This window comes from Pleurodeles waltl, chromosome 3_1 (assembly GCF_031143425.1).
Source record: "Pleurodeles waltl isolate 20211129_DDA chromosome 3_1, aPleWal1.hap1.20221129, whole genome shotgun sequence".
NCBI lineage: Eukaryota > Metazoa > Chordata > Amphibia > Caudata > Salamandridae > Pleurodeles > Pleurodeles waltl.
Window position 1 is genome coordinate 780,956,893 of NC_090440.1, and position 72,089 is coordinate 781,028,981.

A 72,089-nucleotide genomic window follows, 5' to 3' on the forward strand; every position below is an offset into this window, starting at 1 on the left:
AATTCATACAAAGGTATGACAATTGAACACACTCCATGTGCGGACATGCAAATCTTTAGCCACCCTACACCATAGGGAGAAAAGAGACCCAATTTATGTTCACATTGGCCAAGCCAAGACGAAATACTTATCATATAAAATACCACTCAATGCAATGTCAGCCCCAATAAGATTATATCCTACATATCCATCCAGTGTACATTTCCTCTTATCCTGGGTGACTCCAGCAATGGTTCCAAGGTCAGATCATACCAACCACATCAAATGGATCATCAATCAGGGTGAAACAAACACAACTGGAGCCAGACATCTCAAAGTAACCATGAACATCCAAATGATAGAAGAGTAATGGCAGGACTAATGTGTAAGAAAACTAGCAACCTCTTTTTTATTTTAAACAAATAAACACATGCATGCAAAGCCAATGGCCGTCCAACGGTAATTTAGGTGGTCCAGCACACTAGTGTGCCACTTAATGTGCTTCTCAGAACACTGCCATGGAAACTCACCAGGAAGCGGCATCTAGTGGGCAGTCGAGGCACCTCAATTATGTCCTTTGGAGGTGGGGTGGTTTGGGGATGAGTGGATTTGGTTTTGGGAGGGCTGGGCCTGAGTTTGGGAAGAGGAGCCCTTTTGTGGGGGTTTCCTAAGGGTATGGCTGGGTTCAGTAGGGGGACAGGTGTCACAGGGGAGGACGTGGATGTGAAAGGGATGGTTTGAGGTGTGGCTATGATCCCTTTGGCTTTGGGAGGGCAGTCATTTTGACAGGGGGAAGGGCAACCATTAGACTTTCTTTAGGGAAATGGGCATGGTATCCAAGAGGGATCAGGGGTTGGGAGGTTGAGGAAGGTAAAGTGCCAGGTTGGTGCTGATGTCTGTGTGTCTGATGTGTGATGTTTGTGTTTTATAGGTGTCTGTTGTGTGGGTGAGTGTGGGCATTTCTGTTTCTTTGTGGTGTGTAATGTGTATGTGCTGGATATGCTGGAAGTGGGGATGTGTTTTGGTGTGGGTGTGGTGTCTAGGGGGTATGGTGGGAGTGGTGGATGTGTCTGTTGGTGTGGGTGTGGTGTCTGGGGGTATGGTTGAGGGGTAGTTGTGCCGGCTGGAGTGGGTGTTGTACCTGGGGGAATGGATGATGGGTCTGTGGGTATGGCTGTGGTATCTGGGGATATGGTGGGGTGGTGGTGGTTGTAAGTGAGGTGAGTGTCTGTTGATGGTTGTATGCTTGTGTGTTTTGTGGTGCTTTTGTTTACCTGTGCTGCTTTGGGCTTTTGAGGTGTCTTCATGCTTATGTGTGAGTGTGCTTGGGACAGGTACGGAAATAGGGAAATTTGATGGGGAAGAGGCAGTATGGGATGGGTGGAAGGCTGCCATGAGGGAGGAGGCCAAAGCCTCAAAAGATCTCTGTAGGGCAGACATGGAACTATGGATGCCTTCCAGATAGGCCACCATCTGTTGCAGATGGCTGCCCTGCACCTGGATGGCATTCAGTAGTACTGTCTTACCCACAGAGATGTTTCTCAGGAGGTCAATAGCCTCCTCACTCATGGCAGCAGGGTGGACAGGGATGGGGGTGAGGTTCCTGGAGCGAAAAGGACAGCTTCCCTCTTGGGTAAGCGGGCCGGGCCAACTTGGTGGGGAGCAACATGGAGGGTGGAGATGGTAGGGGGTGGCGGACAAGGACAGTGTAGGAACTGGTCCTTCATGCCCACCACCACTAGGGAGAGTCCACTGGAACTGGATTCGGACGACAACAATGTTGAGTAGGTGTCCTCTGTGGCACTCTCCTCACCCTCAGGGCCAAGTGGGTCCTACTGTGTCTGTGGTGTCCCAACCAGAGGTAGCGTGGCCAGCTACCTCCCCACAGATGTCGACCCTGTCTCCTCTGCTTGCCTGGGATGATACTGAAATGACAAATACAAAGAAGTTTATTGCATGTGCCACCACACACTCGGCCAACGTAAAGGATCACAGAATTTCTATAATGTACAGTAGACCCGAGCTAACAGGTCCAGCAAAGTGGCTTTAACATTTGAAAGGCCACTTGCGGTGTGAGACCAGGAATTGCCTACGCATTACGTATTGCGGAAATGTTTTATTCCCCCCCACACGAGAGATAAAAGTATCAGAAATGTGGCCTCACATTGATACTGCTAATGTAAATCATGACAAGCTGAGCAGACTAAAGGCACTACTGTTTCAAAAACAAGTTGTGTTGACATCGGCCAGAGAGACGTATGATCTCCAGTTCGCAAGATCATCAGTCGAGATACAATCCCTATTAAATACCAACTTCCCCATGCACTTTAGAGAGCTGGTATCCATAATTTTCAACGCTTCAAGCACTACAGGGTTGTCCATTCCTTTGAGGCTGTCTGGTCTGGATTCGTGTCCATCATTCAGAATGTCTTCGGAGTCATTCCTTGAGCCATCCATTCACTCTTTTCAAGTGTGTTTTGCAGCTTATCTATCATTTTGGTGTTCATAGGCGGGATACTACTGCTGTTGGTTCTGATTCACAGTGGTTGTATCTTTTCAGCTAAGAGGAGTAATGGAGCCACTGCCACCAGCTCAACTGTGCCGTGAACGCATGTTTCAGTTCTTTAATGCTCGACTGTTGGAAGAGTTGGAGCGTGATTGGTCATTGTCGTTCAGACCAGTCCTATGGTGTGTGCAGCCAGTCTTTCGCTGAGTACTGCTCCATGGATCCATCTGCCTATCCTGTCATCGATCTAACATCTGACAATGTGTTTCCTCAGGTCCTTTCCATTCAATGGCTTTAAAGATGCTCTTCAAGATCATGACTACTGTTAAATAGATTTGATTACTGTCTCATCTTACCAAATCCAATGTTTGTGTTTATTGCCCTTACTTTGGCCTGATGTGCTTGTCGTGGTTGACATTATAGGGGTCATTACAACATTGGTGGTAAAAGCCGCTTACCGTCGCGCAGAAGACCTCCAACACACCCCCGCAGAATTTCACCACGGTCATTAAGACCCACAGCTCGGAATCCGCCAAAATTTAGACACCCACACAAGTCCGCCACACCAAAGGTCAGTGCTAAACTGGCAAAAAAAAAACCTCCACCGTCACGCCAACAGGAATACGCCCACACTATCACAACCCACGAATCCACGCGGCGGTCTTTCAACCGCGGTATTCCATTGGCGGTACACACCTCCGCGCTCAAAATACACACACTCTTACAAAACACAACCACATTGGACAATTCAAAATACAAACACCTGATACACATACACACACCACTCCCACACACCCAATACAATATAAAACACACACCCACATCACCCACAAACCCCTACTACCAAAAATTCCGAAAGAAGCACAGAGAGAGACACCACAATCTACAAACAAGCATCCACAGGCACTCAACACCATCACTCACACAACATCCACGCACCTCACACAACCCTCCACTAAATATCATCCACACATCACAACACACACCAACCCACACATCACCCACACCACCCCATGGCATGGCAAAGACACCTCAGGTTCTCTGAGGAGGAGCTCAGGGTCATGGTGGAGGAAATCATCCGGGTAGAGCCACAGCTATTCGGATCACAGGTGCAGCACACCTCCATAGCTAGGAAGATGGGGCTATGGCAAAGAATCGTGGACAGGGTCAACGCAGTGGGACAGCACCCAAGAAATAGTGATGAAATCAGGAAGAGGTGGAATGACCTATGGGGGAAGGTGCGTTCCGTGGTCTCAAGACACCACATTGCGGTACAGAGGACTGGCGGTGGACCCCCACCTCCTCCACCACAACTAACAACATGGGAGGAGCAAGTCTTGGCTATTCTGCATCCTGAGGGCCTTGCAGGAGTAGCTGGAGGAATGGACTCTGGTAAGTCAAATATTTACTACTATATCCCCCACATTATCTGCATGCCATCACATACCCCCACCCTCGCCCTAACCCCCATCACTCCAACTCCTCACAAATGCACCAATATCACAAACCACACATCCCAACACCAAGCCCTGCATGCAACAACAAAGCATGGACAGCCATCACCAAAGCATGTCCACTACACATACCCACACAGACTCCTAAACCATCATCACACAAGGTCCCACACAGAATGCAAGCACTGGATTACACGGTCAACCACCCATTCCACACCATGGCACACACAGATGCAATAATCATGCTTTTACACCCCTGCAGGACCCCTACCCAACGTCACTGCACAGGAGGGTCCAGACATGTCCACACCACCAACAGAAGAGGCCCACAGTGATGACAGCAGCTCTGTCCAACTGGATCTAGATGACCAGCCCTGCCCATCTGGGACCTCGGGACAGTCGGTTCCCCTCACACAACCACAGGCCACCACAGAAACACCAGCACAGCACCCACCCTGTGGGCCCATACCTTTGTCCCCAGGACACGTCAATCAGCAGTGTGTCCACCACTACAGGGAACCCAGGCTAACCCACCACCCAACAACAACAGGGACCTGGGGGCAGTGGTAGTGGGCACACCATTCAGGGGACAGAGGTCCAGGGAAACAGGGGAAATGGGAGGGCTGCTGTGCAACAGGGGGAGGACAGGCCCAGGGAACCCACTCTCCACAAGGCCCTCTCCAACATCATGGGAGCCTACCATCATTCCCACGAGACAATGGCAACGGTACTGGACAAGTTTCAGGAGACCCAGCGGCTGCAGGAGGAACAGTATTTGGGCTTCAGGGGGGAACTCAGATCCATCAATTCCACCCTGGGCACCATCGTAGGGGTGCTGAAGGAAGTCCTCAACACCAGGAGGGGCACTGTGGCACAAGAAGGGGCCCCTGACACTAGCCTGGACAATGTACTGCCCACCACCTCCGCCGGCACTAGTGGACAGGAGGCACTGCCACAGGACCACCACACCAGCACCCCACCCCCTGCAGAGGGAGAACCACCCCACAAACGGTCCCTGAGATCCAGGACAAAGACAGAGAATGATGCCAAGACCCCCGCCAAGAAATGAGACCACCCTGAATGTCATCCTTTTGTCCCACCTTGTCACCCTGTCCATCCTCAAACTGCTCCACTTCCACTTCCTATGCCCCTTTGGACAATGCACCTGTGAGACTGATAGACTGGACTCTGCCATGGACATTCCTCCACCATCACCCTTCACCATTTTACAACACCCTCCAATATTGAGCACTTAAATAAACACACTTAAAGCACAAAACAATCAGGAGTCTGTGATTTCGAAACTGTGTATTAGCAATTACAGTGACAAAATGCTCTTTCAATTGTAATGTCAACATACCTATGTCACACAGCTCTAGTCCATAAGGAAACAAAGCAGATGTCCCACAGTGGGACCCACATCTGTGCAAGGGAAGTGACAACTCAGTGACCATACACTGGGTGAAAAGGACAGACAGTAGAGAGGTAGAGTAGTGTTAAAGTACATGTAGCAGGCAGGTTTGTCTTCTTACCTGTGTCTCACTGGAAGTATTGCAGGATCACAGAGTTCCTGTTGTCGATTTCCTCTTCTTCTGCGTCCTCGTCTTCGCTGTCCACAGGCTCCACAGCTGCCACAACACCTCCATCTGGACCATCCTCCTGCAGAAAAGGCACCTGTCGTCGCAAAGCCAAGTTGTGAGGCATACAGCAGGCCACGATGATCTGGCACACCTTCTTTGGTGAGTAGAATAGGGAACCACCTGTCATATGGAGGCACCGGAACCTGGCCTTCAGGAGGCCGAAGGTCCTCTCTATAATCCTCCTAGCTCGCCCATGGGCCTCATTGTAGCGTTCCTCTGCCCTTGTCCTGGGATTCCTCACTGGGGTCAGTAGCCATGACAGGTTGGGGTAACCAGAGTCACCTGAAAATGGCGAGAGACAACTGTTAGACACACACTAACTCTTAGGGATATCCCCAGACCCAGACAACCATTCCTGCTGATTTGGTTCCAGGTGCTCCCCTAATAGCCACACACAGTGGCTGTGGATTTGCCCCATCACATAAGGGATGCTGCTATTCCGCAGGAGCCAGGAAATTTGGCATTCACATGGGAGATGTACTGGTCTACCAAACACACCATCTGCATATTCATTGAATGGTAACTCTTCCAGTTTCTGTACACTTGTTCACTCCTGCGGGGGGACCAAGACCACATGTGGCCCATCAATGGCACCTATGATGTTGGGGATATGTCCCAGGGCATAGAAGTCACCTTTCACTTTAGGCAAATCCTCCACCTGAGGGAAAACGATGTAGCTCCGCATGTGTTTCAGCAGGCCAGACAACACTCTGGACAGCACGTTGGAAAACATATGCTGGGACATCCCTGATGCTATGGCCACTGTTGTTTGAAAAGACCCACTTGCACGGAAATGGATTACTGACAGCACCTGCACTTGAAGGGGGATTCCTGTGGGATGGCGGATAGTGTTTCCTCCATTGTCCACAGGTCCGCCAGCGGTATGTACACCGAAGGATGCCGCCATCTCCTCACATGTCCCAGCGGACGGTGCCTATGGAGGACAACAGCGAGCACAGAGTCAACCAACTCAGAGGTACGTAAACACAGCTTACTCAGAAAACTATTCATAACCTGAATTTTGCCTGTATGAGTGTTCAGCCAAGGCCTAGGTATGTGTGACGCACTTAAAAATAAAGCCATGTGGGCCCCTGAAATGGCGGCTGCCTGACCTGTAAAGTGGGACAATGGGATGTGAGGTAACTGCGCTGGCATTGTATACCATTGCGGTAGGCGGTCGAAGACCGCAGCACAATTCTGCATTGGTTAACATTGGACCCTATGGGTCCCAGGAGCCAATGACGATGTATGCCGGTGGTGACGGTACGCACCGCCGCGGACGTGACCGCCATTTTCAATCTGTTCAATCACTCGATACCTGATCTTCGACAGGAGACGACCTACACTGCAAGTGCTGCTGTGACCTCAGTCTGCAAGAGACGATGGCTCGTGTGTTTGGGGAAAGGGCCCCTGCCTTCAGCACGGAGGAGTTGGAGAAACTGGTGGATGGGGTCCTCCCCCAGTACACGCTACTCTACGGTCCTCCAGACAAACAGGTAAGTACACTATGAGCATGCTGTATGGGCAATGCCTGTGTGGAGTGGTGTGGATGAAAGATAGGGGGGGGGAATGATGCGTGCAAGAAACAATGGTGAGTGCATGTGCCACATGGCAAGGGTAGGGATGCGGGCCAATGACTGTGACGGTGCAGATGGTAATGACTTCTCTTTTTCCCCTGTACAATTCCTGTAGGTCAGTGCCCACCAGAAGAAGGATATTTGGCGTGCCATCGCCAAGGACGTCCAGACCCTGGGGGTCCACCAAAGATGGAGCACCCACTACCGGAAAAGATGGGAGGACATTCGCCACTGGAGCAAGAAGACGGCGGAGACCCAGCTGGGGATGGCCTCCCAACATGGCAGGGGTGCCCGTCACACCATGACCCCCCTGATGTTCAGGATCCTGGCGGTGGCGTATCTGGACTTGGATGGGCGCTTGAGGGCATCACAGCAGCCACAAGGGGGTGAGTACACTCTCATTGTACTGATTCAGCGTGCAGTGGAGGTGTCTGGGTGGGGGAGGTGTGCTTTGGGTTTCCCTAGGCCAGGGCGAGTGTGCTAGTTAAGTCCCCTTTTTCAGGCAGACCCTGTGGCACCCCACCCCACCTGGGTACAGTCCCAACTACACCTAGTCAGGCTCCTGTGACATCCATGTGTGCAGATATTGGCCATAGCCTTGTAGGCCATGTCCCAGGGATTGAATAGTGGACCCCAAGTGCGCGGCGTAGTGCAGGGGGCTTCTGTGTCTGTCGTGTCCGCCAACGGTAGCGGTAATGCATACACTCAACATGTCTTTCTTCTGTCCCCCCCCCTTTTGTGGTCTCCCTGTACTTGTGTGCATCAGGCAGAGGAACAGTGGCACCGGAGCAGGAGGGAGCCGCATCCCACATGGCCCTGGAGGGCAACACTACAGAGTCTGATTTCACCAGTGGGACAGAGGGTGAGGGGAGCTGCACGGCGGGGACAGTAGCTGACACCAGTGATACGGACTCGTCCTCTGATGGGAGCTCCCTTGTGGTGGTGGCCCCATCTGTGCCCCCCGCATCTACAGGTACAGCCGCCACCCCTCCTCCAGCACGGCCCTTCCAGCAGCCCCTCAGCCTTTGCCCCGTGCCCGCTCACCCAGGAGGGTGGGCATCTCCTTCGCCCCAGGCACCTCCGGCCCTGCCCTAGTCACCCCTGCTGCCCTCAGTGAGGAGGCCATTGACCTCCTCAGGTCCCTCACTGTTGGGCAGTCTACCATTTTGAATGCCATCCAGGGTGTAGAGAGGCAGTTGCAACAAACCAATGCATTCCTGGAGGGCATTCATTCTGGTCAGGCAGCCCTTCAGTGAGCTTTTCAGACTCTGGCCTCAGCACTGATGGCAGCCATTGTCCCTGTCTCTAGCCTCCCCCTCCAACTTCCTCCACCCAGATCCAATCCCCTGTACCTCAGCCTATCCCAAGCACACCATCAGACCAGCATGCACACATCTCAACACACAAAGGAAGCTCAGGCAAACATAAGCACCACACATCCCACAGGCACTCACACAAGCATCACACACATGCAGACATAGCAACATCCACTGCCTCCACTGTGTCCCCCTGCTCCTCGTCTCCCTCATCCCTCCCAGTCTTGTCTCCACTCACATCTGCATGCACTACTTCTACAGCCACTACTTCCATCACCAGCACACCCACCACCATACCCCGCTCATGTGCACTCACCACCCCCACTACCATTCACACATCCGCTGTGTCCTCTCCCAGTGTGTCTGTGAGCTCACCTCCCAAGGTACACAAACGCAGCCACACACCCACCCAACAGCCATCTACCTCATGACAGCCTCCAGCGCATGCACCTTCACCCAAAGTCACCAAACGGACACCTCCTACAACCACAACCTCTTCCTCCAGTCCCAAACCCTCTCCATCTACCCGTCCCAGTGTTCCTAAGAAAATTTTCCTCACCAGCCTTGACCTCTTTCCCTCACCTCACTCACCCCGTCAGTCTCCTAGGGCCCGACTCTCCAGGTCCCAACCTAGCACCTCAGCCACAACATCAGCGGGACCAGTGGTGCCAGTAGTCACCAGATTCTGGAGTGCACCAGGCAGCAGGTCAGCCAGTGTGGCAAGGAGCCAAAGCACGGACAGTCCCCCACCTGTCAAGCATCAAAAGTAGGCCAGTGCCCGGCGGGAGAGGGTGTAGGAGGCTGGACTGGCTTGTAGTGAGTACCAAGGGGTACTTGCACCTTGCACCAGGCCCAGTTATCCCTTATTAGTGTATAGGGTGTCTAGCAGCTTAGGCTGATAGATAATGGTAGCTTAGCAGAGCAGCTTAGGCTGAACTAGGAGACGTGTGAAGCTACTACAGTACCACTTAGTGTCATATGCACAATATTATAAGAAAACACAATACACAGTTATACTAAAAATAAAGGTACTTTATTTTTATGACAATATGCCAAAGTATCTTAGAGTGTACCCTCAGTGAGAGGATAGGAAATATACACAAGATATATATACACAATAGCAAAAATATGCAGTATAGTCTTAGAAAACAGTGCAAACAATGTATAGTTACAATAGGATGCAATGGGGAAACATAGGGATAGGGGCAACACAAACCATATACTCCAAAAGTGGAATGCGAACCACAAATGGACCCCAAACCTATGTGACCTTGTAGAGGGTCGCTGGGACTATTAGAAAATAGTGAGAGTTAGAAAAATAACCCTCCCCAAGACCCTGAAAAGTGAGTGCAAAGTGCACTAAAGTTCCCCTAAGGACAAAGTAGTCGTGTTAGAGGAATAATGCAGGAAAGACACAAACCAGCAATGCAACAACTGTGGATTTCCAATCTAGGGTACCTGTGGAACAAGGGGACCAAGTCCAAAAGTCACAAGCAAGTCGGAGATGGGCAGATGCCCAGGAAATGCCAGCTGCGGGTGCAAAGAAGCTTCGACTGGACAGAAGAAGCTGAGGTTTCTGCAGTAACGAAAAGGGCTAGAGACTTCCCCTTTGGTGGACGGATCCCACTCGCCGTGGAGAGTTGTGCAGAAGTGTTTTTCCGCCAAAAGAACGCCAACAAGCCTTGCTAGCTGCAAATCGTGCGTTTGGCGTTTTTGGACGCTGCTGGGGCCCAGGAGGGATCAGGAGGTCGCAAATTGGACCTGAAGAGAGAGGGGACGTCGAGCAAGACAAACAGTCCTCACTGAAGCAGGTAGCACCCGGATAAGTGCCAGAAACAGGCACTACAAGGATGCGTGAAACAGTGCTCGCCGAAGTTGCACAAAGGAGTCCCACGTCGCCGGAGACCAACTTAGAAAGTCGTGCAATGCAGGTTAGAGTGCCGTGGACCCAGGCTTGGCTGTGCACAAAGGATTTCCGCCGGAAGTGCACAGGGGCCGGAGTAGCTGCAAAGTCGCGGTTCCCAGCAATGCAGCCCAGCGAGGTGAGGCAAAGACTTACCTCCACCAAACTTGGACTGAAGAGTCACTGGACTGTGGGGGTCACTTGGACAGAGTCGCTGGATTCGAGGGACCTCGCTCATCGTGCTGAGAGGAGACCCAAGGGACCGGTAATGCAGCTTTTTGGTGCCTGCGGTTGCAGGGGGAAGATTCCGTCGACCCACGGGAGATTTCTTCGGAGCTTCTGGTGCAGAGAGGAGGCAGGCTACCCCCACAGCATGCACAAGCAGGAAAACAGTCGAGAAGGCGGCAGGATCAGCGTTACAGAGTTGCAGTAGTCATCTTTGCTACTATGTTGCAGGTTTGCAGGCTTCCAGCGCGGTCAGCAGTCGATTCCTTATCAGAAGGTGAAGAGAGAGATGCAGAGGAACTCGGATGAGCTCTTGCATTCGTTATCTAAAGTTTCCCCAGAGACAGAGACCCTAAATAGCCAGAAAAGAGGGTTTGGCTACCTAGGAGAGAGGAAAGGCTACTAACACCTGAAGGAGCCTATCACAAGGAGTCTCTGACGTCACCTGGTGGCACTGGCCACTCAGAGCAGTCCAGTGTGCCAGCAGCACCTCTCTTTCCAAGATGGCAGAGGTCTGGAGCACACTGGAGGAGCTCTGGACACCTCCCAGGGGAGGTGCAGGTCAGGGGAGTGGTCACTCCCCTTTCCTTTGTCCAGTTTCGCGCCAGAGCAGGGGCTAAGGGGTCCCTGAACCAGTGTAGACTGGCTTATGCAGAATTGGGCACATCTGTGCCCAACAAAGCATTTCCAGAGGCTGGGGGAGGCTACTCCTCCCCTGCCTTCACACCATTTTCCAAAGGGAGAGGGTGTCACACCCTCTCTCAGAGGAAGTTCTTTGTTCTGCCATCCTGGGCCAGGCCTGGCTGGACCCCAGGAGGGCAGCTGCCTGTCTGAGGGGTTGGCAGCAGCAGCAGCTGCAGTGAAACCCCAGGAAGGGCAGTCTGGCAGTACCAGGGTCTGTGCTACAGACCACTGGGATCATGGGATTGTGCCAACTATGCTAGGATGGCATAGAGGGGGCAATTCCATGATCATAGACATGTTACATGGCCATATTCGGAGTTACCATTGTGAAGCTACATATAGGTAGTGACCTATATGTAGTGCACGCGTGTAATGGTGTCCCCGCACTCACAAAGTTCAGGGAATTGGCTCTGAACAATGTGGGGGCACCTTGGCTAGTGCCAGGGTGCCCTCACACTAAGTAACTTTGCACCCAACCTTTACCAGGTAAAGGTTAGACATATAGGTGACTTATAAGTTACTTAAGTGCAGTGTAAAATGGCTGTGAAATAACGTGGACGTTATTTCACTCAGGCTGCAGTGGCAGGCCTGTGTAAGAATTGTCAGAGCTCCCTATGGGTGGCACAAGAAATGCTGCAGCCCATAGGGATCTCCTGGAACCCCAATACCCTGGGTACCTCAGTACCATATACTAGGGAATTATAAGGGTGTTCCAGTAAGCCAATGTAAATTGGTAAAATTGGTCACTAGCCTGTTAGTGACAATTTGAAAGTAATGAGAGAGCATAACCACTGAGGTTCTGGTTAGCAGAGCCTCAGTGAGACAGTTAGGCACCACACAGGGAACATATACATGCACACTTATGAGCACTGGGGCCCTGTGTGACAGGGTCCCAGTGACACATACATATAGGCCACAAACCTATGAGCACTGGGGTCCTGACTAGCAGGATCCCAGTGACACATAACAACCATACTGAAAACATAGTGTTTTCACTATGAGCACTGAGGCCTGGCCATCAGGATCCCAGTGAGACAGTGAAAACAGTGACAAACACCCTGACATACACTCACAAACAGGCCAAAAGTGGGGGTAACAAGGCTAGAAAGAGGCTACCTTCTCACACAACCCCCCCCCAAACGAAGGACAATAAGGCTAACCTTGGCCAGTTGAGACTTTATTGTCTAAGTGGTGATAAGTAGAGAGTAGCTCTGCAATAGACTGGTTACTCCCTTTATCATCCACTATATGGTTACTTCCCTGTGGGGATGTAAACCACCCTGTTTGAAGTTTTTTAGCTAAGCAACAATGTGAAGATGTATTTTCAGAGTTTCTATCAGTAAGTTTTAGTTTAGAGCAGTGGGAATTGTCCACTGAACCTATTTGTAGTGATGGAAATGCCAGACAGGGATGCTGTCTCAGAAAAGCCATAGCTGGGCAAAAACTTTGTCCATATGGCTGGAAGAGAGAACAGGGATGCTGTTTCTCTTGGGTTGGAGCAGGGCAGGGATGCTGTCCTATCAGCTCCACACTAGGGCAGGGATGCTGTCCTAAGTGTTGTGAGGCAGTGCAGAGTTTCTGCACTAAAGTTTCTCTGGGAGGGTTGGAGGGATGCTCCATGTTAACTAAAATGGTGCTGTTTTTCTCACCAATGTTAGTTATCCCACAGAGAGTTACTTCCACCTCAGGGAGTCCAGCTTTTCCAGCTGATGATTCCCTTGGAACAGGTGCCACCCCAGGAGAGGTTTCTCCCACCACAGGAATAGTATCCTGAATGGTAGGGTGGTTAGGGGATACTGTGATACCCTTTTTACCTGTTGATGGAGAGGGATCCTGAGTTTTCAGGCCTTCTCTCCTTTGCTTTTTCATTTCACTTGAAATGAGAGGGAACAATTCCTCAGGGATGCCCAGCATGGCTGCATGGGCATAAAACTCTACATCAGCCCAACCTGAGGCCTCTAGGTCATTACCTAAGAGACAGTCTACAGGTAAGCTAGGTGATACCACCACCTGCTTAGGGCCAGTAACTCCACCCCAACTAAACTGAATTATAGCTAAGGGAAGAAACTTAGTGGAGTTATGGACATCAATAATCTTATACTGTTGTCCAATGATGTGTTGTTCAGGAGGCACTAGGTTTTCAGTCTCCAAAGTGAAACTGGCACCTGTGTCCCTGTAGGCCAAGGCCTCAACACCATTTATTGAAACTGTCTGCCTGTACTTATCCATTGTAAGGGGACAAGCAGCCAGTGTGGCAAGGCCAATGCCACTAGGTGTGACAGAAACTGTCTTGGGACTGATGACATCAGTTTCCACTATGGACCCATAAGTGAACCCAACTACACCCTTTGCTTGACTGTTGCCAGCAGTCCCACCACTAGTACCACTACTGCTATGGGCACTAGAGCTTGATGTATTAGTGGTGGTAGGCTCAGGGGGTTTACCTGGACAGGACTTATCCCCTGGCCTATGGCCTCTATTTTTACACACAAAGCACCAAGGCTTTTTAATGTGTGCAGGTTGGGAAGAAGAGGAAGAATTTGTTTTATCCCCACCCTCTGAAGAGTGTTTAAGATTTGAAGTGGGATCTTTGGTTTTACCCTTATCCCCATGCTTATCTTGAGATTTTTCACCATCTTTCTTCTTATTGCCATCTTTGTCACCCCCTGTATGAACTTTTCTGTTCACCCTTGTTCTGACCCATTTGTCTGCCTTCTTTCCCAATTCTTGGGGAGAGGTCAGATCAGAGTCTACCAGATACTGGTGCAACAAATCAGACACACAATTATTAAGTATATGCTCTCTCAGGATTGTGTTATACAGGCTTTCATAATCAGTAACTTTACTGCCATGTAACCACCCCTCCAAGGCCTTCACTGAATGGTCAATGAAATCAACCCAGTCTTGTGAAGACTCCTTTTTGGTCTCTCTGAACTTTATCCTGTACTGTTCAGTGGTTAAGCCATAACCATCCAGGAGTGCATTCTTAAGAACTTGGAAATTATTAGCATCATTTTCTTTTACAGTAAGGAGCCTATCCCTACCTTTTCCAGTAAATGATAGCCATAGGATAGCAGCCCACTGCTTTTGAGGGACATCCTGTACAGCACAGGCCCTCTCAAGTGCAGCAAACCACTTGTTAATGTCATCCCCCTCCTTGTAAGGGGGAACTATCTTGTGCAGATTCCTGGAATCATGCTCTTTTGCAGGATGACTATGGGGAATACTGCTGCTGCCACCATGGGTTTCTAAACCCAACTTCTGTCTTTCCCTCTCTACTTCTAAAGACTGTCTATCCAAATCCAGCTGTTGCTTCTTGAGCTTCAGTCTGGTTTGTTCCACTCTCAATCTATTGAGCTCCCTTTCTAACAATCTGTCATCAGGGTGGGTGGGAGGGACATTTCTAGATACAGAGGTATGATGGGAATGAACAGAAGGAGACCTGTCCCTTACAGAGGGCACCCTAACAGCTTGGCTACCAGTATAATGTGAGAGCACACCATTAGTATGGTGTGATTCAACCTCTGTACCAACTATGCTAGACTGTCTAGTAATTGGCAGGCTGAGAAGTTTCTTTCCTGAACCTTTTCCTGGGGGAGTCCCTGGATCAGATTGAGAACCATTAGCTACTTTTTCTACAGATTGGGCACTTATGGCCTTATCCTGTACTCTAAGCATATTAATTAACAGTTCTAAAGAAGGATTCTTCCCTACACTCAAACCTCTCTCTATGCAGAGACTCCTTGCTCCTTTCCAGCTAAGGTGATCATATGCAAGTTTGGACAGTTCAACATTTTTTCCTGTGCCAGACATTTGTTAGAGAGAGTTAAAGTGATAGAAAAAGAGAAAAAAGTTTTCAGAACTTTTTGGAAAGACAGAAAAAAAAACTTTTTAAACTTTTAAGAACTTTTTGAAAGTTTAGAAGTACTTTTCAGCACTTAGAAAAGAGTGAAAAGAGGAAATGCAAAACTTTTTGGCTATGTGTATATACACTGACCTTGTTTTGTATGTTTTTCTCTTATGAAAAGTACAATGACAAGAGTGGTAAGTAGTCTCAAGCACTTATCCCACCACTGCACAACCAATGTAGGAGGCTGGACTGGCTTGTAGTGAGTACCAAGGGGTACTTGCACCTTGCACCAGGCCCAGTTATCCCTTATTAGTGTATAGGGTGTCTAGCAGCTTAGGCTGATAGATAATGGTAGCTTAGCAGAGCAGCTTAGGCTGAACTAGGAGACGTGTGAAGCTACTACAGTACCACTTAGTGTCATATGCACAATATTATAAGAAAACACAATACACAGTTATACTAAAAATAAAGGTACTTTATTTTTATGACTGTTGGAAAATGGGTTATTGGTAGGGCAGGTAGGTACCTACACCTAGCAACAAGCCACAAACCTCCACAAAAGTACAGTTAGGTCTCAGTAAATTAATCCCAGCTCTACCCTTGGTAGCTTGGCATCGAGCGTCAAGGCTTAACTTAGGAGACAAAGTGTAAAGCATTCAAATATCACAAAACAGTAATTAAATAAAACACAGGAAACAGTTTAAAAATCCAAAACCAATTTATAAAAATAGCTTATATTTTTATCTTTAAAATGACACAAAAACGATTAAAATCGGTTCAGGGGAACCGGAGATATGAATTTTTTAAGTATTATTATTTTCTAGCGCTTAGAAACAAAAAGCGCCAATCGGGTCATCTGGTTGCACCAGGACCGGGGCAAAGTCAAATTTCAGGCCGACCGCGATGGAGCCCTGCTCGGCTACAAGTCGCGGGAGGCCTCGGTTATAAAGTTACCTTCTGACTTAGTCTCTATTTTGAAGTTTTTCTTCACCGGGACGAACCTGCCAGTTGGATCCGACCTCCTGGAGCCCTTGTCCGGATACGCGAAGTCGGTTTCCTCGGTGGTGATTTTTACCTTCGGACTTAGTCATTTTTTCGAGATGAAAATCCTTCGACCGGGGTAAACCTGGATCTTGATCCGACGTCCGTGGAGCCCTTCTCGGATACGATGGCTGGAAGGTCCCGGTCAACTTTTTACGTTCGGACTTAGTCTTTTTTTCTGATGTTTTTCTTTACCGGGACGAACCACGAAGTCAGGCCGGGTCGCGGTTGAGGCAAGCCGGCTAGAATTTCCGCGTCGGGTCGGTCACTTTATGGAGCTTTTTTCCAAAATTTCTCCAATCTTTTCCAAACTTCTGGGGCTTCACCCAGATGTTCTTTTAAGGTTCTTTTGGGGTCCACAGCTCACCCCAAGGGTCCAGAAGTTCTGTGATGGTCCTTGGGAAGTGCGGACTTCAACTCCCAGAGTACACCTGGCGCAAACTCCTTTTTGGCCACTGGGCAGTGGTCAGCTGGTCACTTTTTCAGGAGTTGGTGCAGGGGACTCTGGTTAGCAATTTTTCACCTGTAGCAAACAGGGAGTCCCTCCTTGAACCAGTGGAAGCCAGGCAAAGTCCTTCTTGTGGTGAAGCCCAAGTGTGCAGCTGGTGCAGTCTTTCTGAGTGCAGGGTCCAGGTGCAGGCCAGGGGTCCAGCAGGGCAGTCCTTCTTCTCCTTGTAGTTCTTTCTTCTTGAAATTTGGTGGGGATCTGAGGCGTGGGTGCAGGTCTGCCAGTTTTATCCTTGCTCCTGGGTGAAAAGCAGGGGGGCCCTGGTCCTCCAATCAGGGACAGGGTCGTCCCCCTGTGATGACCACTTCCTGGGAAGTGTGGCAAAAATCCATCCCAGAAGGCAATAGTCTCTAAAAATCCAAAATGGATGAATCTGATTTTTGGAGGAGAGATCTGGCTGAGCCCACCCACTGGTGTGGCTAAAAATCATAAACACACCCCTCTCCTGCCCTCTCCTAATCTAATCAAGGGGGCACCTAGCTGTCTGGGGTTGCAGGATGTGGGGGTGTTGCTGGGTGCTCCAGATGTCCTTCTCTGCCTTTGAAGACCAGTTTGGCAGCCCTCCCCCTTCCTGCTTCCCCATCTGCTGAGGGGAGATTCTCTCCCCCAAGCACATTCCTTTGTGTAAAGCCAGGCCACTTCACACCTCATTAAAGTGGCCTGGCAGAAGCTGCTGCAGGCTGGCCAATCAGAGCACAGCAGTAAAAACAATGCAGAGCTGAAATTGGCAACTTTTTAGGTAAAGTCTAAACTTTTTACCTGCACTAGTTATATTAAATCCAACAACTGGAAGTTGTGGGATTTATTATAACAATCAATTTGATACCAAATTCTTGGTATGTAACATTTAAGGAGACTTTAAAATTTAAAATAAAGTCTGCCCATTCTAGCCTATGAAGGCCATTTACTTCAATGAGGGAAAAACTAATTTGGCTGTTTTTACCTCACCAGGGCTTATAAATCTATTTTTATAAAGTCCCTGCTTATAGTTACATGGCACCCAGCCCTAGGGGCACATAGGGCACACCTTAGGGGTGACTTATATGTAAAAATAAGGTAGTTTAAAACTTTGGAAGTACCTTTAATTCCAAAGTCGAATTTGCATATAACTTTAATTTAAAAGCAGCCAGCAAGGCAGGCTTGCTTTTAAAATGACACTGGGCACCTCAGCAATGCACCTAGGTGTGCACCACCTATGCTGTGGTCCCTAAACCTACATGCCCTACCATATACTAGGGACTTATAGGTAGGTTAACTTAGCCAATTATAATTAGCCTAATTTGCATATCCATTTTATACAGAGCACAGGCCCTGGGACTGGTTAGCAGTACCCAGGGCACCATCAGAGTCAGGAAAACACCAGCATAAAGTGGAAAATGGGGGCAAAAAGTTAGGGGGCCTCTGCAATCAGCCCCAGTTTCTCACAATGACAATATGCCAAAGTATCTTAGAGTGTACCCTCAGTGAGAGGATAGGAAATATACACAAGATATATATACACAATAGCAAAAATATGCAGTATAGTCTTAGAAAACAGTGCAAACAATGTATAGTTACAATAGGATGCAATGGGGAAACATAGGGATAGGGGCAACACAAACCATATACTCCAAAAGTGGAATGCGAACCACGAATGGACCCCAAACCTATGTGACCTTGTAGAGGGTCGCTGGGACTATTAGAAAATAGTGAGAGTTAGAAAAATAACCCTCCCCAAGACCCTGAAAAGTGAGTGCAAAGTGCACTAAAGTTCCCCTAAGGACAAAGTAGTCGTGTTAGAGGAATAATGCAGGAAAGACACAAACCAGCAATGCAACAACTGTGGATTTCCAATCTAGGGTACCTGTGGAACAAGGGGACCAAGTCCAAAAGTCACAAGCAAGTCGGAGATGGGCAGATGCCCAGGAAATGCCAGCTGCGGGTGCAAAGAAGCTTCGACTGGACAGAAGAAGCTGAGGTTTCTGCAGTAACAAAAAGGGCTAGAGACTTCCCCTTTGGTGGACGGATCCCACTCGCCGTGGAGAGTCGTGCAGAAGTGTTTTCTCGCCGAAAGAACGCCAACAAGCCTTGCTAGCTGCAAATCGTGCGTTTGGCGTTTTTGGACGCTGCTGGGGCCCAGGAGGGACCAGGAGGTCGCAAATTGGACCTGAAGAGAGAGGGGACGTCGAACAAGACAAAGAGCCCCCACTGAAGCAGGTAGCACCCGGAGAAGTGCCAGAAACAGGCACTACGATGATGCGTGAAACAGTGCTCGCCGAAGTTGCACAAAGGTGTCCCACGTCGCCGGAGACCAACTTAGAAAGTCGTGCAATGCAGGTTAGAGTGCCGTGGACCCAGGCTTGGCTGTGCACAAAGGATTTCCGCCGGAAGTGCACAGGGGCCGGAGTAGCTGCAAAGTCGCGGTTCCCAGCAATGCAGCCCAGCGAGGTGAGGCAAGGACTTACCTCAACCAAACTTGGACTGAAGAGTCACTGGACTGTGGGGGTCACTTGGACAGAGTCGCTGGATTCGAGGGACCTCACTCGTCGTGCTGAGAGGAGACCCAAGGGACCGGTAATGCAGCTTTTGGTGCCTGCGGTTGCAGGGGGAAGATTCCGTTGACCCACGGGAGATTTCTTCGGAGCTTCTGGTGCAGAGAGGAGGCAGGCTACCCCCACAGCATGCACAAGCAGGAAAACAGTCGAGAAGGCGGCAGGATCAGCGTTACAGAGTTGCAGTAGTCATCTTTGCTACTATGTTGCAGGTTTGCAGGCTTCCAGCGCGGTCAGCAGTCGATTCCTTATCAGAAGGTGAAGAGAGAGATGCAGAGGAACTCGGATGAGCTCTTGCATTCGTTATCTAAAGTTTCCCCAGAGACAGAGACCCTAAATAGCCAGAAAAGAGGGTTTGGCTACCTAGGAGAGAGGAAAGGCTACTAACACCTGAAGGAGCCTATCACAAGGAGTCTCTGACGTCACCTGGTGGCACTGGCCACTCAGAGCAGTCCAGTGTGCCAGCAGCACCTCTGTTTCCAAGATGGCAGAGGTCTGGAGCACACTGGAGGAGCTCTGGACACCTCCCAGGGGAGGTGCAGGTCAGGGGAGTGGTCACTCCCCTTTCCTTTGTCCAGTTTCGCGCCAGAGCAGGGGCTAAGGGGTCCCTGAACCGGTGTAGACTGGCTTATGCAGAATTGGGCACATCTGTGCCCAACAAAGCATTTCCAGAGGCTGGGGGAGGCTACTCCTACCTTGCCTTCACACCATTTTCCAAAGGGAGAGGGTGTCACACCCTCTCTCAGAGGAAGTTCTTTGTTCTGCCATCCTGGGCCAGGCCTGGCTGGACCCCAGGAGGGCAGCTGCCTGTCTGAGGGGTTGGCAGCAGCAGCTGCAGTGAAACCCCAGGAAGGGCAGTCTGGCAGTACCAGGGTCTGTGCTACAGACCACTGGGATCATGGGATTGTGCCAACTATGCTAGGATGGCATAGAGGGGGCAATTCCATGATCATAGACATGTTACATGGCCATATTCGGAGTTACCATTGTGAAGCTACATATAGGTAGTGACCTATATGTAGTGCACGCGTGTAATGGTGTCCCCGCACTCACAAAGTTCAGGGAATTGGCTCTGAACAATGTGGGGGCACCTTGGCTAGTGCCAGGGTGCCCTCACACTAAGTAACTTTGCACCCAACCTTTACCAGGTAAAGGTTAGACATATAGGTGACTTATAAGTTACTTAAGTGCAGTGTAAAATGGCTGTGAAATAACGTGGACGTTATTTCACTCAGGCTGCAGTGGCAGGCCTGTGTAAGAATTGTCAGAGCTCCCTATGGGTGGCACAAGAAATGCTGCAGCCCATAGGGATCTCCTGGAACCCCAATACCCTGGGTACCTCAGTACCATATACTAGGGAATTATAAGGGTGTTCCAGTAAGCCAATGTAAATTGGTAAAATTGGTCACTAGCCTGTTAGTGACAATTTGAAAGTAATGAGAGAGCATAACCACTGAGGTTCTGGTTAGCAGAGCCTCAGTGAGACAGTTAGGCACCACACAGGGAACATATACATGCACACTTATGAGCACTGGGGCCCTGTGTGACAGGGTCCCAGTGACACATACATATAGGCCACAAACCTATGAGCACTGGGGTCCTGACTAGCAGGATCCCAGTGACACATAACAACCATACTGAAAACATAGTGTTTTCACTATGAGCACTGAGGCCTGGCCATCAGGATCCCAGTGAGACAGTGAAAACAGTGACAAACACCCTGACATACACTCACAAACAGGCCAAAAGTGGGGGTAACAAGGCTAGAAAGAGGCTACCTTCTCACAGAGGGGGAAGACAACAGCCACCAAAGCCGCTCCCAGGGGTACAGGTGGGAGTTTGGAGTCAGCTGCAACACCTTACAAGGTGGGGAAGGGGCACAAGAAACCCAGCAAGGCTGGGAAGATCAGCACAGCAGAGAAGACCGCCATCCCCCCTGCTGCCCAGGAGGTGACCGCCAGCAGCCCCGCTGCCCAAGACAGGACCGCCAGCAGAAGCCCCGTTGCCCAGGAGGGGACCGCCAGCAGCCCCGCTGCCCAGGAGGTGACCGCCAGCAGCCCCGCTACCCAGGAGGCGACCGCCAGCAGCCCAGCTGCCACAAAGAGGACCGCCAGCAGTTGAACTGCTGCCAAAGACAAGACCGCTAGCAGCAGCCCCGCTGCCAAAGACAGGACCACCAGCAGCTGAACCGCTGCCAAAGACACCGCCGCCACAAGCACCGCTGCCAAAAACACCGCCGCCACAATCACCGCAGGCCCATGAGCACCAAAAGCTCTGACGCTACTGAGGCCGCCACGAGCAGGATGAAGCACTCTGGGCACAAAGCCCCCTCCAGAACCAGTGGAGAATGACATTCACTACTTCAGTCCTTGGCAGGATGAAGCACTCTGGGCACAAAGCCATTCCAGAACCAGTGGAGATTTGCATCCACTACATCAGTCCTTGGCAGGATGAAGCACTCTGGGCACAAAGCCCCCTCCAGAACCAGTGGAGAAAGACATCCAATACCTCTGTCCTTGTCAGGATGAAGCACTCTGGGCACAAAGCCCCATCCAGAACCAGTGGAGAATGACATCCGCTACCTCTGTCCTTAGCAGGATAAAGCACTCTGGGCACAAATCCCCCTCCAGAACCAGTGGAGACTGTTATCCACTTGAGAGACTGTGGCTTTGCAGTCTTCAGGATTGAACAGTGGGCAACCCACCCACTGTAGAGACTTGAGAGACTGTGGCTTTGCACTCCCCAGGATTGGACAGTGGGCATGGGGCCCCCTCGTGGATTTGGCGTTGTGCACTCAACCGGCTGAGGGGCCCACCGTTTCCCTTCCCCCTGAGGTGCCTGTTTTATTTCTATCTGATGCCCCTTCAGTGTTCTCCCCGTCTTGTTAGGGTATCTTGTGTGGGCCTCACCCATGCATTGTGGGCCCAGTGGTCCATGGACTTTAAGGGTGGAATACCTTGGACTAATATTCTTGGTGTATATATTTGTAATCTGTGTATGTATCTTATTTGAATACTGAATTTTAATTTATTACAATCGTTCACCTCATTTCCTTTTGTCTTTGCATTCTTCTGTAGGGGTTTGGGGGGTGTAACTGTAATGAATCATGATGCATCAGTGTGTGTGTTGTCGTGGGTTAGGGTGGGGGGTGGGAGTGCTGCGTGTTGCGTGTGTGTGTCACTGTTTTTTCCCTCCCCCTCCCCTGTGTCGTAGGTGCAGTACTCACCGTGGTATTCGCCGCCGGCGTTCGTGCTCCTGGTAGAGGAGCAAGCAGATAAAGGCTGGAAAATGTGGAGCTCTGGTTGCATGGCATCCTGGTTCATTGTGGGGTATGCAGAGGTGAGCTTTTTCCCTTCGAAATCCTGTTTCCGCTGTGTTTTGGTTTGCGGTGAATCCACCCCGGAAAAGGTGGCGGATTGGTTGGTTGTAATTCTGTGGGCGGTACATTGTCCTCCGCCTGTCTGTTGGAGGTGACCGCCATGCTGTTTGTTTTACCGCCGTGGCGGTTGGAGTGTTAAAGTGGCTGTCTTTGTTGGCGATTTCCACCACAGTCGTAATTCCATTTTTTTTCTGCCGGCCTGTTGGCGGTCTTACCGCCACTTTAACATCGACCGCCAGGGTTGTAATGACCACCTATATCTCTTTGCATGTTTTTGTCTAGCTAGTTGTAATCATTTTAGCTTGTTTTAGTCCAGAGCACTTTTTAGCTTGGATTTAATTGCCTTCAATGCCGTTATCCTTTGGCGTCATACTTGTTACGACAATGGGGAGGGTATAGTGAATCCTATCTTGTTATAATGGGTAGCAGGAGTGAGCTTAGCCCGTTGGATTGTAGACTCGTGTCCCCGTCACCCAGTGACTTTTACCCTACTTAGTTTGCTCTGTTTTAGGGCAATTATTTAGGCCCTCATTATGACATTGGCAGTAAATCCCGCTTACCACCGCAGTGACAGACACCAACATACCGTTGCAGTGGCAGATATCCATTCACCATATTATGACACACACATTCACCAATCCGACAGTATACTGCCTCATACACAAATCCCCCAGCCTAAAGGTCAGTGGTAAAGTTTCAATACCAACACCCATACCATTACACCAACAAAACAACACCCACCACATTATGACCCACGAATCACCATGGCGGAAATTCAGTGGCAGTAAACCATTGGTGGTACACACCGGCGCGCTCAGAATGGCCACCCAAATACAAAACATTGGCCAATTCCAGAAACAAACACCTGACACTGATAAACACATCACACCTGCCCACACACAGCACTATAAAACACACAACCTGTTTTGCTTTACTGCTGACTGAGCCAAAATACACACATACTGAGAGGAATTAAAAAAGATTCTCTGGAATGTATCACTTAATCTGAAGAAGACATATATTATAACTTTTTGCAAGGCTCGTGAAAGAAGGCCTGTATAGCCAAAAGTGTACCTTTAAAATGTGCAACAATGAATTAAAACCATGTGCAAATAATCTTCAATCTATACTATGCATACACAATACAAAGGAAATAATCAATAAAAATGAATCACGTAGGGCCTGTCTGGTGCTTCATCTTTCTCCTGCCAGCAAGTCGTTGACCCCTGTTCGACTGCAACTAAAAATCCCAAGGTGTCTTTCCCAAAACTAAACCTTTCCCTGCTGTACCCTAAACATCAGTCTAGTACACCCTTATATTGCTAACCTCCTCCTCTTATGTCCTACCTCTTCCATGAGAAAAGAACACGCACAATAGAAAAAACATTGCATAACATGTTTTGTACGGAAAACTACTCACACTTTTAACGTGGCAATGAAGCTAAGGCTAAGCTGAATACAAAATGGAGTCTGTAACTGGTGACCACTAATGTGACGGTGGACAGCTAGGCCAAGTGCAAAGTGGTGCGACATGAAGTCAGTGGTCAAAACACAAATATCACTACACACTCACATTACCCACACCCCTTTATGAACACCAATTATTGCCACAAGACTGAAACCAAGACCACTGAGACAACTAGACACACACACCACAAACACACACACATCCGTCACACATCCCACATCCCACCTCATTACTCAACACCCTCTCACCAACACACACCACACAACACCAATGTCCCCACTGAGGTATCCCTGTTTCACTGATGAGGAGTTGCAGGTCATGGTGGAGGAAATAGTCAGGGTAGAGCCACAGCTGTTTGGAGCACAGGTACAGCAAATATCCATTGCCAGGAAGATCGAGCTATGGTGGAGAATCGTGGACAGGGGGAACGCCTTGGGACAGCATCCAAGGGGGAAGGTACATTCCGTGGCAGCAAGGCTCCAGCTCGCCATAGAGACGACTGGCGATGAACCTCCTCCTCCACAGCTTACAGCATGGGAGGAGTTAGTCTTGGCAATACTGCATCCTAAAGGACTCACTGGAGTTGCTGTAGGACTGGACACTAGTGAGTCAATATTTACTACTTATCACTCCCATAACAGCATGCCAACCCACCCCCTTACCCTCACTCCACTCCATCCCACACACTGCTCCTACACGTATGACTAACCCCAGTGCCTAGCCCTGCATGCTATGCAAATGTGTGGACAGCCCTTCCAGCCCTGCATGGACACCCATCACAAAAGCATGCACAGCATGGAGAACTAACAATCCCACAATACATCACCATACACAAACAAAGGTGGCAGGGCAACAGCAACGATAGAGGGGAAGCCAGGGATGTACAATTTGTCACAGACATGAGGCATAATACATCACTTACGGCCCCACAGTTGCCCCAGCCAATCTCATGGGAAAGGGGGTGTCACATCTAATAAGTCCCCCAACAGAAGATTCCCTCAGTGATGACAGTAACTCTGAACTTCAGAATATGGATTAACTACATGCCCCATCAGGGACCACTGGTCAGTCGGCCACCACAGCCCACTCACAGCCCACCGCAGAGCCTCCCCCGTCATTTTTCAACACCAGAACACCCACCCAATGTCCCCACACCTTTGTCTCCGAGGTACGCCAATCAGCAGTGTGCCCAGCTGTAAAGGGACCCCAGTCCACACCTCACACCCAAGACAATCAGGGTCTTTGGGTCAGTGCCAGTGGGCACACCGTTCAGGGGACAGAGGCACAGTGGTACAGGGACACTGGGAGGGCTGCTTTGCACCAGGGGGAGGACAGGCCCAGGGAACCGACTCTCCAGGAGGCACTTACTAATCTTATGGGTTCTTTCCAACAATCCCAGGATAAGATGGGCCAGATCCTTACCAACATGCAGGATAACAAGCGACTCCAGGAGGAACACCATCAGGAGATCAGGGAGGATATGCAGGCCCTCAACACCACCATGATCTCCATAGCAGGGGTGCTGGCAGACATGGCCAACGTCATGAGGGAATGGACAGTACACCAGCGAGCCCCTACCACTAGCCAGCCTACTGACCAGCCCTCCACTTCCACTGTAGCTAATCGGCAGGGGGCCCTGCCACAGGACCCACAGGCAACCAGCACTCCCCCGCAGAAGGTAAACCACCCCTTAAACGTTTCATGTGACCCAGACAGAACCCAGAGACACTTGCCAAGACCATTGCCAGGAAATAAGACCTTCCTGAATGTCCCCATTGTGTCCCACCCTGTCACCTTGTCAACTTTGAACTGCCTTTGCAACCCATCTTATGCCCCCTTGGACACTGGACCTGTGCTACAAACAGAATGGAACTATACCATTGACTGTCCTCTACCATCATTCATTCCATTGCACTTTCCCATCAATTATTTGCACTACAATAAACACCCTTGAACACAACTAGACTGATAGTGTTTTATGTGATGAAAATGTGTATTTATGGAAACAGTCACATCATGTGCAAATGATCTGGAAACTGTGATAGCATACAGTTAATGACCTATAGCTGTCTTTAGTCATCACATCAGTACACTGTTGTAATATCACCAACATCTGAAAAATGAGAAGCCATAGGTGACAGTAAGTTGAGATGCAAAGGAAGTGAATGCCATCCTGCTACAGCCACACAGATAAAACAATAGTCAGAGGAATGGTCAGTTACACTGTCTCACCTCTCACCTGGGTGTCATTGGAAGTATTAACTGATGTTCTGTTGTCCATATCCTCATCGTCTGCCTCCTCATTCTCATTGTCTTCAGGGTCCACTGCTGCCTCAGGGCCATTTCCAGTCTCCTCCTCCTGCAGATAAGGCACATGTCATCTGAGAGCCAGGTTGTGCAGTTCTGCAACATGCAGCATGCAACTACTATTTTGCAGACCTTCTCGGGTGAGTAGCACAGGGATCCACCTGTCAGATGCAGGCATCTGAACCTGGCCTTCAGGAGGCCAAAGGTCCTTTCGATAATTCTCCCGATTCCAATGTGCATCATTGTAACGATTCTCAGCCCCTGTCCTGGCATTCCTCACAGGGGTCAGGACCCACAATAGGTTTGGGTAGCCAGAGTCACCTGCAAGTATTGAGGAACAAACAATAACCTTACACAGTGGTATGGGGTTAACACCAGAAGGCATACACTGACATACTTTGAGTGGGCACTCAGGCTCACATATTAGCCACACTCTTTGCCTCTGTAGTTGTGCCATCAGCTGTGGGATGCTGCTATTCCTCAGAAAAAATGTGTCATGCACTGACCCAGGATACTTGGCAGTGACATGGGAGATGTACTGGTCCATCAGGCACACCATTTGAACATTGAGTGAGTGGAAACATTTCCGATTCCTAAACATCTGTTCCTTCTTGCGGGGGGGACACAATGGGCCTGATTCTAAGCTTGGCGGGCGGCGGGAGCCGCCTGCCAAGCGGGAACCGCCAGAAGACCGTACCGCGGTCAAAAGACCGCGGCGGTCATTCTGGGTTTCCCACTGGGCTGGCGGGCAACCGCCAAAAGTCCGCCCGCCAGCCCAGTGGGAAACACCCTTCCCACGAGGAAGCCGGCTCCGAATGGAGCCGGCGGAGTGGGAAGGTGCGACGGGTGCAGTTGCACCCGTCGCGAATTTCAGTGTCTGCAAAGCAGACACTGAAATTCTTTGTGGGGCCCTCTTACGGGGGCCCCTGCAGTGCCCATGCCGTTGGCATGGGCACTGCAGGGGCCCCCAGGGGCCCCACGACACCCCATACCGCCATCCTGTTCCTGGTATGGGGTGTCAGAATCCCCATGGCGGATTTCCATGGGCAGCGGAAAGTCGGCGGTACACCGCCGGCTTTCCGCTTCTGGCCGTGGCTGTACCGCCGCGGTCAGAATGCCCGGCGGAGCACCGCCAGCCTGTTGGCGGTGCTACCGCCGACCCCGGCCCTGGCGGTATTTACCGCCAGGGTCAGAATGACCCCCAATATGTGTTCAGTCAATCACCCCAATAATATTGGGTATATGTCCCATTTCATAGAATCCTGCCTTCACAGTGGTCAAATCATCCACCTGGGGGAAAGCAATGTAGCAGCACATGTATTTGACCAAGGCAGACAGAACCCTTGCCAGCCCGACTGAGAACATTAGCTGTGACATCCCTGCTGCCAAGACCACTGTCACTTGGAAATAACCAGTTGTCAGATCAGGCTCCAATTGGGCACACAGCTCTGTGATTGTGGCCCTGTCCAATCTATAGGTGAGTATTATGTGCCTGTCATCCATTGTAGCCAAGTCCACAAGGGGTCTGTAAACGGGTGCTTGCCTCCTCTTCCTATTCATCCACAGTGGTAGGTATCTAAGGGACACAAGAGTGAGTAGGCTGTCACAATTTGAACAATGGAACCACCACCTCAGTGTGCACAGAGCATTAATGTGATGGGACAGTGGGAATGGTAATGTACGTGCAATCATCAGCAATGACGCAGCAATGACGCAGTTATGAACATTGTCCACCACCATTAAATTGTGACCGCCTGTCCTGTATCTAGGGACAGGTGGAAGTGAGGTAACTCCACTGACATTGGGCATTGTGTCGGAAGGTGGTCTCATATCATCGTGCAATTTCTCATTGACTAATATGGGGCTCTAATGAGTACAGTGGCCAATGGGGATCTACGGTGGTGGTGACAGTGTATACCGCCCCAGACGTGACCGCCATTTTCTATCTAAATCCTCACTTGATTCCTGACTTCCCACAGGACAACGCCTACACTGCATGTGCTGCTATGACCTGTGTCTGGAACCTACTATGGCCCATGTGACCGGGGAAAGGGCCCCTGCCTTCACTTCGGAGGAGTTGGAGCATTTGGTGGAAGGGGTCCTACCCTAGTATGGACTGCTGTATGGGCCTCCAGACCAATAGGTGAGTACACCTTGGGCATGATGCATGTAGCAAGGTTGCATGGAGATATATGTGCAAGCATCGTCTCATTTGGGGGGGTGGTATGTCTGTTGGTAGTGTACATGGTGGGGGCCGGGTGATGTGTGTGCCAATGGAGATGGAAATGGGATGTGTGGGCCACATCTCTAACAGGCTGGATTGTATGTGTAATGGTTTCCTCCCATCTGTACTACCTCTGTGGGTCAGCGCCCATCAGAAGAAGGGATTGTGGTATGCCATCTCCAAGGATGTGCGGACCCTGGGGGTCTACAGCAGGCAGAACACCCACTCTAGGAAAAGGTGGGAGGACCTGAGATGCTGGGCACGGAAGACCGCAGTGGCCCAGCTGGGGAGGGTCTCCCAATGAGGAAGGGGTGCCCGTCAGAACCTGAACCCCTGATGGCCCACATACTGGCAGTGGCCTAGCCAGAGCTGGATGGGCGCTTGAGGGCATTATAGCTGCTGCAAGGGGGTGAGTATAGTGGACGGAACTGCGATCATTGATAGGTGACATGGGATCCGGGTGGTAGTTGTGAGTCAGTGGGTGCCCCTTAATGCCAGGTCAGACATTGCAGCTTGACCCAGCTCAAGGGTAATGGGTGTATAGAAAAATCAGGAAACCTAGCTAGGTTTTATTCCATGTCAGACAGGGCTTAGTGGGTCCCAGGAGGGCTGCACTTGGCGGTGTTTGGTCCTCATCTTGCTGTGGCACCGAGCTACTTGATTGACAGTGTGGTGCATAATGCTCAATCCTGAACTCTGTGCGAATGTTAATGTGTATGCCAACTGTGGTGTTTGGTTCTGTAATTGACCCACTGTTCCCTTTCTCTCTCTCCCCCTTTTTTCTTCTGCCATCCTGTCCATGTGTTCATTAGCATCATCTGACGGAGGAGCAGGGGCATTGGCAACTGAGGGAGCTACATCCCACAGGACCCAGGAGGCAGAGTCCACCGATGCCGAGGGAACCAGTGGGATGGAGGGTGAGGAAGCACCACAGCAGAGACAGGAGGTGATAACACTGACTCTGATTCCTCCTCCAATGGGAGCTTCCTGGTGGTGGCTGATACCTCTGGGACCATCCCAGTTCCAGGTGCAGCCCCACCCCTGTACCAGCACCACCCGCCCAGTAGCCCCTCACCGAGTTACCCGTGCCCGCTCACCCAGGAGGGTGGGCATCTCCTTCGCCCCAGGCACCTCAGGCCCTGCCCCAGTGAGCCCTGCTGCCCTGAGTAAGGGAGCTATTGACCTCTGTAGGGCAGTCAACCATAGTGAACGGCATCCAGGGGCTGGCATCCTGATGCAGCAATGCAATGCCTTCCTGGAGGGCATCCACTGTGGATTGGCGGTCCAACAGAGATTGTTCCAGGCTCTGGCCTCCTCTCTGATGGCAGCCATTGTGCCTGTTCCTATTGTCCTCCCTCCAAATACCACTTCCAAGTCCCAGTCTTTTCAATCCTTACCAAATCCATGCACACATACAGACAATCATGCACACAAAACATCAGACAAGAGTAGCACAGTCAACCACAGGCAGCACACTTCAGGCCACAAGCACTTACACAAACAACAGATAGTTGCACACATAACAACATTCACTGCCTCCACTCTCTCCTCCACTCTCTCTCCCTCCCTCTCCTCCTCCTCCCTCACGGTCACATCCGCACTCACACCTGCATGCACTGCTTCAACAGCCAGCACCACCATCACCACACCAAGCAGCACACACCTCACTAACAGACACCTCCACAACATCCATCCATGCTTCACCTGTTTCCTCTCCCACCCTGTCTTTCCCCCTCTCCTAAGGGACACAAAAGCAGGCACTCAGACACCCAACAGCCATCCACCTCACATCAGCACACTACCCATGCACCCACACCTAACGTCAACAGACGTAGTCCTCCAATAACCACTCTCTCAACCTCCACTCTCCTCCCTCCTCCCTCCTCCTGCCCCACCGTCCCTATGAAGCTTTTCCTTGCCCAACTTGACCTCTTCCCTCCTCCCAACCCCCCCCCCTCCTGCCAGTAAGAGCAGGGTCCCAACGACACAGCCCAGCACCTCAGTCAAACAGGCAACGGGGATAGTCGAGGCACCTCCAAGACGTGGAGGCAAGAAACTGAAGGATCCCACTCCACCTGCCAGGAAATTGAAGGATCCCACTTCTCCAGTCAGGAAAGAGAAGGATGCCACTCCACCAGCCAGGAAAGTGAAAGATCCCACTCCACCAGCCAGGAAAGGGAAGGATCTCACTCCACCAGCCAGAAAAGGGAAGGATCTCACTCCATCAGCCAGGAAAGGGAATGATCCCACTCCTCCAGACAGGAAGGGAAAGGTTCCCACTCAACCACCAATTACAGGAGCGGTTCCCACTCAACCACCAATGACAGGAATGGTTCCCACTCAACCACCAATAAAAGGCAAGAAGCCCTCACTTCCAGCTGAGGCACACCAGCCCTCACATCCAGCTGGGACACAGCAGTCCTCACCTCCAGCAGAGGCTGCCCTGGAGACACCTCCCCCAGAAGAGACAATGCATCCCTCACCTCCAGCTGTGACACAGCGGCCCTCACCTCCAGCAGAGAAACAGCAGCCCTCACCTCCAGCAGAGGCTGCCCAGAAGACACCTCCCCCAGCAGAGACAATGCAGCCCTCACCTCCAGCTGGGACACAGCAGCCCTCATCTCCAGGAGAGACACAGCAATCACCCTCACCTCCAGTAGAGACACAGCAGCTCTCACCTCCAGCAGAGGCTGCCCAGGAGACACCTCGCCCAGCAGAGACAATGCAGCTCTCACCTTCAGCAGTGGCTGCCCAGGGGACACCTCCCCCAGCAGAGACAATGCAGCCCTCACCTCTAGCAGAGGGCATGTAACCACATTCCAGGGAATTTTGTACAAGGAGCCCCCTCCAGAGGCAGTGGGTCTCAGAGACTGTGACCTTGCACCCCCCAGCATTGGGAAATGGGCATGGAGCCCCCTGCAGAACCAGTGAGCAAGTTCCCCACTTCAGCTGAGGTGCCCCTGACTCCCCTGCCCCCTGAGGTGCCTGCCCACTTCCAAAATGTTGCCCCTGCACAGTATGGTGCGGAGAATGTCAGGATCAGGTTGGGGCTTGAATGGTGCCCTGTGGCCATGTGGGCCTTTTATACTTTGGACTGGGCATTGGTCCTTTCTGGACAATAGTTCATATAAGATATTTGTCACTTCAATACTTTTGATGGTTGTTGGCATGCAAATACATTTTCAATTCTGTCTTACTATTGCCCTTGCATTATTATGAGTGTGTGTCCTATGACATTGTTTTTCGTCTGCAGCTGGTTGTGTGTAGGGTGTTTGTGTGAATGGTGTGTGTTGTGCATGTGTGTGTCCTTCTCCTTTTCCTCCCTCCCTCCCTTGTGTGCTAGGTGGCTGTACTCACCGTCGTCGTCATCGCCGGCATTGGTGTTCCAGGTGCAGCATGGTGTAGAAAAGCATCGGGAAGGCTTGCAGGTCCTGTTCCTTGGCGGCGTTGATCTTCTCTGTGTCTCTGATGGTGAGTCTTTGGTCTTCTGTGTTGTGTTTCTGCCAGGCTTTTGATGGCATTGGTACCACCCTGGATATCGTGGCGGTTTGCTGTGCCATGATATGGTGAGCAGTACCTTGTCTTCCGCCTGGATGTTGATGGCTACCGCCGTGGTGAGTGGTGTTAATGCCCTGGCGGATGGTGTGGTACATTGGCTGTCTATGGGAGTTATCACCGCCATGGTCTTAATTTGGCGGTAATCACCGCCAGTCAGTTAGAGGTATTACCACCACTCCAACAGTCACCGCCTATGTCATAAAGCCCACTTTAATTATATCTTTCCAAGATGGCTGCATTGTTTCTAGTTAGGCCAAGGTTTTAGTTTCATGTTATCAGTGCCACAGCGCTAAGGGGTTACTATCAGGCAAAAAAGATAAACAAACTGTAGGTATTCACATTAGGTACTTTCCTTCTTCACACCTTTGAGGGAATTGTTTACATAAATTGACATCCCAAGCATGCCTTGTTATCTATTGTTTGGGAACAGATCCACGTCAGTGGTCCGAGTAGATCTGTATAAATGCACCTCACATAAACAGATAGTCAGAGTCATTCCGACCAGATGCCATCACTGCTATCGATGCTGCAAGTCGCCTTGACGCTGACCCGGTCTTCGCATCCTCACAGAGTCTGATCTAAAGACCTCATTCCAAGGTAACAAGGGTTGGGGGGCTCTTCTCATGAACATGGCATTGGCAGATTAGGTTTAAAATACCTAGCTCTTTAGGTTAGGGGTTAGGTTCATCATGCTAGGGTATTAGGAAATATTTCACATCTCATGTCATTTCATGCGATTGCAAGATGGTGGGGGTCTTTGTACTAATGATTCTCATTTTCACAATTCTGTTTCTTGCATTATTCATTATCCTTATCATTGCAGCCCATGCAACTTACCGTAGATTGCAGTTTTGTTAATAAAACCTATTGAAAATCTTACTGCATCTCCTTCATTGCCTATGTTCGAATGAGACATGTTGTTCATGTGAGAAAGGGGTAATCTCCGTTTAACTATGACACTCCGTGAGATGTCACTCTCTTTAGTCCAATCATAAAGGCTGCCACAAATCATCTTTTACTGTTTGGGGTTTTTGGTGAGGTGCTGCTTGTGAGCTGGGAGGATTGGGACGTCCGTTGCGACTTGTTGTAGGACTGGCATAGTCACCTACAAACATAAGTACTGTCATCCTTAAACCAGCAGTCTTACCTAGAGCAAGAGTCAAACTACGATACTATCCTGAGGTCTGTGGTCTCAGTAGGGCTCAAAGAGGAAGTAGCAATTCAGGAAAGTTTCCACAGTCCATGGTGAACAACTTACGGCTAGGCCCGCTAGGCCGGTGAGCCCAAGCTTCAGTAGATTATGTAGAGTGGCTCCTGCAGCCTTACAGGTGTATGTGTTGCACAGTACCTCTTTGGTGGAAGAGAAGAATGGATGCTGTGGTCTGTCCTCACTGGGGACCACGCAGGACTGTTTTTTCTCCTGTCAGTGTCGCAGGAAGTGGTGAGTTGCTCGATGTCCTGCAGGTGACACAGCACGCAACAGCAGTGTGCTGCTAAAGATGGTAGTGTCTAGTGCAAGGGCATTGCCACACATTTGATCAGACAGTTACAGCAGCCACAGCTGCAGTCTGCATTAATATTGGGATTATATTTATTCTTTTGTTTGATGTAGTAAAATGTTAACAGCAGACACAGCTCCCGATCAGTGCACCATGAAGGCAGGTGCAACTGGTGAACCCAAAGTAGCTGTGCACACGATGATCACACAGAAAGGGCAGGCATGGTAGCCTGATTGTTGCAAAGGAAGTGTTTTAGCCCTGAGATGTCAGGAAACAGGGGGCAAGCCAACAAGCCCTTGGAAAATCTTGGTTCCAGGATGTAGAGATAGGCTTAGTCCTTTTCATTTCAGGTGCTACACAGCAGGCCAACATAGCAGATGAGGCAGTTCTTCCTACAGTGCAGCACGCAGCACGCAGCATGCAGTAGACCAACACAGCAATGCAGTTGCAGAGAAGCAGTCCCTCCTGACAGCACAACACTCCTTCTTCCTGGCAGAAGTTCCTTGGTTCCATTATAGTCCTCATTTGGTGGGGTTTGGGATCCAGTAATCATACCCAAATATACATTCGAAGTAGGGGGAACTTCAAAGAGTCATTTGAAGATAATTAAGTCCTTGTCCTTACTTCTCTGGCTCCAGGCACTCTACAGCGGGTTATGCAGCCCTTTGTGTGAGGAGAGGCAGAGTCCTAATCATGTGTGTAAGCCCCTCTCCCCCATCCAACCCAGGAAGACTCATCAGCCGGGCCATCAGGATGAAGATGTCACGCCCAAGCTCCCTTTGTGTGTGACTGTCTAGAGGAAATGCACAAAGCTTAGCTGTCATCTACTCCAGATGTATATTCAGAGATAGTCAGAGGCACAGAATGGTTAAAGTAAGAAAATGCCAACTTTCTAAAAGTGGTATTTTCAGGCTTACAGTTTAAAATCTGACTTCACCATGAGTTGTGATTTTAAATTGAGTCTAGAGACACCAAACTCCATAGTTCTATCTTTTCCCAATTGAAAGTTACACTTAAAGGATGCTTTGAGGTAACCCCAATGTTAATATATGGAAGTGAGAGGCATTTCAGGAGTAAAAAAAATAAATATAGAAGTTTTTCACTACCTGGAAATGTTAAACTTAAAAGTACATGTCCAACTTTCTATGTACACAGGACCCTGACCTTGGGCCTAACCAGGGCCTACCTTAGGGTTGTCTTATATGTAACAAAAAGGAAGGTTTAGGTCTGGCAAGTGGGTACACTTGCCAGGTTGAAGTGGCAGTTTAAAACTGAACACACGCAGGCTCTGTGGTGGCAGTCCTGAGAAAGGTTTGAAAGACTACTGCAGTGGGTGGCACAACCAGTGCTGCAGGCATTGTAGCATTTAATTTACAGTCCCCGAACACATACAGTGCACTTTGCTTAGGACGTACAAGTGAAATAAATATGCCATTTGTGGATAAGCCAATGTTACCATGTTTGGATTACTGAGCATATGCACTTTAGCACTGGTCAGCAATGGTAAAGTGACCAGAACCCTAAAAGCCAGCAAAAAAAATTATTTAAAAAAAACAGGAGGTCAGAGGGCAAAAAGTTAGGTAAACCATGCCAAGGATGCCGGGGGCAACATCACCCCATTATGGTCCAGCACCTTCCTCCAATATGGTTAGACTGGAATGGGAATAATAAATATCACTCCTTTAGTGTCCAGTACCTTCCCCCAGTATAGTTAAACTGGAGTAATAATAGTAAACACCACGGTTTAGTGACCAACACCTTCCACAAATTTGTTTAGATTGGAGTTGGAGTATTATGGCCCATATTTGTACTTTTTTAGAGCCGCATTTGCGTCGTTATTTGACGCAAAATTGGCACAAACTTACAAAATACAATAGTATTTTGTAAGTTTGCGCCGATTTTGCATCAAAAAATGATGCAAAAGAGGTGTTAAATAAGTATAAATCTGAGCCTAAATGTCTTTTTTTTTAGTGTGTAGTACTTCTTAAAAAATGGATCATGTTGGAGTGTGATTATTTAATTTTGTAATTTTAGTCTGAATTCATTTATTTTAATTGTATTAGTATGTACTAAAATAGTTTGTGTTATTTTATTAGCATTGTGGGTGTTTAGAAATATAATCAAAATAGTTATTTGTGTGGCGGTAGGCAATATTATCATGAAATACTTTTTTATGGAATAAAGAGACGTACATCATTTGTCTAATTGTATTTATGTTTTCAAAGTTTATGTATTTATAATTTAACATTTTTAAACATATGTATAAATCAATTACAAAGAAACATTTATATACAATTAAGTAACTACAAACTATTTTCAATATTTTTCATTTAGAAATAAATACATTATATTCATTACTCTTGCATGTTGTATATTTTCAGCTTTTATTTTTTATTTTTAATAGTTTTTTTACATTTCTCACATTGTTTCATATGCAAGTTTTCAACATATTTTAATATATGTTTTCAGTATATATTAAATAAGTATATATATATATATATATATATATATATATATATATATATATATATATATATATATATATATATATATATATATATATATATATATATATATATATATATATGTATATACATATATAACTTCCAACACTCCTTTAGATATCAGGAGACCCAGGACACCTCCAAAGTGAAATTTAATTTATTTCAGCACAAAACATCCAACGCGTTTCGGCAACAGCCTTACTCATGGATAAATCATTATCACAGTGCTCCAAACTAAAAACCCAAGTTAAACATAGACATAAAAAACAGACAAATCTAAATTCCTCAACCATGAAGCACATAATGCGGCGGCCATCTTAAAGTGCACCTATAAGTCAATTACACAGTAGTTTGTAACATGGTCTTACAAGTTGTTGATCAAATTCAGCTCAGATGTTTGTTCAAATCCATCATACAATTTAACATGTGTCACTCTCCTAAGAATAAATATAATAAAATCCAATTGCAAAACTACAAAGGTACAAAAATATTTAGAATAGTCCATTATAACATAAAGGTATAATAAATATAAATCTTTTAAAAATTTAAAATTCAATATATTACTTGTAAATCTTGAATATTTATACCCTTGTCTGAATTACTAACATTTAGGGGGTCATTCCAACCCTGGCGGTCGGTGATAAAGCGGCGGCCAACCCGCCAACAGGCAGGCGGTCAAAAAAATGGAATTCTGACCCTGGCGGGAACCGCCAACCCAGCCCGCCACTTTAACACTCCGACCGCCACGGCGGGACAAACAAACAGCGCGGCGGTCACCGCCAACAGGCAGGCGGCAGACAATGTACCGCTCACCCTATTACAACTCACCAATCCGCCACCTTTTCCGGGGCGGAAGCCCCGCCGATAAAAACACGGCGGATACAGACTACGAACGGGAAAACGCTCACCTCTACACACTCCACGAGGAATCTGGACAGCATGGAACCCGAATTAAACATCCTACCAGCCATTGTCTACCTGCTTATCTACCACGAGTACGAACGCCGGTGCAGACGACAACGGTGAGTACTGCACCTACGACACAGGGGAGGGGGGAGGAGGAAGGGTTACGGGCACACACATATGCGATACACCCACCCTCCCACCCCCCCCTCCAAATACCTACACACCTTTGCTGAGCAAGAAGTCAGAGTCACACCTCCCAAACCCCACGGAATAATGCAAAGACAAAATAAAATGAACATGGAAATTGAAGTATATAATAGCACAAATGAAGTAATGTGAAATATGAAATAAGAAAGATACAAAATAAGGAAGGAACATAGTAAAAAATATATACATATGCAATAAGTCCTGCCCATTCTGTCAAAGTTCCATAGTCCGTGGGCCAATGTGCACAAACACAGGGGCAAAGCCCACACAGGAGACACAAATCCATTGGAGAGAACACTGCTGGGGCATCAGATGACAAAACTACAGGCACCTCAGGGGGAAGGGAAGGTGGGGCACCTCAGCCACATGAGTCCACGACACCAGATCCATGAGGGGCATCCATGCCCACTGCGCCATCCTGGGGAGTGCAAAGCCACAGTCTCACAAGTCTCTACAGTGGGTGGATTGCCCACTGCGCCATCCTGGGGAGTGCAAAGCCACAGTCTCACAAGTCTCTACAGTGGGTGGATTGCCCACTGCGCCATCCTGGGGAGTGCAAAGCCACAGTCTCACAAGTCTCTACAGTGGGTGGATTGCCCACTGCGCCATCCTGGGGAGTGCAAAGCCACAGGCCATCAGATGGATTATTAACTCCACTGTCAATGGAGGAGGCACGGTGCCCAGAGTGCTACGTGAAGCCCTGCTCGACACAGACCCGGCACTGTCAATGGGCCAGCGGTGCTTGAGACGGCGTTGCCCAGCGGAGCGGTGCCTGAGACGGCGGTGGCCAGCGGAGCGGTGCTTGACAGGAAGGGCCCAGCGGAGCGGTGCTTGACAGGAAGGGCCCTGCGGAGCGGTGCTTGACAGGAAGGGCCCAGCGGAGCGGTGTTTGAGATGAAGGGCCCAGCGGAGCGGTGCTTGACATGAAGGGCCCAGCGGAGCGGTGCTTGAGACGGCGGTGGCCAGCGGAGCGGTGCTTGACATGAAGGGCCCAGTGGAGCGGTGCTTGAGACGGCGGTGGCCAGCGGAGCGGTGCTTGACAGGAAGGGCCCAGCGGAGCGGTGCTTGACAGGAAGGGCCCAGCAGAGCGGTTTTTGAGATGAAGGGCCCAGCGGAGCGGTGCTTGACATGAAGGGCCCAGCGGAGCGGTGCTTGAGACGGCGGTGGCCAGCGGAGCGGTGCTTGACATGAAGGGCCCAGCGGAGCGGTGCTTGAGACGCCGGTGGCCAGCGGAGCGGTGCTTGACAGGAAGGGCCCAGCGGAGCGGTGTTTGAGATGAAGGGCCCAGCGGAGCGGTGCTTGACATGAAGGGCCCAGCGGAGCGGTGCTTGAGACGGCGGTGGCCAGCGGAGCGGTGCTTGACAGGAAGGGCCCAGCGGAGCGGTGCTTGACAGGAAGGGCCCAGCGGAGCAGTGTTTGAGATGAAGGGCCCAGCGGAGCGGTGCTTGAGACGGCGGTGGCCAGCGGAGCGGTGCTTGACAGGAAGGGCCCAGCGGATCGGTGCTTGACAGGAAGGGCCCAGCGGAGCGGTGCTTGACAGGAAGGGCCCAGCGGAGCGGTGCTTGAGATGAAGGGCCCAGCGGAGCAGTGCTTGAGATGAAGGGCTCCTGTTCAGTGGTGCTTCTCACAGCGGGCCCCTGTTCAGCGGTGCTTCTCTAGGCGGACCCCTGTTCAGCGGTGCTTCTCACGGCGGGCCCCTGTTCAGCGGTGCTTCTCACGGCGGGCCCCTGTTCAGCGGTGCATCTCACGGCGGGTCCCTGTTCAGCGGTGCTTCTCAGGGCGGGCCCCTGTTCAGCGGTGCTTGTCCTGTGTTTCTAGGGAGCCAGACCTGGCCAAGACTCCCCGCTCACTCGGCATCCGACGGTGCGGTCGCGGGGCCCTCCTGTGATGGAGTCCTGGGCCCGTGGGTGTCGTCCGTCACACCCGGAATGGGGCTGGTGGGGCCCTCCTGGGCAGCTCTGCTGCTGCCTGACTCCTCCGCCCTGCTGCCCTTGACCTCCTTCGCTGAAGCTCTGTGGCCCTTGCCTCTCTTTGATGATGTGGCAGGTGACGGGGCATGGCTACTGTCCTTGGTGGCAGCCGTCTCAGGCTTGTCGCGCCGGCCCTTATTCTTTTTTGTCCTCTTCCCAGGGGGTGGGCTGGCTGTCCCCTTGCTGCTGGCCGATGTTCCTGCCCTAGGAGCTGGTGGACTCCAATAGCCCTGCACTATGGTCACAGTAGATGCAGGGCTGGTGGTGGCTGAGGTGCTGTTTGGACTCTTACCAGGTGGAGGGGGTGGGTCAGGTGAGGCAAAGAGGTCAATTTTGGAGAGGAAAAGTTTTTTAGGAGCCATGGGAAGGGTAGGTGCAGTGGGTATGGGAGTGGAGGAAGAGGATGTGGTTGTAGGAGAGTCAAGTGTGCTGTCTTTGGGTGCAGGTGCTTGTGACGGAGGCTGTCGTGAGGTGGATGGCTGTTGGGTGGGTGGCTGCCTGCGTTTGTGTGTTTTGGAAGAGGGGGTGACAGACACACTGGGAGAGGACACAGGGGACGTGTAAATGGCAGTGGGGGTGGTGAATGCACGTGTGCGGACTGTAATGGAGGGTGTGCTGGTGATGGAAGTAGTAGCTGTAGATGTAGTGCATGCAGGTGTGAGTGGAGACGTCACAGGGAGGGAGGAGGGAGATGAGGAAGTGGGGGACACAGAGGTGGTAGTGACTGTCTGCATCTGGATGTTGCTTGGGTGAATGCTTGTGGGATCTGTGGTGCTTATGTCTGGATGAGCTGCCCTTGGGTGTTGAGGTGTGTGCAGGCTGGTCTGATGGTGTGGATGGGACAGGCAGAGGAACAGGAGACTGGAACTGGGTGGAGGGAGTCAGAAGAGGGAGGCTGGAGACAGGGACAATGGCTGCCGTCAGTGCTGAGGCCAGAGCGTTGAACGATCGCTGATGGGCAGCCTGACCCGAATGAATGCCCTCCAGGTATGCATTGCTCCGATGCACCTCCCTTTCTACACCCTGGATGGCATTCAAAAGGGTAGACTGCCCAACAATGATGGTCCTCAGGAGGTCAATGACCTCCTCACTGAGGGCAGCAGGGGTAACTGGGGCAGGGCCTGAGGTGCCTGGGGCGAAGGAGATGGCCGGCTTCCTGGCCGAGCGGGCACGGGGCGAACGCTGAGGGGCTGCTGGGAGGGCGGGGCTGGTGCGCTGGGTGGCAGCTGTACCTGTTGTTGCAGTGGGCAAGGATGTTGCCGCCACCACAAGGGAGCTCCCTTCCGAGGACGTGTCGGTGTCGCTGACGTCGCCACGGGTCCCCGTTGTGGAGCTCCCCTCGCCCTCCGTCTCACTGGTGTACTCGGATTCTGTTGCATGGCCCTCCGGGGCCATGTGAGATGCAGCTCCCTCGTGCGCCGATGCCACTTCTCCTCCGCCTGATGATGCTAATGCACACATGAACAGGAAGACAAAGAAAATGGGGGGGGAGAAATGAAGACAGGTTGAGTGCATGCATTGGCGGCACCGTTGGCGGAGAGGACAGACACAGAAGCCCCCTGCACTACGCCGCGCACTCAGGGTACACTACTCAGTTATTATGACTAGGCCTACAGGTCAATGGACGACAAATGCACACATGGATGAGGCCGGACCATGGATAGCTGTACTTGGCACCCTACAGAGGTGGGGGGCGGGGGCACAGGGCCATGCCTAACGGAGGGGCCTAGCCTACAGAATGCGCCCTGCCCTAGAGATAGCCCCAGCCCTCCTCCCCCACCCAGATACCTTCACTGCGCGCAAAGACAGCAGATTGTGCTGATACTCACCCCCTTGTGTCTGCTGTGATGTCCTCACGCCCCCATCCAAATCGGGGTAGGCCACCGCCAGGATCCGGGACATCAGGGGGGTCAATTGGCGGCTGGCTCCCCTCCTACGTTGGGAGGCCATCCCCAGCAGAGACTCGGCGGTCTTTCTGATCCCGCGGCGGATGTCCTCCCACCTCTTTTGGCAGTGAGTGCCCCGTCTGTTGTGGACCCCCAGGGCCCGGACGTCCTTGGCGATGGCACGCCAAATGTCGATCTTCTGATGGGCGCTGACCTATGTGACATGTACAGGGTTGAAACATAAATATCATCACTTTTCTGCCTGGTCAATGTGAGTGGGCCCCCCCCTCCCCAACCTTGCCATGTGGCACATGCTCTCATCTTTCGTGCGTTGCACTCCTCATTCGCTCCCATCCCCACCATCTCACATCCACCCCACTCAACACAGGCATAGCCCATTCAACGTGCACCCTGTGTACTAACCTCTTGGTCTGGAGGACCGTAGAGTAGCGCATACTGGGGGAGGACCACATCAACAAGTTTCTCCAATTCTTCTGAAGTGAAGGCAGGGGCCCTTTCCCCAGTCGCAGCAGCCATTGTATCTCCCAGACCAAGGTCACAGCAGCACTTGCAGTATAGGTCCTCTCCTGTGGATGATCAGGTCTCGAGTGATTTATCAGATAGAAAATGGCGGACACGCCCGCGAGCCGGTGCGTACCGCCGCGGTGCGTACTGCGACCGCCGGCGCACATCGTCATTGGCTACTGAAACCCATAGGGTTCAATGTTAACCAATGCGGCTTAACCCCGCGGTCTTCGACCGCCTACCGCCACGGTGTGCCACGCCAGCGCATTGACCTCACATCCCACTGTCACACTTCACAGGTCAGGCAGCCGCCATTTCAAGGGCCCACATGGCTTGATTTCTACTGCGTCACACAGGCCTAGGCCTTGCATCAACACTCATATAAGCCTTTCAATGCATAGCGAATCTTGTACTGTGCAAGCTGTGTGAACGAACCTGTGGGTTGCTTGACTGTGTGCTCCATGTTGTCCTTCCTAGGCACCGTCCGCTGGGACTTGCGAGGAGAAGGAGGAATCCTCCTGTGTACCGCCCGCTGGTGGACCTGTCGACAATGGAAGAACGACATATCATTCTTACATACCGGCTTGACAGAGCAACTATACATGAACTATGTGCCCAGCTGGAGCCAGACCTGATGTCCCCCATCTGCCAACCCACAGGGATTCCCCCTCTGGTGCAGGTTCTGTCAGTACTTCATTTTTTGGCAAGTGGGTCTTTTCAGACAACAGTGGCCATATCATCAGGGATGTCTCAGCCTATGTTTTCCAAGGTTTTGTCCAGAGTGTTGTCTGCCCTGATGAAATACATGCGGAGCTACATTATTTTCCCTGAGGTGGGCGAATTGGCTACAGTGAAGGGTGATTTCTATGCCCTTGGACATATCCCCATCATCATTGGTGCCATTGATGGGACCCATGTGGCTTTGGTTCCCCCCAGTGAAAGTGAGCAGGTGTACAGGAACAGAAAAAGTTATCATTCGATGAATGTCCAGGTGGTCTGTTTGGCTGACCAGTACATCTCCCATGTAAATGCAAAGTTCCCTGGGTCAGTGCATGACGCGTATGTCATGCGAAATAGCAGCATCCCGTATGTAATGGAACAGCTACAGAGACACCGTGTGTGCCTAATAGGTGACTCTGGTTACCCCAACCTGTCGTGGCTACTGACCCCAGTGAGGAATCCCCGGACCAGGGCAGAGGAACGGTACAATGAGGCCCATGGGCGAACTCGGAGGATAATAGAAAGGACCTTCGGCCTCCTGAAGGCCAGGTTTTGGTGCCTGCATATGACAGGGGGATCCCTTATGTACTCACCAAAGAAGGTGTGCCATATCATCGTGGCCTGCTGTATGCTGCACAATCTTGCTTTGCGACGCCAGGTGCCTTTCCTACAGGAGGATGGTCAAGATGGTGGTGTTGTAGCAGCTGTGGAGCCTGTGGAGAGTGAAGAGGAGGAAGACGACAGGGACGACACGGACAACAGAGATACAGTCATACAACAATATTTTCAGTAGCACACAGGTAAGATTCACCCACGCCATATTACATTTACTTAAGGCCTCATGCGTCTGTACTGTCTGTGTTTCCCCCCAGTTCCTGTTAACTGATTTGTGACTTTCCCTTCCCTTTTCAGAGCTGTATGACCCACTGCGTGACTTCTGCTTTGTTTGCCCATGTACTAAAGCTTATTGAAATTGGTATGTTGTCGTCACAAAGTTACTGGACATTATTGCACCGTTATGTGTAATACATTTGTTGAGAATACAAGCAGACTCCTGTAATTTTAAGTGCAATAAGTGATTTATTTGAAGTGCTACATATTCGTACATGATTGTCAAATGGTGATGGGTGGGGGTGGAGTAATGTCCATGGCAGAGTCCTGTTCTCAGTCGCACAGGTGCATTGTCCATATGCCTGTGGAAGGATGGAGCAGGGGCAGTTAAAGGTTGGACAGGGTGACAATGTGGGACAGTGGGATGACATCAGGGGGTATCTTATGCTGGCAGGGGTCTTGGCATCCTACTCTGTCTTCTTGTGAGATCTCAGGTTCCGCTTGCGGGGTGGTTCTTCTTCAGCAGGAGGTGGGGTTCTGGTGGCCTGTTGTTGTGTGGGGGCCTCCTGTCCACTAGCGCCGGCGGAGGTGGTAGGCTGTTCCTGGCCTGGGCTAGTGACAGGGGCCCTTTGTGGTGCCACATGGTCCCGCAATGTGGTGACTATCTGGTTAAGGGCCAGGACGATGGTCCCCATTGCGGAACCGATGTTCCCCAGTTCCGCTCTGAACCCCATGTACCGTTCCTCCTGCTGTGCCTGGATCTCCTGGAACCTGGCCAGTACCGTCGCCATCGTCTCCTGGGAGTGGTGGTAAGCTCCCATGATAGAGGAGAGGGCCTCTTGGAGAGTGGGTTCCCTGGGCCTGTCCCCCCCGTCGCACAGCAGCCCTCCCAGTTCCCCTGTGTTCCTGGGCCTCTGTCCCCTGGACGGTGTGCCCACTACCACTGCCCCCAGGTCCCTGTTGTTGTTGGGGTGGTGGGTCAACCGGGGTGCCCTGTAGTGGCAGACACACCGCTGATTGACGTGTCCTGGAGACAGAGGCATGGGCCCGCTGGGTGGGAGCTGTGCTGGTGTTCCCAGAGGGGGTTGGGTCTGGTGTAGCCTGTGGCTGTCTGTGGGGAACCGACTGTCCAGAGGTCCACGATGGGCCGGACTGGTCATCTGGGTCCAGGGAGACAGAGCTGCTGTCATCACTGGGGGCCTCTTCTGGGGGTGGGATGGACATCTCTGTACCCTCCGTGGCGGTGTGGTGGCGTTCGGGTCCTGCAGGGGTATGAAGGTATGGTTATTGCTTCTGTGTGTGGCATTTCGTGTGATGGGTGGGTGTCCGTGTACCCAAGTGCAGGCATTCCCTTGTGGGGGCTTTTGTGAGGGTGGGTTGTGGGGGTGATGTGAGTGCGCAGTGGGCATGCTTTGGTGATGGGTGTCCATGCTTTGGGGACGCATGCAGGGCTAGGTTTCGGGATGGGTGGGTTGTGATGGTGAGCCATTTGCAAGGAGTTGGTGTGATGGGGGTGGGGATGAGGGTGGGGGTATGATTTGGCATGCAGGTGGGGTGGGGGTGGGAAGAAGTAGTTAAGATTTGACTTACCAGAGTCCATTCCTCCGCGTACTCCTGCGAGGCCCTCAGGATGCAGGATGTGCAAGACTTCCTCCTCCCATGCTGTGAATTCTAGGGGAGTAGGTGAGGGTCCGCCGCCAGTCTTTGGCACCGCAATGTTGTGCCTTGATACCATGGAACGCACCTTCCCCCGTAGGTCGTTCCAGCGCTTCCTAATGTCATCCCGATTGCGTGGATGCTGTCCCACCGCGTTGACCCTGTCCACTATCCTTTGCCATAGCTCCATCTTCCTGGCAATTGTGGTATGCTGGACCTGTGCCCCGAAGAGCTGGGGCTCTACACTGACTATTTCCTCCACCATGACCCTGAGTTCTGCGTCACTGAACCTGGGATGTCTTTGGGGTGCCATGGGGTGGTGTGGATGAGATGTGGGGTGGCGTTTGTGGTGATGAGTGTGGTGCGTGTGGTGGTGTGTGGTGTTTGGTGCGTGGATGTAGTGTGGGTGATGGTGTTGTGTGCCTCTGTGTTGTGTGATTGTCTATTCTGTGCTCTCTCTCTAGCCTTCGTCATTAATTTCGGGTCGTAGGGGTTTGTGGGTGATGTGGGTGTGTGTTTTATATTGTATTGGGTGTGTGGGAGTGGTGTTAGTATGTGTATCAGGTGTGTGTGTTTCAAACTAACCAATGTGGCTGAGTTTTCTATGTGTGTGTGTATTTTGACCGCGGCGGTGTGTACCGCCAATGGAATACCGCGGTTGAAAGACCACCGCGTGGATTCGTGTGTCTTGATAGTGTGGGCGTATTTCTGTTGGCGTGACGGTGGAGGTTTGGTCATCGCCATTTTTTCGCCGACATTTGGCATGGCGGACTTTTGTGGATGTCGGGTTTTTGGCGGTTTGGCAGTTGCGGATCAGAATGACCGTGGCGGTTTACCGCGGCCGCGGCGGTGTTATGGCGGTCTTCTGACCGGCGGTAAGCGCCTTTTACCGCCGAGGTCAGAATGACCCCCTTAGTCCTAAAACGCCCAAAAGGGCATGTATTTTTGCAAAAGACTTTCTTAGAAAATATCATACTGTTATAATGATAGTAACAAACCTTTCTCATAAAGTGGAGCCTATCAACCCAAGTGGGTAGAAGTACAAGTTTTTCTACTGTAAAAACCTCCTAAAACCCAACAACTATTCACTTAAATAAAAATATCAAAAAATCACCACCACTCAAAAAGCTATCTTAAAAGGCCGCTCTGTTCCCCCAACTTATTTAAAAATATATCAATTACCCTAGATGGATACTCAGCTCTTCACTCGAGTTCAGCCCTACAGGTTCCAATGTTTCGAAATCTATTATATATCTAGACTCTAAAATACATAACAACCTCTCTCTGTCACCTCCCCTTCTGCTAATCTTCACTTGATCAATAACTACAAACTTCAGCAGGTTCTCATTGCCAAAATGTTGGCTGAAGAAGTGTCTAGCTACTGGGTAGTTTTTATCCTGATTCTTAATAGCTCGTCTATGTTCCAAAATCCTTTTCTTAGCGTTGTGTATTGTACTGCCCACATACAACTTCCCACACTGGCATATCAGACAATACACACAATAAGACATGTTACAGCTGTAATTACCTCTAATTACAAAGCTGTTTGATTTTCCTATATATATATAAAATACAGATATTTAATTCATGCTTTGCAATGTTGTAAAATTTGTAACAATATTTTTTTACATATAGCTGTTAAACGTTTTTTTTAACATTTTTTCATACCGTTTTTCAACATTTGTACATGATTTCCTATTGTTTTTTTATGAGAGGATACTCATTTTTTTGTCTAATTTAGTGGTCATTTTCTTTACCACTAGCTTCTATTTAGTAGACTACTTGTGCTATTTTTAGTCTATTTTCCCAGACCCAGTATGTCTCTGCTGTTCATCAGAACAGGTAAGTCCTTTTTTAAGGATTTCTTAAGAGTTTTGAGAGAGGTGGGGGTTATGGGGAGGTCTACAAGTTAGGTATTGTGTTGTTGTGGCGAGGCCTTTTAGTGTATTTAGATGCATTAATAGCAGTGTTTTCACTAGTTAGTAGTTTTGGTTTTCATACATTATTTTACTAATGTAGTGTTATGGTAAATTGTGTTATGTTATTTATATTTTGCTGGTTAAGTGTGATGTATGTGTATTTTGGGGAATGTAATGTGTTCTGTAGTGACTTATTCTACTTTACTTTGTAGGTTTTTGTCATCTACGGACATGTCCTATAGGCACTGGGAGTTTCCATTTTGTTAAAGGAAAAAAAAATTGTTTATAATATACCAATGCTTCCTACTTTGATTTCCTGTTTTTCTTTGGGTTTCTTTAAGTGTTTATTTTTTAAACACTTTTTCAGTTTTTCATGGTTGGTAGACACTTTTGGTTGGTTCTAGGAATCTCTATTGGATTTGTTTTGTTTTTTCATTTTTTGGAGGCATTTTGGAAAATATTTTTCCTGTTTCGGTAGATAACTATTTTTGACTACTATTTTTGGCAGCAACAGAACAGAATGTGTTATTTATTTTATTTATTCGGATGGGAAATATGATATTTTATTGTTTGTGTAAATATTATGAAATTTTTCTTTGAAATTATGTGGTTTATGTGTTGTCATTAATTTATGTGATGAATTGAGTTTGGTTTTAGTTTCTTGGTTGGTGAGAGTTAAATTTGTATTTAAATAATTTGTGTAATATATTATTAAATCAGTCTTCATTAATATTGGGATTATATTTATTCTTTTATTTGATGTAATACAATTTTATATTTATTGTTGATGACAATGATTTGATATGTTGGTTTGGATGTGTGTTTATTTTTCAGGACTTTGGTAGTTTATTATTTATTTTATAATGTGCTTTCAGATATTATTTCTAGGTAATCTACACCTCTTCCTTTTTATGAAGAAGTTGACTTTAAATTGCAGAATGTTACATATTATTTTGATTGGTTCGCTAAGTTTTGGGTAATTTTGCTAACAAATTGCTCCATTTGTAGTTGTGGTAGGTTGGATCTTTTTGCTATGCTTTTATAAATTTATAGAGAGAAGGATGGGTTTTGCCTAGTCTGGAATCAAAATCATTGTGCCAACCTTCCACTCCGTTGTTTGTTTTGGCTTCCTGTGTCTAGATGCTGCCATAGACTTTCCACCAGGGTATTTTTTATTTGGATTTGCTTCTGTGTCCAGAACAATGCAGTCTGCCATTCCAAGTGTCTTCTAAATAATCCATCAGTGGCTTTAGTTTGTCTTCATTTTGTTGGTAGAAAGGGCTTTCTATTGGTAAATTGTCATAGGGTCTCATAACAAGTTTGGCGGTCGGACTGGGAGACCGCCATGCTGGTTGCCACCAAAAGACCGGCATGTTGGCAGTCCCACAGATTGCCATATTACGAGTTACACAGGTAAAACTGCCAAGAGCCAGCCAAGAATCCGACCCCGCCAGGACTCTGGAGGGCGGGAAACAGTTGGGCTGACCACCGGCACCACCAGCCTGTCAACCAACCACCGACTGTATTACAAGTCGAAAATTGCGACGGCGGTCCCGCTAAGGTGGTCTTCCAATGGCAATGCAAACTGCAGAAGTCTGCGGTTGCCACAGTAATACACAACACCACATTGGCTGGATTTGAAAACAACACAGCTGACACACATCCACACACTCTACACACCTACAAATTGCACTACAAAACACACCCCTTCACAGGCCACAAGCCAGAGCACTGTCCAAAAACTTCACCAACCATAGATTAGGCACCTCTCTAACTTGCACTAAGCACATATCCCACAACCTCAACACACCCCCACCACACATATTTGCACCTCTACATTCCATTTACTCCCCTCACCTCCTCATTACACAGTACCTTACTAGTAAATCTATTTTTCAAGGTCATTTCCACCGCCATGTCACCATAGAAACATCCCTGTTTCAAAGATGATGAGTTAAGAGTTATGGTGGATGAAATCCTCAAAGTAGAGCCACAACTATTTGGAGCCCAAGTTCAGCAAACCACTATTGTCAGGATAATGGAAATGTGGCAAAGGGTTGTCAACAGAGTGAACTCTGTTGACAGCTACCCGCGCACAAGGGACAACATCAGGAAAGATGGAATGACTTCAGGGGGAAGGTTTGTATCATGGCGTCCAGGCACCAGCTTGCGGTCCTGAAGACTGGCAGTGGTCCCCCACCTCCTCCCATACGACTAACATCATGGGAGGAAAAGGTCTTGGCCATCCTGTATCCTGAGGGCGTGACAGGAATACCTAGGGCAGTAGAGTCGGGTAAGTCACAATTACAAAAATGGCACCAAAATGTATTGACATGCATGCTCACTGATCACATCTTGCCAACCACTAGGACACCACACTCGACAGTCCAGTGTTCACCTCTCCATAGATCCCTGTCTGGCCTCCAACATATCAAGTATACTCACCTTGGGAAACAACATCTATGTATAGTGAGTGTAGTACAGGGATTGACAGCACTACAAATCCCAGCAGGCACTGTTCTGTATCATTAAAACCAGAAGAGTGAAGCCTAATAAAAATTACCTTGTTTTTAAGACCCCATTGGAGTGCACGCACCTGAGAGGATGACATTGGTATAGTGTGGGTGTAGTAAAGGCAATGATAGGACTGCTAACGCCAGGAGGCACTGGGACTCTCACTACTCTCTACCACAACTGTGTGCTCTGCTGCTATGACCATTCTCCTTCTAATCAGCCCTACAACTGTATTCACCTGAGGGGATCACAACTGTATAGTGTGTGGGTAGGACAGGCAAAGACAGGACTGCTAAGGCCGGGAGGCACTGGGGCTCTCAATACACTCTGCCAAAACGGTGTGCTCTGTTACTATGACCATTCTCCATTTAATCAGCCATACAACTGTGCTCACCTGAGGGGATCACAACTGAATAGTGTGCAGGTAGGACAGGTAGTCACAACACTGCTAAGGCCAGGAGACACTGGGACTCTCAATACACTCTACCACAACTGTATTCTCTGCTACTATGGCCATTCTCCACCTAATCAGCTATACAACTGTACTCACCTGAGGGGATCACAACTGAATAGTGTGTGTGTAGGACAGGCAATCACAGGACTGCTAAGACAAGGAGGCACTGGGACCCTCAATACACTCTGCCACAACTGTGTGCTCTGCTACTATGACCATTCTCCATCTAATCAGCCATACAACTGTACTCACTTGACAGGTAAACAACTGCACAGCGTGTGGAGTACAGGGATTGACATAGTTTGTACTCATAGGAGGATCCCTTCCTCATAATACAAACAATAATACAGTGTACACATGCAGAAATACCTCTACCTGAAAACACACTCGTGACATGTACACACTTGGTAAAGTCTAACTGAAAAACTGCATGCCCCCAACAGCCATGCATGAGCTGCATGGCTGTTGGGGGCAGGTGGCTCTGTCTGCCAAACCCACTCTGCATATGGTCATTTACCCCTATTGGTATACTTGTTATGTAGGTCTACTCACCTCAGAGGACAGACAATGTGAACTGTGAGTTCTGTCAAGAGCAATGTCAGAATAAATTCAAGGAGGACCAGTACATGCAACCCGTAAACACCAGACCACTGTCCAGATTATATTGTGTCACAGACTCTGAACCCACAATGAATGTGATACACCTGGGAGGGACAGGGATACAGGTCACGGTACACCCTGTGATGTGGAAACACACCATGATTCTAGAGCTGACATGCCAAGATGAAAATAGTGTAGACTGGAAGGACAGCTCAAAATGTATGGTAGGAATTTCCTACAGAGACCAAAGGCCTCAAAATGTGTCTGCTGTATGGCATTGGCAGCACTCACTTTCACAATGCACTGACCACAGGATGACAACTATCACACATCATTCAAGGTCACAACAATGCCTGCATGGCAAACAATTAGCTTTCAAGATGACTAAAACAACATCCTACACAGCCAATATCCTGCCTGCACTGCTAGCAAAACATAAGTCTATTACCATCCAGACAGTCTGAAGCTATGTCACTTAACAGGAATTGGTATGTGGCTACAATGTCTGCTCACTACAAATGACAAAATATGTACCTTTCACATGAGGGAAATCAGCAAACACAATGTGAACATGGCCCTAGCCCATAGTCACTATCAACCATTGTAGGTAGCTGTCATAATACAACCACTAAGATTATCTCCCCACATCAACAGGTTGTGCTGCCACTGCAACTAGGAATGCTATCACCGATACCACAGAGGAGACTGCCACTACCCCCATTGATGAAGGTGTCAGTGAAAAAAACACTCCTGGACTAATGGACATGGAGGACGGTTCTGGCCCATCTGGGAAACCTAGGGAGATGCCACCGGTCAACCTCAGCCTGACCACACTAACTCCTCCTATCCCCATGGCCTCAACTTTGCAGGCAGAAAGTCACCCCCAGACCTGCGTCCCTACAACAGTCTCCTACATCGTGTGCCCCCAGTCCAGGTTCCCGAGTTACAACCTGCCAACCTTGACAACTATGGACCTGGAACAAGTGGAAAGGGGCAGGCTGCAACAATGATGCAGGCATGTGGGGGTACGGTGTGTAGGAGGGATGGTGTGGCCCAGCAGCAAGAAGCTGCAGGTGAGACCCCTGGCCAGGCTACCATCAGCACAATATTGAGTGCTTACTAACATTCCCATGGCATGATAGGCCAGGTACTGAACGAACTCAGAGTAATCAAGGAGCTATCAAGGGATTTCCATCGTCAGATGAGGGAACAGTGGGAGGCCCACAATTCCAACATGGCCTCCCTAACAGGGATGCTGAGGGACATTAACAGTACCATGAGCAGGGACAGGCAACAACATCACACCCATTCCTTTGGCGCATCCACACAAGGCCCTTCATCAATGTCAGCCACTGGAAGGAACGCACTGCCAGGGGAAACACCCACCTCAGACACCCCTGCCTCTGTAGTTACTGAGCCCCCCAAGCGTGGGCATCCAGCCAAGCATCCAGGAAGTGCGGGTGGCAAGATACCAAGCACTGCCAGCAACTGACCACTTCCTGATATCACTCCTTTGAGTGCCACAGACGCATTCTGTTGACTGTTCCTTAACCACTTTCCATATTCCATGCTACTAGGACACTGGACTCTGGACCCCAAATGTTGTGGCCTCTACTTTATTAATTGCATCCACCATGACTGATCTCTTCACCTGAAGTATAGTTTTTTATCCAGTATTACTCTTAATGTTAATTAAATGTAAATAAACACACCCATCTCTTAAAACTGCCTGCTACCTGACTTTTTTATCTGTCTGGAATGTTGAATGCTAATCATGTGTAATGTACATGCTTTAGACATTAGGAGACAATGGATGGAGGGAGATGTCTCAGGTAGTGTCATGCTGAGGATGACTAGCAACACAATGTCACAGGTCTGTGGTCACAGCAAACGTTTTATTGAACTGTATTGTACATAAGGTGTTAAGAAGGTTTGCATAGTCATAGCCAAGAATGTCCTCGCCATATGGAGTCAGGCAAGATATCCTGTAATGCACCAGACCACACCAGAAAGGGGCGATAAGACCTTGTCCTGTAGCTTAGGTAAAGAGAGTATCAGATTTTGTCTCCAGTTTGACCCTTATCACATACCAAAACCAGCCCTGCCAACTTAACACATGCCATGGCACAGACAGAGGGCAGTACGAACAGAGCCCGAGCCCAGACCCTTCCCATAACAATGAGCAAGTACCTGGTGGAATGTCACAAATCTGTTTCAGTGTTGTGGCACAGGCACACTGGCCTGCAAAGAGGAAACACATTGACAGCCCCTAACAAATCATACAGGATCAATTTTATCACAATGTGAAGGTAGGAGGAATGGCAAACAGGTCTATTGTGTAGCTCAAAGTCCTGTCCTCCCAGTGTTTAGGCAGCTTGGGCATAGGAATCATACATCCCAAATCTGTGACAAACAGTACCTGGATCAATCCAGGTCCACTTTACATGTCAGACTAGCAACAGCTACCTAAGTTTCAACACTCCATCCATCATTTTATTTTATTTTGTGATTTTGTCTTGTACGCCCTAAGTGGCTAGGGTATGCCCAGACATGGGTCCCTTGCTTGCTGCACCACTGGCTTCAATCTAGTCTGGCTGATGAAGAGTGATACTCTGAAACCGGTCCCAGGATGCTTGAATCCTGTCCAGGGAGGACCTGGCTTGGCAGTTCGGGCTGGACTGCTCCCAAGGGAGCAGGGTCAAGACTGATTTGCATATAGCTGGGTCAGAACTGGGGTGATGTGGCAAGCAAAATAACGATGAATTTGACCCATATTTGTGACTGGGGGTGAGCGTTTAAAACATTTCAACGCTCCGTCCATCATTTTATTTTATTTTGTGTTATTGCCATGTGCACCCTAAGTGGCTAGGGTATGCCCAGACATGGGTCCCTTGCATGCTGCGCTACTGGATTCAAGCTAGCCTGGCTGATGAAGGGTGATAACCTGAAACCAGTCCCAGGATGCTTGAATCCTGTCCAAGGAGGACCTGGCTTGGCAGTTCAGGCTGGACTGCTCCCATTGGGACAGGGTCAAGACTGATTTTCATACAGCTGGGTCCGAACTGGGGAGACGTGGCAAGCAAAATAAAGATGAATTAAACCCAGATCTGTGACTGGGGGTGAATGTTTGAAAAGTTTCAACACTCCGTCCATCATTTTATTTTATTAAGCAACAGCTACCTGCCAATGACAAAACTCTGAAATGCCCACATGAGGATGGTATGGTGAAGAATCCTAGAAGGAATAAGTGACATAAAGGTAGTGTAGAGAGATAAAGGCATACATAAGACACAAACCCCATTTCATACTTCAGTTGTTTCACTGCAATGTGACTGCCCAAACAAAGGAGATCTTTAAGAGAGTCACATCGTTAAATCTGATGTAGCCAGCAAACTAGGGCTGTATGATGCATAGCATGAGATGCCCTGTCTCGTGGTGACAGAGATGCTGTTCTCAACAAATACTGACCCCTACAGTACACCATGCATTCATAATAATCACAGACCATCACATACTTACACTCAAGTGAAGTGCTGATTGATGAGATCTGCCCGTGTGTCTCCACCTTCATCCTCATGACTATTATCCTCACTTGGAATTTCAGGAGGCTCACTCGGTGGCACTGTTTCTCCTCAGGGCAAGGCTGTGGAGCATGCAGTAGGCCACAATGGTCTTAAACACTTTTGCAGGTAAGTAGAGGAGGGGTCCACCACTCTTGTCAATGGCCCAGAATCTTGCCTTCAGGAGCCCAAAAGCCTGCTCCACAAAATGCCGTGTTCTTCCATGTGCCCTGTTGAAGCGGACTTCCCATGGCGTAGTTGGGTTCCTCACTGGTATCAACAACCAGCAATGGTCTCAGTATGCAGAGCCCCCTGTAAGAGAATGTGACATGTGTGCAACCATGAGTCAAAAGCAACGCCTCATTAGCAGCAGACATAGCATACAAACACCCATGACATATGTTACTTAACAATCAGCGAGGCCCTCTCTGGGTACAGTTGTCTCATCAGCTGTGGAAACGCACTGTTCTTTTTGATGAAGGCATCATGGACTAAACCCGGGTACCAGGCACAGATGTGGGAAATGTAGAGGTCCGCCAGACAAACTGCTTGGACATTGATTGCATGGTAGTTCTTCCTGTTACGATAGACCTGTTCATTGCAATGCGGTGGAACCAAAGCTACATGGGTACCATCAATGGCTCCCACAACATGTGGGATGTGTGCCAAATCATAGAACTTTGCCTTCACATGGGAAAAATCCTCACATTGAGGAAACTGGGTGTAGCTGTCCAGGTGTTTCAACATTGCTGAGATAACATCCTTCAAGACCAGACTGAACATAGGTTGGGACATCCCAGTAGCTAGGGCCACTCTACTTCAGAAGGACCTTGTGGCCAGGAAGTGCAACACTGACATGACTTGTATAGTGGGTGCTATGCTCTTTGGATGACAGATGGCTGGCATCAGACCTGGCTCCAACTGATGACAAAGATCCACAAGTGTCTGCCCAGCCAGCATGTAAATCTGGATGATGTGTCTGTTCTCTATGGCTCCCAAGTCTGCTAGTGGATGGTACACAGGAGGTTGTCTGATCCTTCTCTTCCCAGGGTAACTATGTGGGGAAAAAGGAAGTTGTGGCCATCTTTCACTGTGCACCTTGCATATTACATAATACATGTCGTATACAAACTGTACACATTGTGCACATCCTCTACCTGGACAGCAACAATATGTATATCTAACTTGTAACTCTGACTGTGATTCAATGCCCCAAAACCTGGAATGCCCGCAGGGGAGAGAATGGTACCTCTCCCCCCAATTATGTTGTCATATGTGCTAGACCACATACCATTATGTACACTAAAATGAATGACCTGCAAGACAGGACAAGGCCAGCATTCAAGTTTCACCAGGACACCACTTTTCAAACTTGTGACGCATCTACAATTGTGTTACATTACATTGTATGCCTCTTAAATGGCAGGTGCCTGACCAACTTCACTGGAAATTAAGAACCACATGTGACCGCTGATGGAAGTGGTCATCGGGGTAGGCTGATGCTAATTCCATGGTGGACTTTGACATTGGATAACATTGCTGCCCGCCAGCCGTGACGGTCAGGTAAGTGGCGGACGTGACCTTCATCTTCTGCTGAATCCCTCACTTGAGTCCTGACACTGCTATCAGCAAGACCTCTACTACCTCAGCTGCTGTGTACCGCCTCTGTGAGCAATCATGCCTTGTCTAACAGGCCCCTGCCTTCTCACCAGAAGAACTTGAGAAGCTAGTGGATGAGGTCCTACACCGAGCAGCTCTATGGTGCTCCAAAGGAGCAGGTAAGTACCCCATGTGCACAACTCATGTCCCATGTACCTGTACTCATCTTAGCTTTAGTCAGCCTAGGCTTAGGCTCAATTTGTCAGATTGTGTCCTCAAAACCCTGTAGGAGCAGACAGTATGCAATCATTGTTGAGTCCTTGGGCATGTAAGGTGACAGGATTGGAGTCCTGAGACAATGCAGTGAGTGTGTATTGGGTGTTACCTGACCCATATTGTATTGGATGCACATGACTAGGTGAGGTGTCATGACAGGCATCCCCAGACAACTCTTGCCGTAAAACCTTTCATGTGTGGTCACATGTGATTGCATGACAGCAGGAGGTGAGAATGTATGTTGTATGTGTCAGTTGATCACTATTTGAGCTCTTTCTGTGTTTGCATAGTAATCTCTGGCCACATCTGGCCTTGTTGGACTGTTCTTCTGCAGCCAGGCAATGACTCACAATGCCCCTCAGCTCTGCACATAGACAAGCAATGGAGGTTGTCTGAAGGCTATAAGATGTACTGCGATGCATGTGATTTGTCAGATAAGGGGCCATATTTTTACTCTGTTTGCGCCGGATTCGTGTATTTTTTTTTACGCAAATCCAGCACAAACTTAACTCCATATTTATACTTTGACTCACCTAGCATTAAAAATATGGAGTTTACATAATTTTAAGGATGCGTGAAACCATCTTGCGTCAATGAGATGGAAGGTAGGCATTCCTGTCCAAAAAATTACTCAAATACCCCTTACGCCATATTTATTCAATGGCGCAAAAATGCCGCACGGTTGGGAGGCGGACCCAAAAAACTATGCTAACTCCTATTTGCGTCAAATTATCATGCCTGGGTTAGGGCAGGCGTTAAAATGAGGCAAACACACCACTACGTAAGGAAAATGCACAAAAGCAACATTACAGACCAAAAGGACAACATGGAGGTGCTACTGATGCAGCTTGCAAGACAACGCCGAGCACAGGACCAACGGCAGCAACTACCACCACCCCAATGTGGCCAACAAAGGCAACGCAGACGGCAGGATAGACTTTTCAGAAACAGGACATCCCTCCCTAGCCTCAGGGAACAGGACATAATTTGGAGCTATTGACTCAACTGCAAGCCATACAGCAGCTGCTGCGCCATATTGAGCCACAACTAACAGCTAGCCTGCAGACACCACACAACATACCACCGGTGAACAAGCTGCTAGCTGTCCTGCACATGTTGGCAAGTGGCTCCTTTTAGACAATGGGTGCCCTGGTCGCTGGGGTATCACAGCCCTCATTCTCAGCTTTCCTGCCCAAGGTGTTAGATGCCATAATCTCCCTCACACCCCACCACATCACCTTCCCCAACATCCAGCAGGAGCAGCAGGAGATAAAACAGGGGTCCCACCTGCAGCAACAGAGCACCTATTCAGGAACAGAAAGCACACGCATTCTATCAATGTGCAGGCCATAGTTGACCACCAGGGACTGTTCCCAAACATCTTGGCCAAGTATCCTGGGAGTGTCCATGACTCCTTCATATTCAGGCACAGCAGGATCAATGACCACTTCCAGGATGGACAATATGGCAATGGCCTTCTTGTCAGTATGTCAACAAACCTACCAATATACACACAGCACAACAACCCTGTAGGACACACAAGACATACACTTCTACATTGACACATGGGCAGGGTGACACTGAGGTATGACACTGGTAGTTATGTTGTACACCCTGACACAAAGGGATGCACACCTATGGACAACTGACGGCTGACACAAACATTAGCCTCTACTGTAGAGCACCAAGGGACCAATGTTAAAGCCCAAAGTGACAATGACATGGCCTGCACTGTAAGTACAACTTGGAAGATAAACTATTTACAATTACTTTAAGCCACATAGTCAATCGGCCACCCTCCCAAGCAGTATGTAGTGTGGAAGGGGTGTGGAATGTGTGTTGCAGCAGGTCTAACACTGTGAGACACATAGCATGATGATGCTGACTCAGATGTAGGTGACACGGAAATACTGAGAAAGAGCCAACATCAAACACCACTCCTCGGGTGCCGTTTGCAGTTTGCAATAAGGAAGTGGACTGTGCTATGAATACATATTGATGTGCCACAAATGCAAACTGCACACTACTGCACACACTGAAAGAAACAATTGTCCATCAAAACAGCATATGTACAGGGAGATGGCTGCACAGATACATCCACCTCCACAAGGCAGTTAGCCAGGGTCGCTGGAGCAAGGTCGGTAGTATAGGTGCACGGTTGCACATGAGCAACTGGCAGAGGGAACAACAAAGGGTTGCCTAGAAACAAGTCACACATGGGACAATCGTGCATTGTCAATACTGAACAGCTCAGTGCTTCCAACTTATGGAGATGTGTTGTGCATTTTCACCCATCCATTTCAAAGGGCCTTAGTGTCGCATTTCATCTGCAATGACACATGTCTAAATGAATGGGATGTCCAGGCTACGTAGTGCAACCATGTTACCACCACATCTGAACCCATTGTGTGTGTGGATGTATCATGTCCCCTCCAGTGAAAGCACACTTATTCATATGGGACACTACACAACGTATGGTACGTACATACTGACCAACAGTTAGGAAACCAAATCATATATCCCAGGTCCATGAGCCAAACACAAGTTATCATGTCCAACAACCCAGTGCTGAGAAGACCTCACAGAAGCCCAGGAACTCACAACAAAGCACAAACACATATGAGTCACAGACAACACAAGATATCAACTGTCATGCTACATGACATTCCTACTGCAAGCACTAACAAAATACTCACTCCCATTATCTTTTGCAATGGATCAGGGTTATGGGATCCAGCCATGGATCATGATCCCATTCCCCAAGCACAGCAGCAGAGCGTGCCTATAATGAGGCACATCAGAGGACACGTACCATTGTGGAAAGGACTTTTGGTATCCTCAAGTCCAGATTTAGGTGCCTGGACAGCACAGGAGGCAACCTCCTATATGCCCTACATATTGTGTGTAAAATTATACTGACCTCTGCTATCCTGCACAACATTTGTGTGAGGGTGAACATCCCATTATATGAGCCAGACTACGAACTGCCTGAGGAGGAGGAGGAGGAGGAGGATGGTGGCAGGGAAAATGAGGGGGAACAGCAGAACACAGCTGCAGGAATGCGCCCTAGACGGCAGATTGTGCACAATTTGATCAGACAATCCTGCCTGGTGTCTTAATTCTCCATCACATGTACCTCAGGAATGTGAGTACTACCTCAGGGAGCATGTCACAAATAAAAATCTGTCAACTTCTGATGCAACATCACATGTGATGCATATGATTGTACAGCAACCATCACATACATAACAAATAGACTTATCACTTGAATGTCACAAATGAAGGACACAATCAATGGACCATAACATATGAGTCACATCCACGTTGCCAACATGTTCAACTGTAGCACATGACACACAACTATGACATCTTCAATCATAAGGTAAACAAGGGCCCCATACATGAGGCACTGGATGTGAAATATCATAAGTACAGGATTGTATGAAAAGACCCCTGACATTACTAAGTGTGACACTTGCAATGTCTGCAAGGAGCTTGTGTGACAAGGGGGGACATCATTTGTGACAATGGATAGCATGAATGTCCCAGGTATGACAAGCAATGTTCAAAACACTTGCCCTGCACAGTCCATCTCTGGAAATCAGTCCTGCCACTGCCATGGAGCCCAATCCTGACACAGGGTACACTTGCCCACACACGTGGACTGGACACTTCTGTGGAATGCACATCTGAAATTATGTGAACACATGCAGCTAGGGCAGCAGGTCCACCTAATTGAAATGAGTCTAACTGATGTGTACAAAACATTTTATGGGTGAAATTTGGGCACAGTGCGTCAAACACAGTACGTACCAAACATGTACACATGTCAGACATTTGTGTAGTCCACACCCAAGTCACCATGAACTCATAACCAACAATTAGTCACATATGAGGGGTAACATATCCTACATAGCACTCATCAACCATCATCAATAATGCCTGAGCAGTGTTTGTCATCTGAAATGTAATGTCCTCTAAGTCAAACAACTACACACATCACATGAGTCTACAAATTTCACAAACACATACCATGACTGTTGTAGATCAAATGTGGATACACAGTTGGCACACATTCATACATATGCATGATGTCCAAAGTATTGCATTCCGTTCATTAAGAAACACACACATCGTTAAAACAGACCATACACACCCAACTTACAAGTTGCATGCTCTACCACATGTGACCATACACAATTTTACACACCACAGCCCATACCATCCTATTTGCATGTTGATACAAGGTGCATCCATGGTAAATAGAACAAAATCACGCAATCACAGATAGAGTAAAAAATCTTGATGCTAATGCGTCAAAAATACCCACAAACGCAAACTACCAACACATGGGCCCTTAGCATGAATTCCACCCTCGCACTACACTCATGCAGATATTCTGTGAAATCGAAGTCTACAGGTAATGCGTTGTATATTGCCACACATGTAGGTAATGCATCGAAAATAGTCATGCGAACGTCTTATGTGTCAAAAAATACATGCATGGCGTAAAATGTGTCGCAAGGGGACAGGAAGTGATATAATAGGAAATCCTGTTTACAGGCATGCTACAGTAGGTGTACTTTCACCTTCACTTTACAGTATGTACATTTGTTGACTTTGTGGCTGTGTCTCGGTGTTGCTGGTGTGTTGTAGGTGAATATTGTATCTTGTGGTGTCTCTCTTGTTGCGTCTGTTGTGAAATCTGATTGTCTGTGATTTTGTGTAGTTTACTGTATTTCACTTTGTATTTGTACTGTGGGGTGTCTATCTGGGTATTAGATTAGTTGGGTTACTTGGGGTTCTTAAGTTTGGGCTGTAAGTTTCCTTTATTGTCATTATTTTTTTTCCATTATTTACTGTTTGAAATTGTGGTTGAGGGACATGTCAGGAAGGGTGAGGCTGACACGGATGGGGGAGGAGGATCTTGGGGTTTCGTGTGGCTGGTGTGCCACTTCCTACCTTTGATGCTTGAGATGGGTGACAGGATGATACAGGGGTATCAGACAGAGGTGAGGCGGCTGCAGTGGGGAAAGGTACTGCACCACATGAAGAGGGTGTACCATACCAGCCATAACCACCACCAGCTAAAGCCTCGCTGGGCTGACCTGGTGGCTAGAGTGCAGTATCTGCTGGACCACCTGGGTGTGGTGATCGGTGGCCCTGTTGGTGCATATTCCATTGACATATGTGTACAGTAGAATGCTCCTGAGTGACAGTAGCAGATGTGTTGCTGTGCTGCATGCAATGCTTGTGGACAGGTTGAATGCAACCAGAACGACGTGTTAGTTTCCCAGTACTGAGATGGAGTCCACATGTCTATACATGTTAACAACGCAGGTCAGAGGTTTGATGAGTCATGTACGACTATCACTTAGTCACACATTTCAGGGACCATGGCAACACCTGCGCCCATGCAATCTGTCAATGATGGTAAGACAAGACACCGGCAGCATTCCATATTTCACTGGATCCTGACAGCAAAGTTGGCAATCCATGTTTAACGCTACATTGTCATCATTACACACACATGATCCCTGCCATTATGTTGGCAAAGGGGGCATACCTGCCTTAGGGGACACGGGAAATTGGGCATTTGTTATCAACATACAACTGTGCCACATCAGTCATGGACCACAGAACACATGATAATTGCAGACTGAAATTGAGCCCCATGTCCATCAAACAGTTACTCAGTGTGCCTTGGTGCACAAGCCACAATACCTGAGTCACTTCTATTGCAGTGCACCAGGGAAGTGCCATGAATTTTTCACCCAAATACATATCATGCCATGGAGTACCATCTTAAATGGATTGGCCACATATGGTTGTTGTAAGGTATACCACCACATGAGTCTTAGGCCAAGTGCAAGTGTGCAGATGTGTGATTCTCAATCACCGGAGTGTCAGTGTCAATGTGAGTTTGCAGTAGTATGTCTGTTGTACTGTCTTCAAGCAGGATCACTAGTTCACTCAGCTAAAATTTTACACACTGTGATATGTTGTCCACTCGTAGTGACAGTGATATTACACTGAGCATATATTTCTAGCCATGTCTTACAGGTGGACCTGCCCCGTACACCATTGGAGAAGTGGCAAGATTTCAGGACCCAGATGTATCTAGTACGTGTGATGATGTCTGTCCTGTGTAGTGATTGCGGTTGTTGTGTGAGTGACTCTTGTGTGTTGCACTCAATGCTAGATATGATGAGCTGGCACGTGATCAAATAGCAACATAGGCTGGATGGTGACATTGTGTCCCATGCAAGGGTTACCCATTCACAGCAGAGAGTCATATCTTGAGAGTCTTGTGCTGCACAATAGGCAGCAGCGTGTGATCAAGGTGATTAGTAGCCACTGTAGGCCGACATGTGACTTGGAAGTACACCAGTGTCAATATATTGGCACTGGGTCATACCGTCATTCTCACAACACAGTGATGCACCAGTTTTTCACACAAATTGGTGCATGCCTGTATTGTAATGTACATGTAGGACTGGGCGGGTAACAGCATGTTGCCCCATAAGTTGTACTCCATTTATGTGACACTTGTGTGGTATGTAATAGGCGTGCATGCAGGTCAAGGCCAGATGTGTGCTGACATCAATGTGGGTGTTTAAGGGAATTGTGTTGGCAGATCAGGTGTTGAAGGGTGTCCACACCTGGACACATGAATGTAGATTTGAATGGCCTATGGATACCTGCTTCTTAGGTGGCAGCCCTCCTCACATGTGGTCCACTCCATATATAAGTGGACATGCCTTTGTGGTTGACCTCAACAGTTGTGATGATGGATTGCATGCCTAGGCACAGGGGTAGGGGAACAACATATATGTAGGTAGATGTCATGGTCGCAGTGTAGATGACAGTCATCTCAATCAGGCTTGCATGTGTCCAAATCAACACTGACCCCTTATGATCAGCAACTGAATACCATACTGCCATTAACATCTACTAGTTACTGGTGTTCTGTGGTTTAAAGATGACTCAGATGATGAAGATTAGTAGGACTGGCAAATGTGAAGTTGTTGCTGACTTTGCATTGTGACACATTGTACTAAATCAATGTACACATAAGTTTATTTGGTTCCAACTCTTGTTGTGCATCGCTTTGGTGTCAATGACATGATGAGTAGGCAGCGTTGCAGTTACATTCATCAGGGACATTGTATTAGCTGGAATGTGGTTTGGAGTACATGTGCAAATCGAGGCAGAGTGTTAGAGTATCATCTGTACATACATCACACAATGCTGACACTGATGGTTGCCTGTCTCAATTTAACAGCTGCCAGCATGGACAGTGCAGAACTCAGAGCATTCCAGAAGAGGGCAGTGTGCTATCGCCACATATTGGATGTGGAGTCTGGGTACCGCAAGATGGCACAACGCTATCAAAAGGAGCGTGCCACTGGGGAATGGCAGACATTCAGCCAGGGGGGACCCACATTGCCCACAAAGAGTGGAGCAAGCACCACAGCTACACAGGGGGCCACAGCCGCCACTGTAACTTCTGCCCCACCTGCAACACCCTCAGCATTGGCACCACAGCCGACCACGCTTCCTGCAATGGACATGTCACCAATGAAGGACCTACAGAGGGACATGAAAGAGGTCCTCAAACAGCTGGACAGCCAAAAGAAGGAGGTGGGCAACAACACAAAGAGACTGAAGGCCATCAAGAGGACCCTCAAGCGGGCCAACCTCTGAACTGATGCCCCCCCTTCAACCCCAGTTTAGTCCTCTCCCTCCTCATTCCTCATCATATTTTGTAGTGGGTTTTAGGGGGGTAGTGATAAGTTATATTAGGTTAGCTGTTTAGTTAGGATTGGTAGATTTGGGGGGGCAGGATTTCATATTATTACATGTTAGTTTGTGGGTGGGTGGGCGGTTGGGCTGTAATGTTGGGGCATTTGTATTAAAAAAAATGATAAAATATACACAAACATATATATTTGTTTAGGATTAGATAGTATATGTTTAGGTTAGTATGTGTTGTTCTGCATGTGTCTCGTGATATAAGTGGGGTGGGGGGCCAATGTTTGGAGTGCTTTGTTAAATGTGGTAGATAAGCTTAGCATAGGGGAGTTAGAGACAGTTGTGGGTAATGTATAGGTAGGATAGATTAGGTTAGGATAGGTGTTTAACATAGTTTTCAGTTCAGTTTTCTACATATAAAATAAAAGTTTGGGTACTCCCTTACTGCATGTGTCATGAGCTTAGGTCTCAGGGTCTTCACATAAGTGTACAGTGCTAATTGTCTGTTGGCCTGGGGATTCCATCCTGCATCCAGATCCCTCTCTTGACATGTTCATTCCCACTTCCAACTGACGGCGAAGACCACGGTGAGTACTGCACCTACGACACAGGGGAGGGGGGAGGGAAAAAACAGGGACACACACACGCAACACCCCCACCCCCACCCTCACCCACTACAACACACACACTAATACATATTAATACATGATAGTCACACCCCCCAAACCCCCTGGAAGAATGCAAAGACAAAAGGAAGTTAGTGGAACCATTGTAATATATTAAAATCAAGTAAGCAAAAATATATATATACACCATAAACAAAATATACACCAAGCATAGTAGTCCAGGTAGTGTTCCAATTAAGTCTGTGGAACACTGGGCCCACACGGTATGGGTGAGGCCCACACAAGATCCCCGACCATGACAGAGAACACTGCAGGGGCATCAGAGAGCAAGAAATCAGGCACCTCAGGGGGAGGGAAAGTGGGGGCACCTCAGCCGGTTGAGTGCACAATGCTAAATCCACGAGAGGGCCACATGCCCACTGTTCAATCCTGGGGAGTGCAAACCACAGTCTTTCAAGTCTCTACAGTGGGTGGGTTGCCCACTGTTCCATCCTGGGGAATGCAAAGCCAGTCTCTCAAGTCTCTACAGTGTGTGGGTTGCCCACTGTTCAATCCTGGGGAGTGCAAAGCCACAGCCTCTCAAGTCTCTACAGTGGGTGGGTTGCCCACTGTTTAATCCTGGGGAGTGCAAAGCCACAGTCTCTCAAGTCTTTACAGTCAGTGGGTTGCCCACTGTTCCATCCTGGGGAGTGCAAAGCCACAGTCTCTCAAGTCTCTACAGTGGGTGGGTTGCCCACTGTTCAATCCTGGGGAGTGCAAAGCCACAGTCTCTCAAGTGGATAACAGTCTCCTGGAGGAGGCATTGTGCCCAGAGTACTTCATCCTGCTTAGGACAGAAGTAGTGGATGTCATTCTCCACTGGTTCTGGAGGGGGCTTTGTGCCCAGAGTGCTTCATCCTGCTAAGCACAGAGGTAGTGGATGTATCTCTCCACTGGTTCTGGAGGGGGCTTTGTGCCCAGAGTGCTTCATCCTGCCCGTGATGGACTCAGTAGTGTCAGTACCCTGGGCGCTCATGGGCCAGCGGTGCCCTGTTCAGCGGTGCTTGAGGCAGCGGTGCCCTGTTCAGCGGTGCTTGAGGTGGCGGTGCCCTGTTCAGCGGTGCTTGAGGCGGCGGTGCCCTGTTCAGTGGTGCTTGAGGTGGCGGTGTCCTGTTCAGCGGTGCTTGAGGCGGCGGTGCCCTGTTCAGCGGTGCTTGGAGCGGCGGGCTCCTTTGCAGTGACTCAGCTGCTGGCGGTCCTCTCTAGCCCAGCGGGGCTTGTGCTGGCAGTCCTCTCTGGCCCAGCGGGGCTTGTGCTGGCGGTCCTCTCTGGCCCAGCAGGGCTTGTGCTGTCCTCTCTGGCCCAGCGGGGCTTGTGCTGGCGGTCCTCTCTAGCCCAGCGGGGCTTGTGCTGCCGGTCCTCTCTGGCCCAGCGGGGAAGACGACGGTGACCTCCTGGGCAGCGGGGATGATGGCTGTGGCCTCCTGGGCAGCGGGGATGATCGCTGTGGCCTCCTGGCCAGCGGGGATAACGGCTGTGGCCTCCTGGGCAGCGGGGATGATGGCGGTCTCCTCCGCCGTGCTGCTCTTCCAAGACTTTCCTGGTTTCTTGTGGCCCTTCCCCTTCTTGGAAGGTGTCGCAGCTGACTCCACACTCCCACCGGGACCCCTGGGAGCGGCTTTGGTGGCTGGAGTCTTCCCCCTCTCCCGCCGGGCACTGGCCAACCTTTGATGCTTCACAGGTGGGGAACTGTGGCTCTGTGCCACACTGGCTGCCCTGGTGGCCGGTGCACTCCAGATTCTGATGACTACAGGCACCACTGGTCCCGGAGATGTTGTGGCTGAGGTGCTAGTTCGGGACCTAGGAAATGGATGGGGTGGGGGAGGTGTAGGAAAGAGGTCAAGGTTGGACAGGAAAAGTTTTTTGGAGACACTGGGACGGGTAGCTGGAGGAGGTTTGGGAGTGGAGGAAGAGGTTGTGGTTGTAGGAGGTGTTCGTTTGCTGACTTTGGGTGAAGGTGCATGCCCTGGAGGCTGTCGTGATGTGGATGGCTGTTGGGTGGGTGGGTGCCTGCATTTGTGTATCTTAGGAGGTGGCGTCACAGACACACTGGGTGAGGACACAGGGGACGTGTGAATTGTAGTGGGAGTGGTGAATGCACGTGAGCGGGGTGTGGTGGTGTGTGTGCTGGTGATGGCAGTAGTGGCTGTTGATGTAGTGCATGCAGGTGTGAGTGGAGACGAGACAGGGAGGGAGGAGGGAGATGAGGAGGAGGGGGACACAGTGGAGGCAGTGGATGTTGGTGTGTCTGCCTGTGGGATGTGTGGTGCTTATGTTTGCCAGAGCTTCCCTTGTGTGTTGACGTGTGTGCATGCTGGTCTGAAGGTGTGCTTGGGATAGGCTGGGGTACCGGGGATTGGGTCTGGGTGGAGGAAGTTGGAGGGGGAAGGCTAGAGACAGGGACAATGGCTGCCATCAGTGCTGAGGCCAGAGTCTGAAAAGCTCGCCTGACCAGAATGAATGCCCTCCAGGAATGCATTTGTTTGTTGCAACTGCCTTTCTACACCCTGGATGGCATTCAAAATGGTAGACTGCCCAACAGTGAGGGACCTGAGGAGGTCAATGGCCTCCTCACTGAGGGCAGCAGGGGTGACTGGGGCAGGGCCTGAGGTGCCTGGGGCGAAGGTGATGCCCACCCTCCTGGGTGAGCGGGCACGGGGCAAAGGCTGAGGGGCTGCTGGGAGGGTGGTGCTGGTAAGGGGGGTGGCGGCTGTACCTGTAGATGCGGGGGGCACAGATGTTGCCGCCACCACAAGGGAGTTCCCATCAGAGGACGAGTCCATGTCGCTGGTGTCAGCTCCTGTCCCCGCAGCGGAGTTCCCCTCGCCCTCCGTCCCACTGGTGAACTCCGAGTCTGTAGTTTCGCCCTCCAGGGCCATGTGGGATGCATTTCCCTCGTGCTCCGGTGTCACTGCTCCTCCACCTGATGATGCTAATGCACAAAAGAACAGGGAGACCACAAAAAGGGGGGAGACGACAGAAGAAAGACATGTTGAGTGCATGCATTATCGCTACCGTTGGCGGACACGACAGACACAGAAGCCCCCTGCACTACGCCGCGCTCTTGGGCTCCACTGTTCAATTCCAGGGAAATGGCCTATTAGGCTATGGACGACATCTGCACACATGGATGACACAGGGGCATGACTAGGTGTACTTGGTACTCTACAGAGGTGGGGTATGGTGCCACATGGCCTGCCTTACGGAGGGACCTTGCCTGCTAAACTCGCCCTGTGCTAGGGAAACCCACAGCCCACCTCCCCCACCCAGACACCTCCACTGCGCGCTAAATCAGCAGGATGAGAGTGTACTCACCCCCTTGTGGGTGCTGTGATGCCCTCAAGCGCCCATCCAACTCCGGGTACGCCACCGCCAGGATCCTGAACATCAGGGGGAACATTGTGCAACGGGCACCCCTCCCACTTTTGGAGGCCATCCCCAGCTGAGCCTCTGCCGTCTTCTTGCTCCAGCGGCGAATGTCCTCCCATCTTTTCCGGCAGTAGGTGCTCCATCTGTGGTAGACCCCCGGGGTCCGGACGTCCTTGGCGATGGTGCGCCAAATATCTTTTTTCTGGTGGGCGCTGACCTACATGATTTGTACAGGGGGAAGAGAAACTTATTACTAACTGCACCGTCACAGTTATTGACTCCATCCCTACCCTTGGCATGTGGCACATGCACTCACCGTCGTTTCATGCACGCAGCACTCTACCCCCTTCCTTCTTACATCCACCCCTCTCCACACAGGCATAGCCCATACAGCATGCTCCCAGAGTACTTACCTGTTTGTCTGGAGGACCGTAGAGTAGCGTTTACTGGGGGAGGACCCCATCCACGAGTTTCTCCAACTCCTCAGATGTGAAGGCAAGGGCCCTTCCCTCAGACACTTGAGCCATTGTCTCTTCCAGACTTAGGTCCCCAAATGGGCATAGGAAGTGGAGCTGGGGCAGTTTAAGGATGGACAGGGTGACAAAGTGGGACAGAAGAATGACATTCAGGGTGGTCTCATTTCTTGGCGGGGGTCTTGGCATTGTTCTCTGTCTTTGTCCTGGATCTCAGGGGCCGTTTGCGCAGTGGTTCTCCTTCTGCAGGTGGTGGGGTGCTGGTGTGGTGGTCCTGTGGCGGTGCCTCCTGTCCACTAGCGCCAGCGGAGGTGGTGGGCAGTTAATCATCCAGGCTAGTGTCAGGGGCCCCTTGTAGTGCCACAGTGTCCCTCCTGGTGTTGAGTACTTCCTTCAGCACCACTACGATGGTGCCCAGGGTGGAATTGATGGCTCTGAGTTCCTCCCTGAAGCCCAAATACTGTTCCTCCTGCAGGTGCTGGGTCTCCTGAAACTTGGCCAGTACCGTTGCCATTGTCTCCTGTGAGTGGTAGTAGGCTCCCATGATGTTGGAGAGGGCCTCGTGGAGAGTGGGTTCCCTTGACCTGTCCTCCCCCTGTTGCACAGCAGCCCTCCCAGTTCCCCTGTGTTCCTGGGTCACCATCCCCTGGACCGTGTGCCCACTACCACTGCCCCCAGGTCCCTGTTGTTGTTGGGGTGGTGGGTTAGCCTGGGTTCCCTGTAGTGGTGGACACACTGCTGATTGGCGTGTCCTGGGGACGGAGGTATGGGCCTCTGGGTGGGTGCTGTGCTGGTGTTTCCAGAGGAAGCTCTGTGGTGGCCTGTGCCAGTGTGAGGGGAACCGACTGTCCTGAGGTCCCCGATGGGCCCGGCTGGTCATCTAGATCCAGTTGGACAGAGGTGCTGTCATCACTGTGGGCCTCTTCTGTTGGTGGTGTGGACATGTGTGGACCCTCCTGTCCGGTGACATTGGGTAGGGGTCCTGCAGGGGTATAAAAGGATGTTTATTACATCTGTGTGTGGCATGGTGTGCAATGGGTGGTGACCGTGTACCCCAGTGCTTGCATTCCTGTGTGGGACCTTGTGTGATGATGTTTTAGGGGGGTGTATGGGTATGTGCAGTGGCCATGCTTTAGTAATGGGTGTCCATGCTTTGTTGTTGCATGCAGGGCTTGGTGTTAGGATGTGTGGTTTGTGATGTTGGGACATTTGTGAGGAGTTAGAGTGATGGGGTGAGGGTGAGGGTGGGGGTATGTGCTGGCATGCAGGTAGGGTGGGGGATGTAATAGTTAAGATTTGACTTACCAGAGTCCATTCCTCCACCTATTCCTGCGAGGCCCTCAGGATGCAGAATCACCAGGACCTGCTCCTCCCATGTTGTTAGTTCTGGGGAAGAGGAGGGGGTCCGCCGCCAGTCCGCTGAACCGCAAGGTGGTGTCTTGAGACCACGGAACGCACCTTCCCCTGTAGGTCGTTCCACCTCTTCCTGATGTCCTCCCGATTTCTTGGGTGCTGTCCCACTGCGTTGACCCTGTCCAATATTCTTCGCCATAGCTCCATCTTCCTTACAATGGAGTTGTGCTGCACCTGTGCTCTGAATAGCTGTGGCTCTACCCAGACGATTTCCTCCACCATGACCCTGAGCTCCTCCTCTGAGAACCTGGGGTGTCTTTGCCGTGCCATGGGTTGGTGTGGGTTTTGTGTGGGGTGGTGTGTGGGGTGATAAGTGTGCTGATATGTAGTGGTGTGTAGTGTGAGGTGCATAGAGGGTATGTGGGTGATGGTGTTGTGTGCCTGTGGATGCTAGTATTGTTGATGGTGGTGTCTCTTTCTGGCCTTCTCTTAGTAATTGTGGTCGCAGGGGGTTGTGGCTGATGTGGGTGTGTGTTTTATATTGTATTTGGTGTGTGGGAGTGGTGTGTGTATGTGTATCATGTGTGTGTATTTTGATTTGTCCAATGTGGCTGTGTTTTGGAGATGTGTGTGTATTTTGAGAGCGGCGGTGTGTACCGCCAATGGAATACCGCAGTTGAAAGACCGCCGCGTGGATTCGTGGGTCATGATGGTGCAGGAGTATTTCTGTTGGTGTAACGGTGGAGGTTTTGTTTTAGCCAGTTTATCACTGACCTTTGGTGTGGCGGACTTGTGTGGGTGTATGAATATTGGCGGATTCCGTGTTGTGGGTCATGATAGCTGTGGCGGATTTCCGTGGCTGCGGCTGTGTGTTGGTGGTCTTCTGCACGGCGGTAAGCAGCTTTTACCTCCAATGTTGTAATGACTGCCTTAATCTTAGTACATCAGATTATATCAGTGCTTGGAGAAGTATTTTTTTTTTAAGTGATAGATTTCAATCATAAATTCAGAAACATTCACTATTCCCCCACCTTGATAACGATGCCAGTAGTGAAATTAGAGGCAGGTCAGTTGTTATCTGCACTCTTTGATTGGCCTGATTTCCTATTGTCCAGGAGAAGAGTTTGCACAGTGCACATCCTGATGCCATGTATTGTGAGGTCCTCTTACATATAATAATGAAGAAAAAGAATGGAATGTGAAATAAAACAATTGCGTAGGATCACACAATTTGGTCAAGGGGAAGCTGGGATTAATGCCAGGTTTTCTGGTTTCACAATGTGGGATTCAGCTACTAGATCAATATACTTTACTGCCCTCTACAGCCACCATAATGCCACAACCCCCCCTTCCCAGTGCCCCCTCCTCCCTTTCATCGCCACTCTGCTAGCATCAATGCGGCCCTCGGTCACACAACAGACCAAACTTTGAGGCCCCTGGGAAAATGTTTGAGAGTACCCATGTGTTAAACAAATGTCACATATACAGTGACTTGATCGCAGGGGATGTGGCCAGCATTGACGTTCATTATGTAGGTACCTTGTGTGTAGATATGTGCCCACAACATGTTACACGCATCACAAATCAATAACAAAGTAGATGTGTCACATTACACAGAGACAATGTAGTTGTGTAGGTGCTGATTATCTCAAAGTTCTGTAGTGCAATATTTACATTGTCCAGGTCTGTGACCCCATTAGTGAAAACCATTCTAATGTGACACAAAACAAGTCCAGGGTTGAGGGACATGTCATTGGACATGCTGGGGTGAAGTGTTGTTCAGTGCAGAGGAACATGAATTACCAATGGACTAGTGAGAGACAATTGCAGACCATAGTGTAAAGGTTAACAGTGTGTCGGTGAAGAGTTCATGTCACTAAATGTAGCAACACTGGCATGATGTCAAGCACAGGACAAAGGGAAATCACTGCCCAAGTGCCACGGGCTGGTGCTACCGGGTACTCCTACGGGTGAAGATGATCTGTTCTACATCTTCATCCTCTGATGTGTGAGTTGTCTCCTCTGCCCTTGACGGTGGTGGTGGTGGAGGAGTAGAGGGGGCCACACACACTTCAGTGGTTGGAGAAGTGGACACCAAATTCCCGGCAGCTGCTATCTGTGGAACTACATATGGCATCACTGCAGCAAGGAGGAGCTGCTGATTATTGAGTATGGCAGCAACATCCCTGTGGTAGGCAGCCATGTCTGCCCTGAGGGAGGCCAGTTCCCAGTGCATGGAGTCCTGCTTGCTAGATTGGGAGGGCAGGTGTTGTGGCAACTCCGTCACAGCAGTGGTTAGGTCCCTCACACACTGTTGGACTCCTTGCAGTGGGGATTGTGTGCCTTGTTAGACTGCTGTCTGTTCATTGGCTGTTATGATGCACATGCGCATTCCCTCAAGGCTGGCTGCCATACTTTGCATCCCCACCCACACCTCCTTAGCAGCTCCTGCTGGACTCCCACTACTGCTCTCTCAAAGGTGGTCCCTGAGTCTTCAGCTGTGTTTGAGCTGGCAGGTCGTACTTTTGGGGTGGTGGGTGGGGCCTCTGGGTTGGCTGCTACATGAATGCTTCTCCTTGTGACTGGAGGTGGTGTCTGAAGGGTTCCCAGGACATCTTGGAGGGTTTCCTGGCTGATGGTTGTCAGCTGGTCATCCAGGTCATCAGGGTAGTCCAGGACAGGCAGATGTACAGGAGAG